The 60,948-nt window shown below is 42.7% G+C and overlaps 1 protein-coding gene across 3 annotated transcripts; it reads right to left on the reverse strand.

Moving 5' to 3' along the window:
* Positions 1-12,126: 12,126 nt before the first annotated feature.
* LOC141173854 (splicing factor 1-like) lies at positions 12,127-60,729 on the reverse strand. 3 transcript variants are annotated; one of them, XM_073658353.1, is made up of 12 exons: positions 60,597-60,729; positions 53,397-53,522; positions 38,337-38,412; positions 23,308-23,460; positions 20,980-21,069; positions 20,716-20,899; positions 16,067-16,182; positions 15,885-15,992; positions 15,594-15,783; positions 13,566-13,749; positions 13,312-13,482; positions 12,127-12,640 (listed from the first exon to the last, which is right to left on the reverse strand). In XM_073658353.1, exons 1-12 carry the CDS (start codon positions 60,598-60,600, stop codon positions 12,312-12,314), a joined length of 1,731 nt encoding a protein of 576 aa, XP_073514454.1. In that variant the 5' UTR covers positions 60,601-60,729; the 3' UTR covers positions 12,127-12,311. The 3 variants fall into 3 exon arrangements, with proteins under 3 accessions (XP_073514454.1, XP_073514453.1, XP_073514455.1); XM_073658352.1 differs by having other exon boundaries at positions 13,566-13,752; XM_073658354.1 differs by lacking the exons at positions 38,337-38,412; positions 60,597-60,729 and having other exon boundaries at positions 13,566-13,752; positions 53,397-53,524.
* Between the last annotated feature and the right edge of the window lie 219 nt (positions 60,730-60,948).

The raw sequence follows: 60,948 nt of genomic DNA on the forward strand, positions 1-60,948 counted from the left end.
TCAGTGATGCCCGAGACACACAATACGCCATCATCTTGCGTCAAAAATATTTGTCTGTGTAGAAAAATTGGCCCTATCAATCTCAGCAGTCCACTTAAAAGGGACTCACAATCAGTGAGCAGATGGTAAGCCCTGCCGTTGGAATGGCAGCTAAATGGGGAGATATTCCACACATTGTGTCACCGTTGGGGTGTCCCACAGATACACCTGTTCGTGAAGAGGAAAAATGCAAAGGCCAAAAAATTCTACTCTTTAAATAAATCCCCAGGACAACCCGACGGGAGTCGATGCGCTATCCCAGATGCGCCTTACCTCTTCTATGCTTGATTCCAAGGTTTCTGAGGAAAGTACAGGAGGATCAGATAAAAATAATCTTGATAGTCCCTTTCTGGCCAAGAAGGAGTTGGTTCCCCCTTTTGTCCTGAATGGCCCTGGAAGATCCCATATTCCTTCCCTTAAGGAAAGATCTCCTTCTCCAGGGGCCAGCCTTATATCAGAACATGGACAGACTATATCTCTCGGCATGGATCCTGAGAGGCAGATCCTGAAATCCCGAGGGCTATCAGATCAGGTGATAACTACTTTACTGGCAAGTCGAAAACCAGTCACCTCAGCTATTTATAGGAAGATCTGGAAGAAGAATTTCCTGGTTCCAGGGGATAGATCTGACTTTTCTCAGTTTATTAACCAACCTAGATTTTGATGGGTGGATACCGTAAACTTTATGTGCTTCTGCAGCTCGAGACGAGAACTGGCCACAAGTAAAACATCATCTAAATAAGGGACCACGATGACTCCTGTCTCCCTTAGGTAGGCTACAATCTCTGCTACTAGCTTGGTAAAGACCCGCGGAGCAGAGGCTAGACCGAAGGGTAGGCAACAAAATTGGAAGTGATGAATATGACCTCTGGATTTGATGGCGAAGCAGAGATATTTTTGATACTGTTGATGAATGGGAACAGGATAGTATGCCGTTTTTAGATCTAGTGTGCACATCACTGCGTCTCTGTCTATTAGAGGGTTGGGCGACCTGATCGACTCAATCTTGAAACGCTTGTATATTACCCATTGATTTAATGGTTTCAAGTATATAATTATACGTGTTTCTACGGATTTTTTTTGATGGAAAACAGTCTTGAGTAGTGCCCCTGAAACCATTAGTCTAGGGGAACCGTAACTATTGCTCTAATTTTTAGAAGGTTCTGAACCTCTGACCACATGGGGGAATTTTTTGCCGCAGACTGGGAATCAGTTAGGATGAACCTTTCGGAGGGGTACTGGGAAAACCCTATCCTGTACCCTGAACTCAGAGTATCTAACACCCACTGATTTTGTGTTATGATTTTGTGTTATGACCTGCCAGCCTGTGATGAACAGATTCAGTCGTCCCCCTACACTCATGGCGTCATTGTTTTCCTGACCCAGAGCCAAAAGGTAGACCTCTACCCCTACCTCCTTTGGGGTAACTTCATCTACCAGCCTTTCCTTTCCCTTTATACTCCTGCCGGTAGTAGGAACGTGTTCTACGAAAGGGCTGATATTTACTTGATTTTTTCCTTTCTTTTTATCTAAAACACTGTTCCTCTGCGACCTGAGGCCCTCGAGCATCTCATCCTGTATGGAATGAGATTTCGGAGTCTCTTCCACCTGCATGGTGTTCCTGACCGACCTCAAAAGTTCATCCGTATATTCCGATAAAAAAAAGGTATCTTTTTCCTTCCTCCGGTGGATTTGAAGCGGTGTCTTCCTCCTCCTCAGATCCTTAGGATTGTGGCTCTTTCTCAGAACGGAGTTCCATTTCCCACCTTGGCCTCTTTGCTCGGGGACCAGGTTGAGATACCTGGGATGAGACTAGGCCAGAAATGGAGGCCTGTACCTCTTCCCGAATCATAGACCTCATGTCTGCAAGGATGGACGGCTGTTCTTCCCTGACTATTTTGGAAGTACAGCTCTCACATACGTATTTTCCACATGCTTGAGGCAACTTACTGTTACAGATGGTACGTCTCTTGGGCTTCCCTGTATCCTTTTTACTATCTTTTTTAGCTGTCGTTGGTGGATTAGTGGGAACCTTGTCCTATGAGACATAAAGGGACATTTATGTATGGGGGAGACCACAGCTAATATCACCCAAATTACCACCCTCAGGAGGGCCATCCCTACTCACATGCACCACAGATAGCTCAGATGGGGTCTCAGTTTTACTAGAGTCCTCCATCTTTAACAGTCTCCAGCACAGCAGATACACAGAAAACAGGTCAGTCTTTTATACTACCTGTTCTGCAGTCTTCTCTGCTTCATGCATTCCACCTTGGAATGCACGCGACTGTACCTTTAAATTTTCTAAAAGCCCGCACTGGAAGTAGCCATCGGGAGTGCGGCCGCATCGGTCCTGGAATCATCGCCTGCAGGAGGGCTGAGCTGGAGCTGAGAGCCCTCACAGGAGGGAAGTGGCTCAGAGGCCGGGAGCAGCTCTACACTGGCCAGGGCTGAGGAAACCCCCTTGGGAGGGTGTCAGCCGCGGACAGGTTCGCCATCGGGTAGGTTCTTCAGGTCCTCAGACCCCTTGCTCCTCTCCTGTTCCTATCCTTCCAGGGACAGGAAAAACACTGGAGGATGGAGGGGGCTTTTAACCTCTCATTTTTCCTGTTCCTGAAAGGATTAGGAGGACGTCATCCATGGTGCTGTCAGGGGGACATCCTGGAAAGGACTGGTATTTTTTTTAGATTTATCTTTCGGGAAGCCTTTTTTGTTGTCTGAGGCTCTCTCTAGAATATAATCTAAAACTGGACCGAAAACGTGTACGCCTCACAACGGGAGCTTGTTTTTTTGAGTGGCTGTCTCCCGACCATGTTTTTAGCCAGTGGATAATTAGGAGAGATTTGAACAGCTCTCCTAAGGCAACATCAAGAATCACAGGTATCCACACACAGGTATCGAGATCCACTCGTGGCTTTTAACCAATTAAATGCCACTGTCCATCTCTGACAGCAGCATTTAACAGCGCTGCGCCGGAAGGGCGTCACTTACCCCGCCCATCGGTGACCCCGTCACGTGATCGTGGGTCACTGATGGGTGGGCATGACAATCCTGGGTCTGCAGTAGACCCCAGTGGTTGTCATGTAATGATCGCTATGAGCGCCATCTAGTGGTCGGCGCTCATAGCACAGGAGCATTTCTGCTACGTAGAGGTGATCTGCTCATCACCTCTATGTAGCAGAGGCGATCGGACAGTTGCTGCTTCTAGTCTCCTATGGAGACTATAGAAGCAAGCAAAAAGTGTAAAAAAATGTTTTTAAAAATATTAAAAAAATATAAAGTTTAAATCACCCCCCTTTCGCTCAATTCAAAATAAAATAAAAATAAAACATACACATATTTGGTATTGCCGCGTTCAGAATCGCCCGATCTATCAATATAAAAAAAAATTAATCAGAACGGTAAACAGCATAACGAGAAAAAAATTCTAAACGCCAGAATTACGTTTTTTGGTCGCCGCAACATTGCAATAAAATGCAATAACGGGCGATTAAAACATCGGATCTACCCCAAAATGGTATCAATAAAAACGTCAGCTTGGCGCGCAACAAATAAGCCCTCACCCGGCCCCAGATCACGAAAAATGGAGACGCTACGGGTCTCGGAAAATGGCGCCATTTTTTTTAGCAAACTTTGGATTTTTTTTTATCACCACTTAAATAAAAAAGAACCTATACATGTTTGGTGTCTACGAACTTGTAATGACCTGGAAAATAAGAATGGCAGGTCAGTTTTAGCATTCAGTGAACGTGGTAAAAAAAAAAAAAAAACTGTGGTATTGCACTTTTTTTGCAATTTCACAGCACTTGGAATTTTTTCCTGTTTTCCCGTACACGATATGGTAAAACCAGTAATGTCGTTCAAAAGTACAACTCGTCCCGCAAAAAATAAGCCCTCACACAGCCATATTGACCAAAAAATAAAAACGCTATGGCTCTGGGAACAAGGGGAGAAAAAAACGAAAATGCAAAAACGGAAAATCCCAGGGTACTTGAGGGGTTAATAGTGCATTGCGATTATTTGCATTTTCGCGAATCTGCTCTATAGGGGTCACTTTCACATCAAAGCATTTCTTATGTTTTAGCATCAAATATCTTGATAGGCTATGTTTCATATACCCATTTTTAGCATTCTGCCTGTGGCCATTCATGCAGGACTGCACAGTCTGAACAGTGCGGCCCATATATTGAAGACCACAGGTACAGCTGATAACTTATATAACATAATTGTTGTTGCATGACATTCTTTAATTTGGAATGTTTCACCAGTAGCATTGGTTCTGATACTTTTTGCTCCATGATCAATTTTATTGCAACTGCAACATTTTTTCAAATTGTATTTATACACGCCTGCATCTCTTGTTTTAAAGGTAGTGATTTTTTATTTATTTTTAATCGCTTTAATCCTGCTTCGTGCTAGTAAATTCTTTGTTTGCCCCCTTTTGAACGTTATTCCTGGTTCAGTTGGGAGGAATTTATTTAGTACTGGATCTTTCATAAGAATATACCAGTATTTTTTTCAAAACCTGACAAACTATCCTGTTCCGTTTATTATACGTCGTCACAATTATATTTCCAGATATTTTCTTTTCTTTTGCATTCTCCTTTTTTCTTAATTCTTTGCAATGCATTTTCATTTCTGCTTTTTTATGCTCATTCGATTTTATGAAACAATCCTCCTGGGTTTTTTGTAAATTAATTTCATATGCTCCACTTATAAATTTGTGTGGGTATCTTTTTTCTTTAAATGTCAGACGCTGTAATATATTGATTAGTATCAGGACAATTTTTTGTAATCCTAATAAACTGACTATAGGGGACGTTTCTTTTCCACTTTGTATAATTGCGCACTGCGAAAGTCCAGATAACCATTTGCGTCAACTTTTTTAAAATGAGGTTTTGTAATTATAGTAGTATTCTAACTTATTTCCAAATCCAAAAACACTATAGTTTTATTACTAATATTAGAGGAAAAAGATATACCCCAATCATTGTGGTTTAAATCTTCTATTAGTTTTTGAACATCTATTTCTTTCCCCTTCCAAAATATAACCAAATCATCTCTGTATTGTGGAGACTGTAATGGCGAGAGGGACTCGAATCTCCCCATAAATTTAAAAAAAAAAAAAACTTTTGGATGGGTGTGGTTGTAGCAATTCTCTTCCTGTGAACAACCACCCCTACTAAACTTGATTGCCTTTATAATGGAAGAACTGTTGTGTTTTGACCATGGTTTTTTGTGCTTTTGATTTTATTTTTTACCACCTGAAGAAGGCTATTGTGAAAAATTAGCCAAAACGCGTTGTGCTTTATCGATTGCCTAGAATAAAAAAATCTTCTCATATATATGATGAGAACATGTGAAAGATTTTTTTTGGGGAAGCGCCACATTGATTTTTGAGTTGGATACCTGTGATCCTTGATCTTGTATGGAGTGTGCCACCTGAGTATCCTCCATCTTCATGTTACTCCTTACTGCGCTCAATAAAAGTAATCAGTGTTCTTGGATGAGAAAAGGTATTTTCTCTCTTCCGAGGGTAGTTGGGGAATACCTTCTTCCTTTCACTCAAGGTTCTGATCAGATCTGAATATGCATATGCCCCCTCTTCTAATGATTCTTCCATCTGGCTTTCTTGACGGAAAGTGGTTTGAGTTGTTTGGGGAAGCATAAGGCTAGAGACCGTGCTCTGGACTGCCTCCCTGATCATGGACCACATGTCCGCTAAGAACGATGATTGTTCATCATTAAGAACTTTCGCTATGCATTTAGGACCTAAAAAAACAACTATGTGCCTCTGGCAGCTTAGTATTACACGCCGGACATCTCCTGTTCCCCCCCCCCCATGAGGATCCGGATCCTAGCTGGGCTCCTCTGTCCTATTTTTGTTTTTAAAAAAAAAACAAAAAAAACACTGCATTCACAAATCGGGCTCAAGCTCTCTAGAAAGGTAGAGAGGTTAGCAGTGACATGAGTAACACTTCTACTACCCAGTGACAGTTCAGCTGATGCCTCTGAGCAAGTAGGAATACTATCCATTATTCACTGTGCACACTCAAAACCTCTGAAAGCATCCTTTTAGAGGTTCTTACCTGATCCAGGTGACCTAGAGACACACCGATATTTCCTTGCATTCCACGTTGTAACGCGTGCTGCACAGTTCAAATCATAGGTTCCCCTCTAAGCCAGGAACGCACACTCATCAAATGGCACCCAGACCGGAAATACGTTCCACCTTGGAACGCCCGCTTATGCACGACCCAGAAGCAGCAGCCTGCAGATGCAGCGTGGCGCCATGAGTCCCACCGCAGAGGGAAGCGGTGAAGTCAGTAACCTCATCCCACTACCACTGACATGGCTGAGGGACTTATTTAACTTGCTGTCAGCCTGAAATGAGAAGTATTAGGGCTTTTCCCGGTAAAAGGGAAAAGCTTAGAATAACCAGTGCAGGAAATTAAAAGGGAAACACCAACATACTTACCAATGCTTGTTTAAGCCTAAGAGCTACAACCTTTTTAGCCTTAGCACTGGTCCATAAGCACTACCAGTATGTGCCAACATACAGGTTTTATTAAGTGTTTGAATCCTGAAGCAGCATTTTACTGAGACTTGGGCAACCGGATATAAAATAAATATTAAAGAGAATGGCCAACAGAAAATGCCTTATTGTTTAATCAGGCACTTGTTTTTTTCTTTAATTCACATGTGTAATTTTAATTAAAAATATATATTTGTTCTTTCCAAAGACTTTTCAGCAGTGCCATTTTCATCAAAGCCAGAATAAGTGACAGATGACACCTCTATATAGAATAGATAAGAGATGGTCACAGCTCACCTCCACCTTCCTTTGCACAGATCAGAGGATAAGCAGAAACTATCTTTACAACTAAAAAAGGTTCCAAGTCAGTCTGTTGTCACCTACAGTACAGACCAAAAGTTTGGACACACCTCATTTAAAGATTTTTCTGTATTTTCATGACTTTGAAAATTGTACATTCACACTGAAGGCATCAGAACTATGAATTAACACATGTGGAATTATATACTTAACAAAAAAAGTGTGAAACAACTGAAAATATGTCTTGTATTCTAGGTTCTTCAAAGTAGCCACCTTTTGCTTTGATGACTGCTTTGCACACTCTTGGCATTCTCTTGATGAGCTTCAAGAGGTAGTCACCGGAAATGGTTTTCACTTCACAGGTGTGCCCTGTCAGGTTTAATAAGTGGGATTTCTTGCCTTATAAATGGGGTTGGGACCATTAGTTGTGTTGTGCAGAAGTCAGGTGGATACACAGCTGATAGTCCTACTGAATAGACTGTTAGAAATTGTATTATGGCAAGAAAAAAGCAGCTAAGTAAAGAAAAACGAGTGGCCATCATTACTTTAAGAAATGAAGGTCAGTCAGTCCCAAAAATTGGGCAAACTTTGAAAGTGTCCCCAAGTGCAGTTGCAAAAACCATGAAGCGCTACAAAGAAACTGGCTCACATGAGGACTGCCCCAGGAATGGAAGACCAAGAGTCACCTCTGCTTCGGAGGATAAGTTTATCCGAGTCACCAGCCTCAGAAATCGCAGGTTAACAGCAGCTCAGATTAGAGACCAGGTCAATGCCACACAGAGTTCTAGCAGCTGACACATCTCTACAACAACTGTTAAGAGGAGACTTTGTGCAGCAGGCCTTCATGGTAAAATAGCTGCTAGGAAACCACTGCTAAGGACAGGCAACAAGCAGAAGAGACTTGTTTGGGCTAAAGAACACAAGGAATGGACATTAGACCAGTGGAAATCTGTGCTTTTGTCTGATGAGTCCAAAATTGAGATCTTTGGTTCCAACCACCGTTTCTTTGTGCGATGCAGAAAAGGTGAACGGATGGACTCTACATGCCTGGTTCCTACCGTGAAGCATGGAGGAGGAGGTGTGGGGGTGCTTTGCTGGTGACACTGTTGGGGATTTATTCAAAATTGAAGGCATACTGAACCAGCATGGCTACCACAGCATCTTGCAGCGGCATGCTATTCCATCCGGGTGGCGTTTAATTGGACCATCATTTATTTTTCAACAGGACAATGACCCCAAACACACCTCCAGGCTGTGTAAGGGCTATCTGCCCAAGAGGGAGAGTTATGGGGTGCTGCGCCAGATGACCTGGCCTCCAAAGTCACCAGACCTAACCCTATCGAGATTGTTTGGGGTCAGCTAGACCGCAGAGTGAAGGCAAAAGGGCCAACAAGTGCTAAGCATCTCTGGAAACTCCTTCAAGATTGTTGGAAGACCATTTCCGGTGACTACCTCTTGAAGCTCATCAAGAGAATGCCAACCGTGTGCAAAGCAGTCATCAAAGCAAAAGGTGGCTACTTTGAAGAACCTAGAATATAAGACATATTTTCAGTTGTTTCACACTTTTTTGTTAAGTATATAATTCCACATGTGTTAATTCATAGTTTTGATGCCTTCAGTGTGAATGTACAATTTTCATAGTCATGAAAATACTGAAAAATCTTTAAATGAGGTGTGTCCAAACTTTTGGTCTGTACTGTACATCCAATGGGGCTGCTGAAAACACCACGACTAATGTTAGGCATAGTGGCCAGGATTAAAATTGTAAGATTCCAGAATTATTTTTTATTGATAAAAATAAGATTTTTTTTAAATACATTTAGCATAAAAACTTGATGTGAACAATAGGACACTTCCCCCTTTAATAATTAAATACAGCTTAATTGCAATAAAAAAAGAAAAATACATTTTTATTTTTTTAGGGTACTGCAGGACAAACTGACCGGGGAAAATGCAGGAACAAAATACACACGAGGAACATGGAAGTTTGAAATCTACACCCCCCCCAGTTCAGGCGAGATTGACAGCATTTAAGGTGTCAACAGCAGCAGGCGGAGCTCTGCTGTTAAGAGGAAGATGCTGGCTGTTTAACACAGCCATCACCTGCCAGGAGTGGAGCTCAGCTCTTGAACCTGACATATGAAGATAATAGTACATCATGTCGGTAAGGTGTTAAATGGAAAGTATCTCTAGTTTTTTTTTTTACTAATTAAAATATTTTTTTTATGATTGTAGTTTTTCAAATCTACTTTCTGTATGATTATGAGTGCAGATTCCTTCCGGAATTGCTATTAACAGAATTTGCTGTATACACGAACTTGGCCAATGACTTATGGAGGCCATCTATGAATTTCTATAGGGAAGCATTCTAGGCATGTTCTGTAATCTGTGCAGGAAGTGGGGGGTGAGCTGTGATGTCCCTTATTATCAATGTGCAAATTGCCTCTTCAGAGAAAAAGAGGACTTGAACTCTACAGTCATGGCCAAAAGTTTTGAGAATGACACCAAAATTATATTTTCACATGATCTGCTGGCCTCTGGTTTTTATTAGTGTTTGTCTGATGTTTATATCACATACAGAAATATAATTGCAATCATATTATGAGTACCAATAGGTTATATTGACAGCTAGAATGAGTTAATGCAGCAAGTCAATATTTGCAGTGTTGCCCCTTCAAGACTTCTGTAATTCTCCCTGGCTTGCTCTCAATCAACTTTTGGACCAAATCCTGACTGATAGCAGTCCATTCTTGCATAATCAACGCTTGCATTTTGCCAGAATTTGTTGGTTTTTGTTTGTCCACCCGTCTCTTGATGATTGACCACAAGTTCTCAATGGGATTAAGATCTGGGGAGTTTCCAGGCCATGGACCCAAAATCTCTATGTTTTGTTCCATGAGCCATTTAGTTATCACCTTTGCTTTATGGCAAGGTGCTCCATTCATGCTGGAAAAGGCATTGTTGGGCGCCAAACTGCTCTTGGACGGTTGGGAGAAGTTGCTCTTGGAGGACATTCTGGTACCATTCTTTATTCATGGCTGTGTTTTTAGGCAAGACTGAGTGAGCCGATTCCCTTGGCTGAGAAGCAACCCCACACATGAATGGTTTCAGGATGCTTTACAGTTGGCATGAAACAAGACTGGTGGTAGCGCTCACCTCTTCTTCTCCGAATAAGCTGTTTTCCAGATGTCCCAAACAATCGAAAAGGGGATTCATCAGAGAAAATGACTTTGCCCCAGTCCTCAGCAGTCCACTCTCTGTACCTTTTGCAGAATATCAGTCGGTCCCTGATGTTTTTTCTGGAGAGAAGTGGCTTCTTTGCTGCCCTCCTTGAAACCAGCCCTTGCTCAAAGAGTCTCCGCCTCACAGTGCGTGCAGGAGCACTCACACCAGCCTGGTGCCATTCCTGAGCAAGCTCGGCACTGCTGGTAGTCCGATCCCGCAGCTGAAACAGTTTTAAGATACGGTCCTTGCGCTTGCTGGTCTTTCTTGGGCGCCCTGGAGCCTTTTTGTCAACAGTGGAAGCTCTCTCCTTGAAGTTCTTGATGATGCGATAGATTGTTGACTGAGGTGCAATCTTTGTAGCTGCGATACTCTTCCCTGTTAGGCCATTTTTGTGCAGTGCAATGATGGCTGCACGTGTTTCTTTAGAGATAACCATGGTTAACTGAAGAGAAACAATGATACCAAGAACCAGCCTCCTTTTAAAGTGTCCAGTGATGTCATTCTTACTTAATCATGACTGATTGATCCATTAACACAGGTGTGGGTGTTGATGAGGACAGGGCTGGCGATCAATCACTAAAACGATGTTAGCTGCTCCTTTTAAGGCAGGACTGCAATGATGTTGAAATGTGCTTTGGGGGTTAAAGTTCATTTTCTGGGCAAATATTGACTTAGCAAGTACAGTAATTGTTGTTAAGCTGATCACTCTGACATTCAGGAGTATATGCAAATTGCCATTACAAAAAATGAAGCAGTAAACTGGAAAAATTACTATTTGTCTCATTCTCAATACTTTTGGCCATGACTGTATAGCGCCACCTATTGGAAGCAGCAATTCTACAAGTCACAATCGACCTTTTAACGAGTCTTGCAATATGACTTTGGATAATAGCCAAATCAAGATCTCAATTTGCAGACACGGTGTTTTGGGCCATTGGCTCTCATCAGCGCAAAGTATGAGAACTGATTTGGCTAGGTGAGAGGCTCTAGACTGAGGTCGAAGGGGTAACGTTTCTCTTTGTGGAGACTGACATACCAGCTCTGACATGCCAATGTGGTCAGTGATTTTGTGTGTTATTTATATACAGGCGTTAACTTTCATTATAATGTTGCCTGTGAACATATTGAGATGACTGCTGAAGAAGTCCTCTCTATAGTAAGCTTGCGAGCAAGGCCCTCTTCTCCTCCTGGTATCTGTTGATTTATGTGATCATCGTTATTCTGTAATGTCTTTTATTTTCTGTACAAGTCCCCTCAAAAATGAAGTGCTGCAGAATATGTTGGTGGTCTAAAAATAAAAAATTATTACAGAACAGAGTGTGTCCACAATGAATACTAGTACATTGTAGAAATATATATCTATAGAAAATTAATAAATTCTTTATATGTTTAACAAAACTTGATTCAAACAAAAGGCAGTTTTCTGTTCTGACGACAGATCCTCTTTAATGCTTCCAGCTACAAGTTCTCAGATTTTACAAAATATTTTGAATAGCAAATCAGTACTGTAACCTTGAGGACTTTTTTTTTTTTTTTTTAAAAAAAAAGGTTTTTAATACAAGAAAAGCTTTATACAGAGTCAGACAAGGAAAAAAAAAAGCAAGCAAGAGGGTGCGAAATATCAGACCCTTTATCTATATGCTACAACTTTTGCCTTTCAGGGACACACAAAACTCTGCATCCACTTGTAAATCACGTCAAGGGTAAAAGGACAGCCGGACGCTAGGTGCTCCGACACCACGGACACAACTAGACGATTTTCGTCATCACTAGAGCATTAACCAATGTGTCTAGAGAGAACGGACTGAAGATAACAGTAAAACACTTTTGGGCAGTGGAGAAATGAAGGTTAGTGACATTTCCACAGGGTGGGATCAGCTAGAAAAGCAGTCGGGATTTCTATCTAAGCTTACAATATTTGTGCTGTTAATCTGCGCACTTTTCACATTTACCGTTCCGAGCGGCTGAAATCAGAATGTAACATTTATCTGAATTTTTGTTTTAAAGATCTTAATGTGACATAGAAAAACTATGACGTTTCCTTTAATCTACTACAAAGTAATTGATGACCTGACAAACACAAGTTAGTAAATTTGAGACGTTATATATGCCGACCCTCAGCCGCTTTCTTTCGGAGGAGACATTTGTCCACTGTGCAGAGTTCTAATATGTGAGGCAAAGTGCCCGGCAACTTATCAATAAGGGAGTCCATTTAGTTTTGAGGAGGAGGTGGTGGAGGGGCAGGAGGCAAAGAAAACGGGGGGATCCCGGGGACCCCCATCCCCATCATAGTCACATAGTTGGAGTGATCTATGGGAGGAGGGGGAGGAGGCGGAGGAGCATAGAGAAGGCCAGAGGATCCAGGGGGAGGAGGTGGTGGAGGTGGCGGAGCACTTGGAGGAAGGGGTGGTTGGACGCCGGGAGGAGGAGGCACAAGGGAGGCATTTGACTGGATGGCGTTGTTAGATGAAGCAGAGGCAGCGCCTTGTTGCTGCTGCCAGGGAGGAAGGGAAGCTGAGCCAGTGGCGTTGTTTTGAGAACCTAAAACAAACAAAAAAAAAAAGATCGAATTTAATAAAAATTTATAAAATTGGGACAACTAGAACAAGATATTGTAAAGTTAAGATTTTTTTTTTTTTACACTGGTTTTCGAAAAGATCAGTCTTGCATATTGTTGTAATAAAAAAAACTCCAGGCCCAACACAGTCTCGGCCAAAACGAGGGAATTGCAGATAATCACTGAGCTTAGCAGATTTCTTGACTGTAAACAGCACTAGCTGCTGAGCTCACAGATTGTCTGCAGCACTGTTTATATAACAGACAGACTGGAGCAGTGGTGTAGGCTGTGCTTGGCTCAGGCAGGGTTTGTAAAGCAATTTTTTTATTTAAACTATCTGCACCTGGGAACAGAACATCCCAAAACCAGAAAACCCTTCAAATGCATGAATACTGAGCTAAAGATCATTTTTGCAAATGGATCAGTTAATGGATGACAGATGAGCCAATTTGTATTTTTCCCCATATACTTCAGTGTTTAAAATAAAAAAATTGATTAAAAAAAAAGTTACAGACTCTCCATTAGAATAAGCTCACTGACGGGATGCTCAGTTCATTCTTTCATTCTGCAGCCAGTAATATGCATGGAAACAAATCCTGTAAAAGCCAATGGGTTAACATTTTTAATAAATTGACTTAAATCAGCCATTACTTACTTTGCTGCCAAGGTAGAGGAGCTCCAGGTTGGGGTGGTGCACCTGTATTTTGTTGCTGCTGCCAAGGAGGCAAAGAGGGTGCAGATGGTGGAGGTGGTGGCGGAGCGGGACCACTAGGAGGTGGCGGGGGTGGAGGCGGCATCAAACCCATAGGGTGAGAGTGCAAGAGACCTGGAGGTGAACAGAAATCTATTAGATTAATGTAGGACTATCTTCTAGAACTGTTTTTTTCATGTTCTCAGTCACATCCTTACCCATAGGATGAGGACCAGGTGGATGCGCTCCTGGGTGAGGCTGCATCCAGTGGGGGTGCGGTCCTGCAGGGTTGTGCTGTAGAGGAGGACCGTTTCCTGCACCACCCATTGGGTGAGGGAAGGAATGAGGGGCACCATGAAGGGACGGGAAGGGTCGATCAGTTTGTAGCCAAGGCGGTCGGTTCTGCTAAAAAACAACCATATGTACCTAAATAGGATATGTCTTAACAGAAATCCGCACTCCGCTCTGATCCAGAGATTAGATGAGCTAAGAGTTCAACACAACGTAATGCCAAAATCAAAACCATTAATTCAGTATAAGTCAGATATCATCAAAATTCCTACAGAAGGCATTGCAAGAAGATATACATCTTACCGCCTTCACCAGGAAAGATACTGATAATGCAAGAAAAAAAAACACGAGGCGACACTAACTTTAAAGGCAATGTAATTCTGATCTTCGTATGTTTCAATTGCTTGCTTGATAAAAGTTTCTAAAAAAAATTAAAATATAATTTTCTATTTACTTTTGGTGCATTATTTCTACTACTACAGTGAACCTGCTTTAAAGGGGATGTCCAGGCTAGGGGTTAGTCTGCAGTTATTATGACTGCAGACTTGTGATTCCTCCCAGAGTGCACAATACGTGTTGTCAGGATTCTCCAATGTCAGCGATTACATACGGGAATATTCCACATTCTTCCTAAACGTGTCCAGCCTGGCTCAATACATTTGTATTGAGAAAGGCAGCGCATGTCTACTCATGAATCTCATACTTTAGGTCACACACTCCCAAAGAATCGTGACAGCGCGCAGTGTGCGCTTTGTTAGTGTAACTGCAGGCGAACCCCATGCCTAGAGAACCCCTTTAAGGAGTAGCTATTTTAATATGCAATCCTTTTTTAACATGTTCTGCCAATCAATGGAGTTTTAGGTTTTTAAATCCCTGTCTATTGGTACAAACTTTTTTTTTTTTTTTTTTTTTTTTTTAATTCTGCAGCTCATGCTCTTGATCCCATACACCACTATGCACACTCATGCACAAGGTCTGTGGTTCTGCCAGATGAGCAACACTCTACAATGCCCCCAGACCTTTGAATGATGGATGGAGGGGGTCTAGCATGCCAAGACCTTCGCCCATCTGCTGCATATGTTAGGAAGACACTGGATATTAATAGGTAGCCTTTAAATATATATTTAAATTAAACTGTTCCTTAAAGCTAACGGTTGGGGTAGGTCTCCCAGTGGGTGGGCGTTCTTGCCACGCAAGCTCATCTCTAAGGCCCCAAGACTTTTTACATTACACATCTTCCTACTAATTATGATTAACAGCTGTCAGCTCAATCTCGAGCCATATCGACTTGATGGATGAACGCTCTCTGTAGGAAGATCGATCTTGTGCAATTCTAGATAGGTCCACCAGGGTCTTCTCTGCTGTTATCTTGATTGTATTAAGCCATCAGGTTGCTGGTCTTCCATTTTGCCTTGTTCCTACTATTCTTCCGACCATGATGTCCTTCTCCAGTGATTGCCTTCTTCGTATGATATGTCCAAAGTAGGCAAGTGCTTCAAGTGACATGTTGGCTTGATTTGTTACAAAATTGGTTTGTTGTTCTTGCCATCCATATTGATAACATCCTTCTTTCTCCAGCACCACATTTCAAAGTCACTGATTCTTCTTCTGTCTTGTTTCTTTATCGTTCTGGTTTTACATCTATATATTACTGCAGAATCTATCCTACTTGGCATATGCAATTCTACTTGCTAATGAAACCCAATAAGGGCATCACATTTTTGCCTCCACTTAAACAGGTGTGTAATAGGTTCTCTTTTAGGAAAATCTGCCACTGGAAAAGACCCTTATAACATCAGGCATCTAACAAGTTTCCTGTGAGAAACAAGCCAGCAAGCACCGTTGAGCCTCCGATCAATTACCATGAACAACGTTAAGCACGAGTCATCATATGAATTCATAAAGTTTTATAGAGTCTTAAACAGACTGACTTAACTTCCATAGTGTCTACGTACCACAGGTGGCTGGTTTGCCGTCATGCCGGTTGGTCTTGGTGACCCTTGAATAGGACTGTGTGTTGGCCCAGTTGCACCCCCTATAGAAGGTATTGGGGCTTCTCCGAGTTCTGCCATAAGGGAAAGGTATTCTTTATCCATTCTTGCCTTATCTTGTGCTGACTGGGGCTCTCCAGGGCGGGCTTGGACACTAGACAGAAATACACGTATATTACAGGTGGAGAAAGGTGGTGCGATCTGTAACATTAATAAGTGATTGATAAAAGTGATCAGTATTATGTTATGTTTCACCTTGTAAATTTGCAGTCTGAAGCGATGTGTCCGGCCCCTCCGCACTTTGTACACAGGGTGGTATTGGTGATGCTTCTAGTTTCTGTATTCTGCCATGGCCGCAGGATCCTAGAAGTAGAAATATAAAAAACATTATAGAAGACTGAAGCAAAAAAATTGCTCAAAAGAGAAAACAAACAAACCTGTTATCATCCTCTCGCAAAGTACCGTTGAGCCGAGCAAGCTCTCGCAGTTGCATTTTGCGGAGATCATTCTGATCTTCTGGCGTTTCAATCCCTTGCTTAAGAATATTTCTGATCTAGGAAGAAAAGGGGACCAAAGGCAAATTAGCTCTTACAAGCAAAGAAGCAGAGAGTGAAGGTTGTACTCAATTACTTATTGATCACCGACTGTCAGGTAACTTTTGATATCAATATATACACCTATATGAAAAAATCCTTATGGCCAGATATGAACTATAGGCACCAAGATTAAAAGCAAAAAACTAAAAGGCCCAAGTTAAGATTTGCAAAATGCTTTATTTAAATACATAAAAGAATAAGCATAAAAATGAATTCACGGGTGTGAGTCCTCCCTGTATGCCTCATATTAGCGGTCAGAAATCTTATTTTATTTCTTTGCTAATGATTTCTTCCAGGCTTCGGAGCGTAGAGTGCACACACATACTGTATGTGTGTATATACACCAAACAGGACATTGGTGACATCGGCGCAGTCTCAGACAGCGTCCCGGAACATGTGACGTCAATGGGGGAGTTCCCCTCTTCCGGGACGCTGTCTGAGACTGCGGGGGGGGGGGGCGGTGCTATGCGTCATCATTGGTCAGTGTCCACTTTTTCTCCCTTGGTTCGCATATATAAAAGAGGCCTTGTATCCACAAACATCCCACCACTGCCTCCTGAGGAAGTACGGAAACACGCGTCGGGGCCTCCCCTGACAAGTGTTGGTCGTCTCCAAACCTCTCATTAAGTATGTCATATCTAGCTTAACCATGTGATATTTGCATTATTGTGTTGTTGTGGATGACTTATGGTAGTTTTTACTGACCTTTTATATATGGTAGGTCATGTGACTAATGTTACTGTGATTTTATCAACGCACATCTTGTTGTTACCAATGAACTGTATTGGATAAGCTATGTGACCTTATGTGTTGTAGGTTTGGTTTAAATCTGACACCGACTGTGTCTCTATCTACCCTCTATTGCCTTACCTGACCATGTTATGTTATGAAATCTTTTTATTCATCACATGGTGTCAAAATTATGTTATATTTTGGGGTGTTTGAAACACTTATGGCTTCCTTTTTCCTGCTTGATATTTAGTGGTATGCCCCCTATTACCTATGGGGTCTTGTTCTCCATTGTTATTTTTTTGTATAAGAATATAATTCTGTACAAGTCTTGTGTGGGCCCGAGTCCATGGGACAGCTTGAATACAGGAGGTCATGGATCCTAGGACTGACATCGCAAAACCGTGTTGAGACCATCTTTCTGTTTTTCAGAGCATAGACCTTTGCTCTCAACTGTATCTGTTTCTCTTTGGGTAGAAACAGTTTGCCTTTGTGAGTCTAACAGGAGCCCCAGGAAGGTTTTCTTGGCGGATGGGATTAGATCCGATTTCCCTCGGTTTACCAGACAACCCAAAGATTCCAAGATGTGGAGGATAGACTGCAGATCTTGTTTGAATTGAGGAACCGAGGAGGCCATTACCAGGAAGTCGTCTAGGTGGGGGGGGGGTGATGGAGATACCCCAATTCCTTATGAATGCTACCACCTCCGCCATGAGTTTTGTGAAAAGCCATGGGGCTGACAAAATCCCAAAGGGCAAGACGTTGAATTGGAAATGGCTTATATTTTGCCCGTTTAACTGCAAACCTTAAATTTTCGGTAAGATGGGTGTATAGACACGTGACAGTATGCCTCTTGCGGGTCTATGGTTGCAAGACCTTTTATAGATTCCATCTTGAATCTTCTGTACTAGACATAATGATTCAACCGTTTTAGAGTCAGAATTATTCTGTAGGCCCCTGAGGGCTTTTTTACGAGGAAAAGTCAGGAGTAATGACCTCTTCCTTGTTCCTCGCGAGGTACTGTTGATACAACCCCAGATTCTTGTAGATCTTGAAGACCTGCCAATAGGATCTTTTGCAGATTTGGGGCTGATAGAGAGGTTATCTCTAGTCTCTGAGGAGGATGTGAAGAAAACTATATATGCTCCCACTTCGACCGTTTGTAGAATTCTCTGGTCTGAGGATATTTGTTGCCACTGTGGGAGAAAGTGAGCAATCCGGCTTACTACATGCATGGCGTCATGGTCTTTCCTGTCGCTGGTTTTGGAAGATGTCCCCCCCCACCTCCACTTTCAGGTAACTCGAGCGACCCAATTTTCCTTTCCCTCTGTACTGCAGGTTCTGAGCCTGTGATGGACAAAAGGATCTCTTTTTAAACACTTTTGGCTCCGGTAGTGACTTTTTATCCGAAGCTTTTTCCAGCAGCTCATCCAGAGCTTCACCGAATAAATATTTTCCTTTAAATGGAATAGTACAAAGCTTAGATTTGGAAGTACTATCCCCGCTCCACATCTTCAACCATAGTGCCCTTCTCGCCGAATTGGATAAGACCAGTGATCTGGCTGCCATCCTAACTGATTCTGCCAAAGCATCCGCTAGAAACCCCGTGGATTTTTTCAGCAAAGGTAATGCGGCTAGCAGCTTCTCTGCTGGGGTACCTTTGGCAATATACTCCTCCAGCTGTTTTAACCAGCGAAAAACAGACCTTGCCACACAAGTTGATGCGATGTTAGTATTTAACAACATTGAGAATGTTTCCCATGATTTTATTAAGCTGATTTCCAAGTCCATCGGATCTCTAAGCCGAGATGAATCCTCAAAAGGTAGCGTAGTCTTTTTCACTACTCTCGCCACTTGTATATCCACTTTTGAGATTTCCGTCCAGTATTTTGCCATGTCTTCATCTAGGGGATACCGGTTTTTAATTTCTCTCGGGATACTCAGCCTTTTTTCAGGATACTCCCATTCGTCTGTTATCAAACTTTGGATGTTAATCATGGATTGGAAACACTAATTTTTTCATGGACTTTAGTCCTCCAATCATTTCATCCTGCACCGACTGAGTCTTCTATTCTTCCCCCACTCCCATCACATTCCTTACGGCTGTTAACAGTTCTTCCATATCTTCAGAAGAGAAGTAATATCTTGTATCTTCTTCTGAATATTGCACATTTAATTCTCCTTCTAACCATTCATCTGATATACATATATCTACGTCCGAGTCAGATGAATCTCTAGGGTCGTACTTCCTCTTTAGCAGCAGGCGGACCCCCAGACTGCGAGAAGGGTTTTGAGAAGGAAGCTAGGGATGACTGAATTTCTTGACGGACCATCCCCCTAACTTCGTCCATCATGGAAGGTTGTTCCTGTTTTACAATTTTTTCCATACACCTCTGGCATAGAGGTTTTTATGGCCAGAAGAGAGCTTTTTGCTACATATGGCAAACTTGCGCCGGGTAGTTTTTTCCCCCCACTCTTGATGCAAGATCCTTGTTTCCCCCTAAAAAGAGAGAGAGAGAGGGAAAGAGACCGACTAAGTATGGATCCTGCTGCAAGAGTAGAAATCTCTCTAAACCTAATTTTACTTACTGGGGCTGGGTCTGCACTGGGCTCTGCAGATACAGATCTTTGGGAACCTACACCTTCCATGGTCAAATGGATTTTGTCCTACCTTAAGGTGTCTTCCCATCAGAGCCTTCTTATAGGCAGAGACCGTGATCCAGCGCTTCTTCCATCCAATAGGATGAAAGATTTCTCCCTTTGGCATCATTACACCAATCTTCGGTGATAAATTCCTTTTTTTTTTCTTTTTTACTTTTGAATTTCCTGCCGGTGACTTCATGCGTTCCACCCTGGAACGCACCAGAAGTGAAGTCACCCGATGCCGGAACTTCCGGCGTTTCCTGCATGCGTGCAGAGCGCAATGGAGGATAGGAGGAAGAGCGGGGCGGGTGAGCTGCGGGAGGGCCACAGCCCTCCGCACCACTCAGCGTTACCTTGCGGCCCGGGCGAGTGGCGGGGTCCCGCTCCGGTGAGCGGGAGCTGACAGAGGAGGAAGGCCAAAGCGATCAACCTCTACAACCTGGCTTCCAGGTAGGGGAATACTGCTCGCTGGCCACTGCACCCCACAAACAACCTCTTCATCCCTTTAGGGACAGGAAAAACACTGAGGATGGCAGTGGGGATGGGCTATTTAACCTCTTGTGTTTCCTGTCCCTAATTAGGAGGGGAGGCAACCTCCTAGGGTGCTGTCATGGAGGGGATTGGAGAAAAAATTATATTTTTGAACAAGATGCTAATAGGCATACATGTAGGACTAGTTTAACATTTCTATCACCTTTATGCCCATATTAATAGGTTATATACGTCCCAAGGGGTTACAGATTGCCTTTAAGGCATAGTCACTCCGACACCATGCAAGCCGTTCTGAAAGTCTGTGCCGACTCCGGTAGCAACATCTGTTCAGGTCGAAAGACACGTCGGCTGGAGCTTGTGATTGTCTGCAGCGGTCAGGTAACTAGAGGAGCACGTCATTGGATGTTTCTCCGATGACACTCCTCTAGTCACCTGACCACTGCAGCTAATCAAGGGCTTAATCAATAAGAAATTGAGCTGATGCCAACACCCCAATTTATCTTTATGTAAAGGAGGCGCCATAGTTTTCCCAGACTGGAGTAAAAGGGATTACCTTCTTAAGTGTGAATGACGTCCAACAAATGGTTGAACGTTCCCAATTACTACAGTATTTGAGTAACACTTACCTGATCTACTGCTTTCTTGACATTCTCCATGGTGTTCGCAGTTACCAAAGCATGTAGTGGCTCATCTTCCCCTGGAAGCATCTGCCCATCTTTGCGTCCCACTTTGCCTTCTTTCACTGAACCTTTGCCGCGGATCATTATCTTTGCGTTGCACTCCTTCTCAATGTTCTTTAGGGTGTTACCCCTAAATTTAAAAAAAGGCAATTAAGCCAAAAAATGTAATTATAAAATAAAGCAAATCATCTACAGATTTCAATACATTACCTGGGGCCGATAAGTAACCCAACAAAGTTAATCTCCGGATATTCATCCTGTGGGATCATGACCTTGTCACTTACACGTGTGGCAGGTGGTCTGGAAAACATAAGCAGGTGAAACATTAAAATAGGCTGCAAGGGACGCAAATGATACTATTCCTTAAATATTAGGAAGCCTTTAACACCGTTTAGACATTTAATTCCTTCAGACATTAGATATCACTTGTGTACGCTGTCCACTAGCCTCAAACATATAAACTGAAGACACAGACGTCATTGTATTGTGACCATCTTCACTTACAACATTCCTGAGGATTCATGGAAAAAGCAAATCCTTAAAGAGTGTGTCACTTGCTCAAAAGGTTGAGTTAAATAACTTGTAAAAAGAAAAAATAAATCTCAGCTGTCCTGATTGTTCCTTTTTTCCGTTGCGTAACTCCGTTGGAGGCATTCACATTGGTTTCTTCTGGAGCGCAGCATGTGAAATCTCTGCTTGCAGACTAACTGGGAGTTTCTTCAGAGTTTCCTTTTGGGGGAGTGTGCCTTCAACCCTCCCTCCCAGATGATGCCAATCACAGCTCAGCACAGAAGCTGATCCAGTAGTCTCAGATGCTGCAGAGCTGTGAGTGTCAGTGTTTGGAAGGGAGGGGTGAAAGTACACGCACCGAGAGAAGACTGAAGAAACCCCCAGTTAAGGCCCCGTCACACTAAGCGATATCGCTAGCGAGATCGCTGCTGTGTCACGGTTTTGGTGACTCACCAGCGACCTCACCAGCGATGTCGCTATGTGTGACACTTTGCAACGATCAGGCCCCTGCTGTGAGGTGGCTGATCGTTGCAAAGTGTCCTGGACCATTTTTTGGTCGTTGGCCTCCCGCTGGCCAGCACACATCGCTGTGTGTGACCAGCGGGACCAACGCTCTGGCTGGTAACCATGATAAATATCGGGTTACTAGGGGCACGCGCGCACTTAGTAACCCGCTGTTTACCATAGATACCACTCTGCTACGGTGCGCGGAGGCTCCAGCGCACCGTAGCAGAGTGGTATCCATGGTAAACAGCGGGTTACTAGGGGCACACGCGCACTTAGTAACCCGATATTTACCATAGTTACCAGCCTGCTCCTGCTTAAGCAGCAGGCTTGTAACGGGAGCAGGACATCGTGGAACGATTCTTTCCACGATGTCGCTGCTCCCCTCATCGCTGGTGAGCCTGCCTGACAGCTCACCAGCGATGTATTAGCGATGCAGCAACGATCCCTGACAGGTCGTATCGTTGTCGGGATCGCTGCTGCATCGCTTAGTGTGACGGGGCCTTAAGACTACAAGCAGAGATTTCACAATCACATTTGATCTGGAATTCAGCATCTCTACAATAGTGCAACACAACACTGAACAGAAAACCATGACAAAATCAAAATCGATAGAGGTCAGGGATTTTTACAAAGTATTTCACTCAATTTTTGAGCAAATGACAGGTCCTCTAAAGTCTGTGGGACACCTTTGACATAGAATTTTTTTTTACATTTTAGTGGGTTAACTTTAGATAATAAAATTGCATTTAAGTCTAAGTCTGCAATCACCATTCTTCATTTTTAACCGCCTCCTAATTTTATAGCCAGATCCATTTACAGGTCTGTGGAGTCTGAGCCCATTTTGGTGGAGTCGGTATAAAATGGACCGACTCCTAAAATATATAATTCATTGGGTACAGTAGTTCAATGCAGTTTGTGGGGAATATTTTTTCATAAGAATTTGGGAAAGTTATGAAATGTCCTATTCTTGATCTACGGGTCTAGACTTTTAGCGGAGATTAATCTGTGCTACAGTAAATTTATCACAAACATGAGCCATGTATGAGGGAGTCAGTGGTATGGAAATTGAGGAGTCGGAGGTTTGGCTTGCCGACTCCACAGCCCTGCATGTCAAGTCTGCGTATATCCAGGGATTCCTGCGGTATTCATCTGCTCATATTAGCATAGCTTCTATCCTGCCTTTTATACCTTTGTATGCTTTCAGCCTCATCTATAACCACCCATTTTCTCTGCCCTCCCTGAGATATTACACGCTTTCTTCACTACCCACACTACATTTTTGCACATTCCCCTCTCACTTTAAGAAAGAATGGGAGAGGTGGAAGAAAACCATGAAAACCAGGAGCGCTAACCGATTTCTAGCACTATTTACAAAATCCCTGACCTAGATAAAAGGACTTAAATACATTCTGCAGCAGCAAAATAGTGAAAAATAGATAATGAAAACTAATTAGAACATTTAATTGACTGCAAAGAGCTTGATTGACGCAACGCAAGTTTAACCAACCCTAAAAAACGTACTTATAATCAGCCGGTGGTTTGAAGTCTGGGTTCAACCCAACCATCTCAGTAATAAGGTTGTGTCGCTCCTCTTCCAGCTTCTTACGTGTCCTGAACTCTCGTGTGTTAAGACGTTTCCCTTCGCTATTATAAATGGGTTCAGGAGATGGCGACCTGCATGGAGCGAGCAAAAAAACAAGGGATCAAAAAAAATGCCTCAAAGCACAAAATATTCGAACAAAGGTTTAACGATTCTTTAACATTGCACAGATAAACATTTCCAATATTGCAGAGGTGCCACAATCCACCGTGGCACGCTACATTGTCAACAGCAGATATATTGGGTATACTCCATAAATATGGTAGAGATAGAAAACACTACCTAAAATCAATTAAGTATTTTTACATTTTAAGTTTTTATGTGGTTTATTATAAAAAAAATAAAAATAAAAAAACGGCTTCAATCGCTGTATCCACATCCGCTAAACATTATAATTGATTACTAATTTCCTGGGAAAACAGTCAGTTATTGGCGCTATTACTGGAGTCTCTGCCTTCTATTCTAAGTTATAGGTGAACTCTGCACGCTGCTTTCACAGTATGCACATTGGAGACATCCAGGTCAAAAACTGGGTTTGAAGCATTTGGAAGAAAAAAAAGTTAAAGGGATTGTCCACTACTAGGACAACCCCTTCTTGAACTAAATGTTTGGTCCCGATAAAATAAAAAAGCCTATACTCACCTCCCGTGCCGATGCTGTTCCAGTGGTGTCAACACTCGCGGCCCCGGAGCTCTGGTGCGGTAGAATGACACGTAGTGCCCGGCGCCCGATTAGTGCCAGCGTCAGTGCCCCCGCCTACATACAGATTGAACATGAAGAGAACGTCAGATCAGTAGCAGCCCGGACTTCCTCTTCATGTTCAATCTGTACCTACGCAGAGACAATAACGGTGATAGGGCCCGGGCAGCACGTGTTACAACACTGCACCAGAGCTCCAGGACCGCGAGTGCCGACACCACTGGAACTGCGCCTGAACGGGAGGATAGGCTTTTTGATTTTATTGGGGCCAAACATTTAGATCAAGTAGTGGACAACCCCTTTAAGGAAACTGGACGACTTCATTAGGTCCTACCATTTGCATCACTTTTCCTTAAGAAATTATTTTAATTTTTTTAAATATTGAAAGCACAGTAATCAACAAATTGTGAGATTTTACAGGCAGATGATCCCATGGCACCTGCACACGATGAGACACTGATAATCAGGAAAGGGATAAAAACGTTTGGGCAAAAAAAAAGAAAAAAAAAAGTCACTATTGACTAGAGAGAAAGTCTGCAGGGTAAATCTGTAAATATGGTTATTCAGCCGAAAATGCAAATTATTTGAGGGCTGCTTTGAGAAAAAAAAAACAAACATTAGCGTCATTAATTCATACCTGCTCACAGACCTTTTTATGTTGGGCCCAATGTTTTAAAACCTGTTTAAAAAGTGCAAAGGCTGTTAACCATTAAGACGAGTTAAGCTCTCTCAGGCTGCGTGCCCACGATGCGTTTTTCAAGCGTTTTTGCTGCGGAATTTGCGCAGCGTAAACGCTTGTAAAACGCTTGGTAATCCGTCCCCCATAGTCCCCAATGACAATCTGCAATTTCCATACCCATGCTGCGGAATTTTCCGCAGCATTTTTGATGTGCGGAAAAATCCGCAGCATGTTCATTATTCGTGCGTTGACGTATGCGGAATTGCCTTCTCAATGCATTAAAAAATGCAAGGCAAATCCGCATGTCCAAAACACGTCAAAAACGCGCGAAAAACGCGTGTCAAATTCCGCACGCGTTTTTCCGAGCAAGGACATGCAGAAATGAAGTGGAAATTTTCCGCTTCATTTCTGCATTGTGGGCACATAGCCTAATACCTGCTTTTTTTTTTTTTTTTTTTTTTTTTTTTTTTTTTAACAAAACCAATGGTGAGTGAAGTAGGAGCTGAGAAGAACAGGGTAGGTTAAAGGAAATGTGTCACTTTTTTTTTTTTTTTTTTACTACCCCATCTGAGAGCAGCATGATGTAGGGGCAGAGACCCTTATTCCGGGCAATGTATCACTTACTGAGCTGCTTGGAACAGTTTTGATAAAATTCCCGTTTTATCTGTTGCAGTTCTAGCAGCTCTGTATAACCCCGCCCACAGCACTGATTGGCAGTTTTCTGTGTACTCTGCCAATCAGTGGTGGGGGCGTGGCTGGACTACCTAGCAGCAGGTTTATTCATCCTCTTGTGATAATCTTCAGCTGATAAAACAGTGATTTTATCAAAACTGTAATAAGCAGCTTAGTAAGTGACACATTGCCAGAGAGTCTATATTATGCTGTTCTCAGATTGGGTGGCAAAAACCTTTGTGACAGATTCCCTATAAGTAGGCATAACAAACCAGCTGTATATTGATTCTTTGCACTAGAAAACTTTCCAACTAATGACATAAGTGACCATGAAAAGAAAAAGCTACTGAACACAAGAAATTGGACTAGGGGAAAAAAAAATTAATAAACTGGTTAACGTACTGAATCCATAAATGAGTGGCACCAATCTACCACAACATCTGGACAGGACTCAACTGATGTCGAGATATTGGGTAACGGCAGTAAATGAGCTTCAATACATCCTTGAGTCATGGGGTCAACATACAAGACCATCTGTAAAGACCCCAAATTCGCTAACTTTTTTTTATTTATGCTAAGGTGTAAATGGAGCACATGGGAATGTCCCAAGAGCTGCCCTCATGTGGGACCCATAGTAAGCGGTGACCCAATGATGAGCAGTTTGTGAAGACCTTTCCATTATGGCGAAGGAATCTAGCAAAACTCAGAAAATATGTACACATTATGCGAATGTAAAAGATGAATGTTCGTACGCTAGCCTACATGAAAATCTTAACATAAGGCTTAACCCATCAGAAACTAAAGTTGTAAGAACTCGGATTACTAGTCTTGTAGCATAAAAGGAACGCTACGGGCAAAACTGATCGTGTGAAGTCTAGAGTACAGGCTGAGAGGGGAGAGCATGACAAACATCCAAAGAGCGCTGTCGAGAATCCACCGCCCCCCCTCGGGCCATGTACTCCGCAAAACTACGTACAGGTTTGGCCTGTAGTGCTTTTAACGTTGTGCTGTACTCGTCCATAGATTTCTCTGCCTTTTAATAGTATCAAACAGTTTAATCAAAGCTGCTTAAAGTGACAAGATCGTAAATAAGCTGAGGGTCAAAAAAAAACAGACCAGGCAACCATCGGTGAAAACAAAACTCTCAAACTTTTGACATAACTCAGTTAGTGGAAATCGGCTTGCTCTCCAGAACAACTTAGATTAATGGGCCTTGTGCACTTATAACTTTTGTACTTTATTGCCCTTTGACTTTTTTTTGTTTACCTAGATGAATTTTAGGGATAAAAGTAAACTTTGCAATTTGGTTTCATTAATAATTTTATTTTATTTGGCTTTTACATTACTGGCTAAAGAATGAGTTAACAGTCAGTGAGTGAGCTTGTTCAGACAGTTTGTAACTTATCTTTCTGAGCCCCTCGGTTGGTTTAGGACCATATTAAAAATTCAGCCCAACTTTCTACTTTCAAGTAAGTGATCATAAGTTAGCAGAGGAGTGTAGAAAAAAAAAAAAGTTAAACTTTGTCAGAACTGCTCACTAACAGCAGCAGCCAGCAATGTGCAGGAAAAAAAGTCTCTAAGTATCAAACAGCGCTAATTTTTTATTATTTAAACCCAATTGCAAAACATTTTTAGGCCAAAATACAAGACAAAAAAAAAAAAAGAAATTGTCCAGAAAAGACCAATTGATCGAGACTTGGGTCTGGAAAGTTTTTTTTTTTTTCCACAGTAGAAAGATAAAAAGCACAAGAGACTAGGCTATTCAGGTTAGCGAACACAGCAGCCATCTGAGGTGTATAGGCTCCTCTCAACTGAAATGGAATGATAAGGTTAATTCTGCACTGCAGACAGTCAAATGTAAAAAGAACGGTGTCCAGGAAAGCGGTTTATTTGTCAATGCATTTCGAAGTTCAAACTTCATCAGGACAAACCAATGTGTCCTGATGAAGTTTGGAACTGGGAAACGCGTTGACAAACTGCAATCCTGGATACAGTTTTCTTCCATCGCTGACCACCGGCAGCGCAGAATTAACCCTATCACTCTATTTCAGTTATCTTAGCCATGGATCTGCAGCAGCCTTCAGCCTTTTAGTGGTTGTGGTCACGCAACCATACCAGGTGAGTATTACTGCATTCAGTCTTCTCATTGTCACTCAGATATTTCAGTTTTTCTACCTTATAGGCTCCTCTCGACTCTTTCCCAAGAGGATGTGAATGAGAAGGGCCAGACAGTATGGATCTATACTTCTCAGGGGAGATAAGACTCTTACACCTACGTATATGCCGATATCTGATTGCTTGTTACAGACCCAAAACAAATCTCCTCGTCACAGAGGACAAGAACGGGGTCTACAGTGCCCCGTACAAGGACATAATCTTAAAGGTCAATCTCGACCCTATAAGAGCCTTGCCATATGAAGAGGACAGGGTCGACCCCTAATGGGGATAGAGGCACTAGAGACCCCGACCTCTTCCTCTCTGAAGAGGTAACATTTTATTTCACAGGGTACTTTGACTCTACACAAAGTCCACGATGCCCAATTTAAAATTTGTGCAAAAACTGAAGTAGCTGATGGGGAATGCTACCGATTGTGCATGCACAAGGATACAATGTTCTCAACAGGTTATGGGACCCATTGATGGTTTGAATAGTCGTTTTGCGCCGACAGTCTCCTTTCAATACAAGAACAAACACTTAGCACTGACAAGTAGTTCAGTGTACCTTCCCCACCTACTACTTTTCCATCCATCTCTGCCCTCCTCTGGCCTCTGAAGACTTGTCAGGAAATGAAGGCAGAGATAGATGCAAAACAAGTAGATGGGAATATGCACTGAACTGCTCAGCCCAGCGCACGCCTGATCTGAGTTTGTACAGTCATCCTGTGCTGACAGACTAACTCATGCAGCACCGCTTATTTCTACATTAATTCTGCTAAACACGATTTAGAGACTTATGAGAAATTGTGAATCCCATCCTCTAAACGGCAGTTTTAATCAAAGTTGCAGATAGTTTACAAAGTCATTTTTAAAATTAACAATTTTTGTTTTATGTTAATAAATTTCGACATGCAATTTTTCCACAATTTATTAAAATTTCATTTAATCTAAATTTAGTTGGACCAGATTGGTGCTGGATTCTCATAAAACATTTGGGACAACCATAGAAAGGTATAAAACTATCTTGGCAGGGTACAGAGCTGGAATCAAGTACTGCATTATCAGAATTTCTCATTAAAAGGAATACATGTACTTTGTCTTCAAAATGTCTCAAGGAAATGGTGATACATTTTGAAAACAATCAGCAAAAAAAAAATAACCCTTGTGTTTGACTATCCCAGGTACACAGCCTAAAGTGAACTGGCCACCATGAAAAGGCAGTCCATTTTGCAGGCACATTGTTATTGAACAGGGAGAGCTGAACAGATTGATATACAGTTGTGAGAAAATAATCAATATAACCTTTTTTTATTAATACCTGCTCTTTCTGGGGTTTTCAGTCCAGCGGGAGGCCCTATCAGTGACTCACAGCTCTTTGCAATAGATAGCTGTCAGTCAATGATAGGATCGCCCACATGACCACACGTTCCACAAAGAACAGGTTTAACCCTGTCGCGCCAGAGCCTGTTTTCGCCTTCGTGACCAGGCCAATTTTTTCAATTCTGACCACTGTCACTTTATGAAGTAATTACTCTGGAACGCTTCAAAGGATCCCCCTGATTCTGAGAATGTTTTTTTGTGACAACTTGTAACTCATGATAGTGGTAAAATTTCTTCACTATCACTTGCGTTTATTTGTGAAAAAAAATCGGAAATTTGGCGAAAATTTTGAAAATTTTGCAATTTTCAAACTTTGAATTATCATGCTCTTAAATCAGAGATATATGTCACAATAGTTAATAAACAACATTTCCCACATGTCTACTTTACATCAGCACAATTTTGGAACCAAAATGTTTTTTGTTAGGAAGTTCTAAGGGTTAAAAGTTGACCAGCGATTTCTCATTTTTCCAACAATATACAAAAATATTTTTTTAGGGACCACATCTTATTTGAAGTGACTTTGAGGGGCCTTTATGACAGAAAATACCCAAAAGTGTCACCATTCTAAAAACTGCACTCCTCAAGGTGCTCAAAACCACATTCAAGAAGTTTATTAACCCTTCAGGTGCTTCACGGGAACTTTTGGAATGTGGAAAAAAACAATGACATTTAACTTTTTTTCACAAAAATGTTACTTTAGACCCATTTTTTTATTTTCACAAGGGTAACAGGAAAAAATGTACAATTTCTCCTGAGCACGCTGATACCCCATATGTGAGGGAAAACCACTGTTTGGGCGCACTGCATGGTTCAGAAGAGAAAGGAGCGCTATGTTGGCTGGGATAGATTGCAGACACCATGTCACATTTGAAGAGTCGCTGACATGCCGAAACAGCAGAAACCCCCACAAGTGACCCCATTTTGTAAACTACACCTCAAGGAATTCATCTAGGGAAGTAGTGAGTATTTTTTAATTTTTAAATTTATACCATTGGGTAGTGAAGAAAACAATTATATTTTTACCCCAAAAAATGTTTTACCCTCAGATTTTACATTTTCACACAGGGCAATGGGTAAAAAAGGTGCCGAAATGTGTCACACAATTTCTTCTAAACGTGGCAATACCCCATATGTGGCTGTACCGTAATGCTCAGCCATACGGCGAGATCCGGGAGGGACGGAGCGCTATTTGACTCTTGGAGAACAAATTATTGTATAATAGTTTGCGGACTCCATATACACAGCCCCTAAGTGCTAGAAGAGCAGAACACCCCATCAAGTGACCCCATTTTGGAAATTATACCCCTTTGGGAATTTACCTACAGGTGTAGTGACGATTTTGACTCCATGGGTCTTTTCCAGAAACAAGCAGCAGTGGATGTTGCTGAGTGAAAATTTCAAACTGCTGTTGAAGTGACCAGTACGCTGTAGTGACCACTGTACGCTGTGCCCAGCTCGTGCTTCTGGAGACATGCACCTGTAAATTAGGCAAGCTCTCATCGCTACAGGAATGACAATCATGTGGACCCTAAATGTAGTTTAGGCACATTGTGGGGCTCAGAAGGGAGGGAGGCATTTGGATTTGGGAGCACAACATTTTCTGAATTTCTTTTGGGGGGCAAGGGCCATTTTGCTTTTCCAGAGCCTTTCTGCTACCAGTAACTTGGAAGTCCCTTATATTTTGAACAGATAACAGACCTGAGTGGGGACTAGCTTTTTTTGAGGACTGCGTTGAAGCTTTTATTGGGAACATTTTACATAACATTTATCCGGCGCTCTAGGCTGAGCACTTGCATCGGGGTTTCCATCTAAATTTCCAACTAATGCAATTCAGATGAAACCCCTGCGGGATCCATTCACTATAATGAGGCAGCAGAGTTACTCTGGACTCCGTCTGGCCTCTGTTTAGCGGTGTCCTTTTTTTCAGAAGTGCACAAAATTGTGGCCAACCGTATTTTTATGCACGCCTAAAAAAACTGACAGTGGGATCACAAGCCAGATGGCATCCAGAGTTCCTATATCTGCCTCATTACAGGGAATCTTCTGTCATGGGTTCCGTCTGAATCACGTATTGCAGAGATTTACACGGAAACTCTGGTGTAAGTGCTGAGCGCAGGATAAATGTGAGCAGAGCCTTACTGCGATCTTTGGGAGTCATAATAAACAAATCAGTAGCAGGTGAAGAATTGGTTTTATTTATTTTTTACACTGATCCTCGTGTGGTATAAGTGATGAGATTACTTTATTCTTCGGGTCGGGGCGATTACAGAGATACCAGATTTATATCGGCTTTTTATGACTGACAGCTGTCACACACTAAAAACGCTTTTTTTCACAAAATCTAGTTTTTGAATCGCCATATTTTGAGAGCTATAATTTTTCCATATTTCGGCCGACAGTCATGTGACGGCTTGTTTTTTGCGGGACGAGTTGACATTTTTATTGGTACCATTTTTGGGTACGTGACATTTTTTGATCGCTTTCTATTCCGTTTTTTGGGAGGTAAAATGAACAAAAACCAACAATTCAGGAATTGTGTTTTGAGGTTTTTTTTATGCCATTCTGCGTGTGGTAAAAGTGATAAGGCAGCGTTATTCTTCGGGTCAGTACGATTACAGCGATACTACACTTATATATTTTTTTATGTTTTGGCGCTTTTACACAATGAAGCTATTTTATAGAAAAAAATAATTTTTTTGCATCGCTTTATTCTGAGAGCTATAACTTTTTTATTTTTCGGCTGATGGAGCTGTATGGCGGCTTTTTTTTGCGGAACAAGATGATGTTTTCAGCCGTACCAATTTTATTTCCATTTGGATTTTACTGTCTGGGGTGTAACTAACCAATTTCCGCTGCGGAAAAAAAAAGCAGCACTACCAATTATTTTGCGGAAGCGCTGCGTTTTCGCCATTGACTTCCATTGGAACGCATGGATTACGCATCACTGCATATGTAGATGCGCATTCCATGCATTTCAATGTGCGGATGGTACCTGGGTCTGGAGGAGAGAAGACTCTCCTCCGGACCCGGGTACCATAGAACCTGTAAAAATAAAAATAAAATAAAAAATAAATATATTTACCTTCTGATGGCCCCCGGTGAGCTTGTCTTCGCTTGCCAGCAGATCGCGGTGGACTGAAGGACCTGCGCTGACATCATTTAGTCATGTGACGGCAGGTCCTTCAGTGTACCGCGAGCTGCCGGCAAGCCAGAACGGATCGAATAAAGACTCTGGGGGCCATCGGAAGGCAAGTATAGATTTATTTTTTTTATTTTTTACCATTCTTTAAGGTCACACTATATAAATCCATGCCTTTTGCATGGATTTATATCGTGTGACCAAGTTGTCAAGCACTTTCCAAGTGATGCTAAAAATCGCTTGGAAAGCACATGACAACCCGCATGCGGAAATGCATGTGAAGAATGCTTCACATCCGCTTGTCCCTGGCAGGAAAACGCATGTACAATCCGCATGCATTTTTTCTGCCAGGGAGATGCAGAAACGCTCAGGAAAAAATCCTGAGCATTTCTGCATCGTGCGCACATAGCCTAAAACGGTCATTATCTCCTGCTAGACTTAGCTGCAGGCTGAGCCTAGCAGGACACCGTACATGGCAGACCCAGAGGCGGTCATGTGACCTCCAGCTGCCATGACAACGCTAGGTCCTCTCAGACATCAGGGGGGCCGTAGGAGAGGTAAGTGGACAACCCCCTCTCCTCTCACTATCTTCTAAATGCCACGATCGCTACATCTAGAAGATAGCAAAGGGTTAACATCATTGGGACCCGATACAAACCGGTCCCGATGATGTCCCTCGCTCTGCACCGCACCCGCAGCACTGGCAGGACCCTGGGGGTCCTGAGCGCTACGGGACCACCGACCATTTATAGACGTCGGCGCTGCACAGCGCCCAGGCAGCGCCGACATTTATATACAGTGGGCGGTCGGGAAGCAGTTAAATGAAGGAAAAATAGGTTATACTGAAAACTACACATTTACTCACCTCACCCTACTCTTTATACATTGTGCCTGCATAGTGGACTGCATTTTTATGATGACCAGTTGCTTGTAAAAGGGAATCTGTCAAATCAATTCATACTGCCCAAACCATGGGCATTGTAAATCAGTGCCTACCTGCACGATTACAGCCAGGTCTGCTTGTCTCTGAAATGCTACGGCTAGAAAAAAAAAACTGTTTGAAAAGTCAGCTGGGGACTGTAGGGGAAATGTGACCAGCGCTGCACCAGCTTTTCCCTGCTTCGCGCCAGGTGATTCACATGTTTCTCCCTACGTGCAGAGAAATGTCAATCACCTGGAGCGAAGCAGGGAGTAGCGCTGGACGAGTCACATCTCTCTAAAGTCTCCAGGTGGCTTCTCAAACTTTTTTTTATGAAATGCCAGAGTGTTGCAGAAAATACCTGACTATGATCGTGCATTCAGGCGGATTCATGATGCCCGTGGTTTGGGCAGCTTGAACCGATTGACAGGTTCCCTTTAACCACTTCGCGCCAGAGCCTGTTTTTGCCTTCGTGACCGGGCCAATTTTTTCAATTCTGACCACTGCCAGTTTATGAAGTAATTACTCTGGAACGCTTCAACGTATTCCCCTGATTCTGAGACTGTTTTTTCGTGACATATTGTACTTCATGATAGTGGTAAAATTTCTTCGATATAACTTGTGTTTATTTGTGAAAAAATCAGAAATTTGGCGAAAATTTTGAAAATTTTGCAATTTACAAACTTTGAATTTTCATGCCCTTAAATCAGAGAGATATGTCACACAAAATAGTTAATAAATAACATTTCCCACATGTCTACTTTACATCAGCACAATTTTGGAACCAAATTTTTTTTTTTGTTAGGGAGCTATAAGGGTTAAAAGTTGACCAGCGATTTCTCATTTTTCCAACAAAATTTACAAAAACATTTTTTTAGGGACCACATCATATTTGAAGTCACTTTGAGGGGTCTTTATGACAGAAAATACCCAAAAGTGACACCATTCTAAAAACTGCACCCCTCAAGGTGCTCAAAACCACATTCAAGAACTTTATTAACCCTTCAGGTGCTTCACAGGAATTTTTGGAATGTGGAAGAAAAAAATTAACATTTAACTTTTTTCACAAAAATGTTACTTTAGACCCAATTTTTTTTATTTTCACAGGGGTAACATGAAAAAATGGACCCCAAATTTTTTTGTGCAATTTCTCTTGAGCGTGCTGATACCCCATATGTGAGGGAAAACCACTGTTTGGGCGCACGGCAGGGTTCGGAAGGCAAAGAGCGCCATTAGACTTTTTGAATGTAAAATTTGTCTGAATAATTAGCAGACGCCATGTTGCCTTTGGAGAGCTCCTGATGTGCCTAAACAGTGGAAACCCCCCACAAGTGACACCATTTTGGAAACTAGACCCCTTAGGGAACTTATCTAGATGTGTGGTGAGCACCTTGAACCCCAAGGTGCTTCACAGAAGTTTATAATATTGAGCTGTAAAAATAAAATTTTCACATTTTTCCCACAAAACCGTTTTTCATCCCTTAATTTTGCATTATCATAAGGGTAATAGGATAAATTGCACCATGAAATTTGTTATGCAATTTCTCCTGAACACGCTGATACCCCATATGTGGAGGCAAATTACTGTTTGGGCACATGGCAGGGTTTGAAAGGGAAGGAGCGCCATTTGACTTTTTGAATGTAAAATTTGTTTGAATAATTAGCGGACGCCATGTCACATTTGGGGAGCCCCTAATGTGCCTAAACAGTGGAAACCCCCCACAAGTGCCACCATTTTGGAAACTAGACCCCTTAGGGAACTTATCTAGATGTGTGGTGAGCACCTTGCACCCCCAGCTGCTTCACAGAAGTTTATAATATTGAGCCGTAAAAATAAAATTTTCACATTTTTCCCTCAAAAAATGTTTTTCATTCCCTAATTTTGTATTATCATAAGGGTAACAGGATAAATTGCACCATGAAATTTGTTGTACAATTTCTCCTGAGTACGCCGATACCCCATATGTGGGGGAAAACCACTGCTTTGGTGTACGGCAGGGTTCGGAAGAGAAAGAAGCGCTATGTTAGCTGGGATAGGCAGCAGACACCATGTCACATTTGAAGAGTCGCTGACATGCCAAAACAGCAGAAACCCCCACAAGTGACCCCATTTTGTAAACTACACCTCTCAAGGAATTCATCTAGGGAAGTAGTGAGCATTTTTTAATTTTTAAATTTATACCATTGGGCAGTGAAAAAAGCATAATTATATTTTTACCACAAAAAAATGTTTTACCCTCAGATTTTACATTTTCACACAGGGCAATGGGTAAAAATGGTGCCGAAATGTGTCACACAATTTCTTCTAAAAGTGTCAATACCCCATATGTGGCTGTATCGTACCACTTAGCCATGCGGTGAGATTTGAGGGGGAAGGAGTGCTATTTGACAATTGGAGAACAAATTATTGTAGAATAGGCATTTGGATTTGGGACCACAAAATTTTCTGAATTTCTTTTGGGGGCAAGGACCATTTTGCTTTTCCAGAGCCTTTCTGCTTACAGTAACTTGGAAGTCCCTTATATTTTTAACAGATGATGGACCTGAGTGGGGACTAGCTTTTTTTGAGGACTGAGTTGAAGCTTTTATTGGGAACATTTTACGTAACATTTATCCGGCGCTCTAGGCTGAGCACTTACATCGGGGTTTCCATCTAAATTTCCAAGTGATGTAATTCAGATGAAACCCCTGCAGGATCCATTCACTATAATGAGGCAGCAGAGTTACTCTGGACTCCGTCTGGCCTCTGTTTAGTGGTGTCCTTTTTTTCAGAAGTGCACAAAACTGTGGCCAACCGCACTTTTATGCACGCCTAAAACAAATGACACCGTGGGATCCCAGGCTAGACGGCGTCCACAGTGGCCTATATCTGCCTCATTACAGGGAATCTTCCATCATGGGTTCTGGCTGAATCACGTATTTCAGAGATTTACACGGAAACTCTGGTGTAAGTGCTCAGCGCAGAGCACAGGATAAATGTGAGCAGAGCCTTACTGGGATCTTTAGGAGACATAATAAACAAATCAGTAGCAGGTGAATAATATTTGTTTTATTTATTTTTTATGCCGTTCCTAGTGTGATATAACTGATTAGATTACTTTATTCTTCGGGTCGGTGCGATTACAGAGATACCAGATTTATATCGGGTTTTTATGACTGACAGCTGTCACACACTAAAATACGCTTTTTTTTTGCAAAATCTAGTTTTTGCATCACCATATTTTGAGAGCTATAATTTTTCCATATTTCGGCCGATAGAGTCATGTGACGGCTTGTTTTTTGCGGGACGAGTTGACATTTTTATTGGAACCATTTTTGGGTACGTGACATTTTTTGATCGCTTTCTATTCCGTTTTTTGGGAGGTAAAGTTAACAAAAACAAACACTTCAGGAATTGTTTTTTGAGTTTTTTTTATGCCGTTCTGCGTGTGGTAAAAGTGATCAGGCAGCGTTATTCTTCGGGTCAGTACGTTTACAGCGATACTACACTTACTGTATTTTTTTTATGTTTTGGCGCTTTTACACAATAAAACAATTTTATAGAAAAAAAAATATTTTTTTTTGCATTGCTTTATTCTGAGCGCTATAACTTTTTTATTTTTCGGCTGATGGAGCTGTATGGCGGCTTTTTTTGCGGAACAAGATGAAGTTTTCAGTGGTACCATTTTTATTTCTATTCTGCTTTTTGATCGCATTTTTTTCCACTTTTTGTTTGGCGATATGATGAAAAAGCATATTTTTTTGCTCCGTTTTTTATTTATTTTTATTACGGTGTGCACAGAAGGAGTTAGTGTGACAGTTTTATAGCTCGGGTTGTTTCGGACGCGGCGATACCAAATATGTGTACTTTTTTTGGTTTTGTAATAATATATGGATTTATTGGTTTAATATTTTATTTATTTATTTTGTGATTTTTTTTTTTTAATAGTTTAAAAACTTTTTTTTTTACTTTTTTTTTTACATTTTTACTTAGTCCCTGTATGGGACATTATTTTTTATTTTTCTGATCACTTATCTCATGTAATGTAATAGACATATATTACATTACATGAGATCTTCACTGACTGTTTCAGTCAGTCTCCTGTCTGGCATCAGCTACATACAGGCTGAAGCCAGACAGGAAGGACACCATATATGGCAGAGCTGGAGGCGGTCATGTGACCTCCAGCTGCCATAGCAACCCCAGGTCCTCAAACGAAACGGAGGTCTTCGGAGGTAAGTAAGACGACCCCCTCTCTTCCTGCTGTCTCCTATATGCCGCGATCACTATAGATCGCAGCATATAGAAGACAGCAAAGGGTTAACATCACTGGGACCTGATCTAATCAGGTCCCGATGATGTACCCTGTCAGAGCTAACGCTCTGCACCGGAATCGCAGTGCTTGCAGGACCCTGGGGGTCCTGAGCACTGCGAGACCACCCACCGTTATTAAACGTCGGCGCTGCACAGAGCCCAGGCAGCGCGGACGTTTATCTACAGTGGGCGGTCGGGAACCGGTTAATAGGGACTTTTTGGAGCTAGACCTTTGGTCGTAAGACATGAGTTTTGGTCAGTGTTTCGAAAGACGACCCATTTGGTTCATAAGTTTGCAAGGACAGCTTCATTTGGCAAGACGGTTGTCGAGGTGAGACACCATTACTCTACGGTTGTGCAGACTTACCACAATTTATCCTCTGGACCAGGGTTCCCCAACTCCAGTCCTCAAGGCCCACCAACAGGTCATGTTTTCAGGATTTCCTTAGTATTGCACAGGTGATTTAACTATTGCCTGTGCTGATGATGGAATTATCACCTGTGCAATACTAAGGAAATCCTGAAAACATGACCTGTTGGTGGGCCTTGAGGACTGGAGTTGGGGAACCCTGCTCTGGACTATAAAGTGTAATCTAATGAAAATCTGCAGCATAAATTGACTATAGATGCCAAATATGCAGCATTATTCAATTCACGCTGCACATTTTCTCCATAACACGTATCCACTATCCTGGTACTATGACACAGCAAACAAAATTATCACATTTGCAACCCCAAGGCTAACATAACATAGGTTATCCATGGAGAAATTAACCTCAATGTTATCAGGCTCTGTGCACACTTGGTTTCTAATTTTACTATGACTATTCAATAGAAATGTAATATTTCCAATGTTTGGAGAGCACAAGATAATTCCACTAAGTGAAAAATGGAAACCCTGCTCACATGCCATAGATCACAAAATATACAGATTACTATTTTAACAAGCCCAAGAGAAGAAGAAACGGTTACTGTCAGGTGACAAGCGAGCGGAGGGGGTATCCCAACCTGTCTTCTGGGTTAGGGGGTATTCCCAGGTCTCCCGTGCGAAGCTTGCGAGTCAGATCCTCAATTTGTAGTTGAACTGGAAGAAAGCAGGTTAGAAAACAAAAGGAACGGGAGAAAATTGTTACAAAACCCAAAAAGGAGAAAAATCAAACCCATAACATTTCGATTCAATACAAAGTTATGACCGGAAAAGAATGTGTTAAAAGTTGACAAATCTCATACATGGCTGTCAATTGGTTAGGGTTATTTTACCTGTTTCACACATTTAACCATAAACAGGAAATTCTCAACAGGAATTTTTTGTTACCCCAATAGAACTAAAATTTGGTTAGTTACACCCCAGACAGTAAAGGGGCTGTCATATAACAAGATCCATAACGAAGACTATGCAATATAACATTTAGTAGAAGATCAATCCCAAAACGTAGCCACAATTTGAACATTAGATATTACTAACTTTATAATAAGCAAATGGTAAGAATACCAACACCAGAAAATGTAATCATGTACCAGCCGATGTGGTCAATATGCTGCGTGCGCGCTCAACGAACGACACACGGAACCGATAACCAATCATCAGGACTGATGGTCGGTATGAAAACAAGGACTAGTTTGGTCCTGCACTGGTCCGCTATACTGATGTGACCGATACAAGTTTGGGTAAGGCCTTGTAAACCCGACAAACGTGACCATACAGGAGACTGCCATTGACCAAACAAGTTCTCTCCTAAAATGAACATTAGGCTCGGCCAAGCATTCGCACCATAACTTGGCTCCGTCATCAGTCGTTCATCTTCTGGGAGTACAAAAAAAAAGTGTTTGACGTGAAACTTTAAATTCCAACCCGATCTCTCTACCCCAACATTATCTATCGGGTGATCAGTTTGGAAACCTCCAAGCTCAGTTAGCCAGGTCCAACATAATTATAGTGTGTACAGGATGATAAAGGATAGGTGATATCATCCAGATTGGTGGGGTCTGATGGCTTAGCACTGTGCCAGTCAGCATTACTGGTCACTTGTCCCTACCTAAATGGAGCAGTAGTGCTCATGCTCAACTGCCCATCTCCAAGATTTTATCCCAATATGTAGCAGGTGTAATAACATTAGCAAATACCTCCAATTAGAAATGTAGTATAGTTCATTAGCTATGTCACTTACCCCATATGTGCATGGGCACTGCAGCAGTTTAGGTATCCATGGTTATGACCATTAACAACTGGCACTATGTGAGGGGTTGTTACTATTGATATCTAAGCTACTGCAATGCCCAGCACATGGGTTAAGCAACATAGCTAATCAGAAGAACTATACTACATTTCTAATTGGAGGTATTTGCCAATGTTATAACACCTTTAAAAGTAGTGATCCATCAAAATATCTAACATATCCACTAGCAAAAGTATATAGAAGAAATAAACTCTTTAAAATATACTGACTTCAAAACTTGGGGAGATGCAAAAACTGAACCTGAAGTGATCAGTGGATCACTGTGCTAACTTCTTTTTGAAAAAGATTTGTTTTCAGACGACAACCTCTAAGGCGGTGCGAAAATGGTTTTCCCCCATGAAGGGGCTCCGTCTCGAGTTTTGAGTTCAGGAGCACAGATCTCCCCACTTCCTGCTTGGAATAGGTCAGTGTGCCCCTGAAGACTGACTGATCAAATCAATGACAAGGTTGAGCAGCTGGCTCAAATTGTACACTCTCCCATGCTGCAAGCAAACACAGCTTAGCGCCATCTGAGGATCTCAGGGGGACTAAAGCAAGCCAGATTCATTCAGCTCCAGAGAAGCACTTGCAAGCTATAAAAGGAGATGTTCACTACTACAACTCCTGGAAAAAATTATGGAATCACTGGGCTCGGAGGATGTTCATTCAGTTGTTTAATGTTGTTGAAAAAAAGCAGATCACAGACATGGCACAAAACTAAAGTAATTTCAAATGGCAACTTTAGGGCTTTAAGAAACACTAAAAGAAATCAAGATTAAAAATGTGGTACTCAGTAAGGGTAATTTTTTTCAGACCAAGCAGAGGGAAAAAATTATGGAATCACTCAATTCTGAGGAAAAAATTATGGAATCACTCTGTAAATTATCATTTCCAAAACTAACACCTGCATCAAATTAGATCTGCTCGTTAGTCTGCATCTAAAAAGGAGTGATCACACCTTGGAGCGCTGTTGCACCAAGTGGACTGACATGAATCATGGCTCCAACAGGAGAGATGTCAATTGAAACAAAGGAGAGGATTGTCAAACTCTTAAGAAGGTAAATCATCACGCAATGTTGCAAAAGATGTTGGTTGTTCACAGTCAGCTGTGTCTAAAATCTGGACCAAATACAAACATGGGAAGCTTGTTAAAGGCAAACATGCTGGTAGACCAAGGAAGACATCAAAGCATCAAGACCGGAAACAAAGCAATATGTCTCCAAAACAATAAATGCACAACAAAACAAATGAACAAATGGGAGGAAACTGGAGTCAATGTATGTGACCGAACTGTAAAAAACAGCCTAAAGGAAATGGGATTTACATACAGAAAAGCTAAACATAAGCCATCATTAACACCTAAACAGAAAAAAACAAGGTTACAATGGGCTAAGGAAAAGCAATCGTGGACTGTGGATGACTGGATGAAAGTCCTATTCAGTGATGAATCGCAAATCTGCACTGGGCAAGGTGATGATGATGCTGGAACTTTTGTTTGGTGCCGTTCCAATGAGATTTATAAAGATGACTGCATGAGGTTGCGTGCACACGATGCGTTTTTTTATGCGTTTCCGCTGCGGAATTTCCACAGCGGAAACACATCAAAAACGCATGGTAATCCGCACCCCATGGTCCCCAATGGCATTCCGCAATGTCAATGCACATGCTGCGGATTTTTCCGCAGCGTTTCTGCAGCGCTCATAAATCCGCAGCATGTTCATTAATTTTGCGGAAGCGCCGCCATTGACTTGCATTGAGACGCAAAGAATCCGTGTCTGTACATTTGTACAAGCGGATAATATGCGTTTCAATGTGCGGATGGTACCCAGTTCTGGAGGAGAGAAGACTCTCATCCAGACCTGGGTACCATTGTACCTGTAAAAAAAAAAAGAATAAAATAAAAAATAAAGTTTATATTCACCTGTCCGGCAGCCCCAGCAGCGCTTCTTCTTCCGGGACCTGAGATGACGTCGCGGTCATGTGACCACAGGCTGTCTCGCAAGATGCCGGCAAGCCAGGAAGGAACCAGAAAGGAGCGCGACAGCTCACGCGGCGAGGCATCGGAGGTAAGTATAGCTTTATTTTTTTATTTTTACGGTCACACTGTATAAATGCATGCCGTTTGCATGGATTTATACAGTGTGGCCTAGTTGTCAAGCACTTTCCAAGTGATGCTATCGCCTGGAAAGTGCTTGTCAGTCCGCATGCGGAAACACATGCGTTAACGCATGTGGATACGCATGTATTCTGCAGGAAAAACGCATGCACAATCTGCATGCGTTTTTTCTGCCAGGGAGATGCAGAAATCCTGCAGAAATTTTCTGCTTCATTTCTGCATCGTGGGCACATAGCCTGAAGAGAACATGCAAATTTCCACAGTCATTGATGATATGGGGCGGCATGTCAGGTAAAGGCACTGGGGAGATGGCTGTCATTACTTCTTCAATAAATGCCCAAGTTTACATTGATATTTTGAACAGTTTTCTTATCCCATCAATTGAAAGAATGTTTGGGGTTGATGACAATTTTTCAAGATGATAATGCATCCTGCCATCGAGCAAAACTGTGAAAACATTCCTTGAAAGAAGACACATAAGGTCAATGTCATGGCCAGCAAATAGTCCGGATCTCAATCCAATTGAAAATCTTTGGTGGAAGTTGAAGAAAATGGTCCATGACAAGGCTCCAACCTGCAAAGCTGATCTGGCAACAGCAATCAGAGAAAGTTGGAGCCAGATTGGTGAAGAGTACTGTTTGTCACTCATTAAGTCCATGCCTCAGAGACTGCAAGCAGTTATTAAAGCCAGAGGTGGTGCAACAAAATACTAATGATGTATTGACGTGTTCTTTTGTGTATTTGTTTTTCATGATTCCATAATTTTTTCCTCAGAATTGAGTGATTCCATAATTTTTTCCCTGCTTGGTCTGAAAAAAAATTACCCCGAGTACCATATTTTTTATCTTGATTTATTTTAGTGTTTCTTAAAGCCCTAAAGTTGCCATTTGAAATTACTTTAGCTTTGTGCCATGTCTGTGATCTGCTTTTTTTCAACAACATTAACCCCTTTACAACCCAAGGTGGTTTGCACGTTAATGACTAGGCCAATTTTTACAATTCTAACCACTGTCACTTTATGAGGTAATTACTCTGGAACGCTTCAACGGATCCCCCTGATTCTGAGATTGTTTTTTCGTGACATATTGTACTTCATGATTGTGGTAAAATTTCTTCGATATCACTTGCGTTTATTTGTGAAAAAAATGGAAATTTGGCGAAAAGTTTGAAAATTTTGCAATTTTCAAAATTTTAATTTTTATGCCCTTAAATCAGAGAGATGTCACACAAATGAGTTAATAAATAACATTTCCCACATGTCTACTTTACATCAGCACAATTTTGGAACCAAAATTTTTTTTTTGTTAGGGAGCTACAAGTGTTCAAAAGTCCTGCATAGGCATAGGATAAATTTATTTTTCAAATTTTAAACGTTTTCTGTCGAATATCTTCGATGCTAATATGACATATTATATATGGTTTTGTTCAGAATACAATTTTGCATTCTCTCCCTGTAATATTTTTAGCTTTTGAAGCAGTTTTGCCTGAAATTATTGCAACAATATGGAAATTGAAAGCACAACTAAATATTGTACAGCTTCAGATCCAAAATTAGCCAATCACAGATGAGGTTTTTGTGACCAATCATAACCTGGATATGGCAGCCAATCACATTCCATTACATTGCATCACATCTGCTGCTTTGTTTGCTTGTTTTAGCTGTTGGTCTATCTAGTGAATCATACTTTAGAGCTTTATGATGGGAGCCTTCAGATTTTTGTCAGCGGAGGATCGTGTGCGAGTTGTGGTGCTACACGAAGAGGGTTATACTGGCCCCCAGATCGCAAGGAAGGTCGGCTGTAAGAGTACAGTCGTAAGAATTTTGCAGAAACATAAGCAGCTTGGAATTACCCAGGACAGGCCCCGATCTGGTCGGCCCAGAAAGTCAACTAAAAGGGAGGATAAAGTACGGATAAGAAAATCCCTTGCCAATCGAAAGCTCACTTCTCCTCAGCTTCTGCGAGAATGGCAAGAAAAGTGCAATATTGAGGCATCAACATCAACTGTTAGGAAGAGATGTTTGGAAGCAGGATTGAGAGGGTGCAAGGCCCGAAAGAAGCCATTGATGACAGCCATACAAAGACAAAGGCGAAAACTGTGGGCATTGAAATATTCAAAATGGAGGAAGGAGGAGTGGGAAAAAGTGCTATTTAGTGATGAAAGCACTTTTTGCATTTTAGGAAATTATGGGAAGTCTTATGTGAGAAGGTTTCCACATGAAGAGTACAAGCCAGAGTGTTTGAGCTTTTCTGTGAAACATCCGATGAAAGTAATGGTCTGGGGCTGTATGGCAGCCAATGGTGTTGGAAGGCTTCATATTGTGGAGGGTATGGTTAATGCAAAAAAATACATAGACATCCTTAATAAGAAAATGCTGCCTTCTGCTCAACACCTGTTTTCAGGGGATTACATCTTCCAGGATGATAATGCTCCTTGTCACAGAGCTAAGACAGTAACGGAATGGAAAAAAAAAAAGAACAAGGTGGCTACTATTGACTGGCCAGCCCAGTCCCCACACCTCAATCCAATTGAAAATTTGTGGCACAAGGTATCAATAGAGATATCTAAAAAACAGCCAAGGACCAAGAGAGTTGATTTGAGTCTCTGATACAGGCCTGGAACCACATCACTCGTGAACATTGGCAGAAGCTTGTTCACTCAATGCCACAGAGATGCAAGTTGGTGCTCAAGAGCAAAGGCTGGCCAATAAAGTATTAGAAGCTAAAGATGCACTCAAAAGGCCCTTTTCAGGACTCTGAATTAAATAAAAAATAATAAATCTTAAAAAGTAAAATTTAAGTCTGTTTGAACTTGCATTGGAAGTTAATGAACTTAGAAACCTGTTCACCATTCTACACACTGTACTGGTGTAGGTATGGTTATGCTGTAAAAAAAATTATCAAAAATGTGCATACCATAACAATTTATACACTTGGGACATTCAAAAATGAGTAAGGCATACAATGAGGGATTACAAAAACATATGTTCCACAAGTTTCACTGTAGAGATGCAGAAGTATGAAAGCCTTAGTTACTTACCGGTAACGGGATTTTTCGGAGCCCATGACAGCACCACGTGAGAGAGAGGATCCGCCCATCAAGGACAGGAAACCTACAGGTTAAAAAGGGCGGCCCTCTCTTCCCGCCTCAGTTTAGTTAACAGAGCATGAGAGTACCGCCAAGGTTAGCTATAACAAAACATAATCACATTAAGTACATTACTTTTCATCAATTTCCCACAAGGGTGCACAAAAAGAAATCAAATCTACAGGAGTGCACAACACCAGTGAAGGGAGGGAATATAAAGGTGCTGTCATGGGCTCCGAAAAATCCCGTTACCGGTAAGTAACTAAGGCTTTATTCGGTCGTCCATGACAGCACCACGTGAGAGAATTACAGAGACGAAGGAAATTAGGGAGGGACCACAGCTTGAAGCACCCTTTTCCCGAAAGTGAGATCTGCAGAGCCACCCAGATCCAATCTATAGTGCCTATAGAAAGTAGAGGGAGAAGACCAAGTGGCAGCCTTACAAATCTCCTCAATGGAAAGCCCTGTCTTCTCCGCCCAGGAGGTTGACACCGCTCTGGTAGAATGCGCCCTCAATCCCTCCGGTATCTCTTTATCCCCTGAGGAGTATGCGAGGGAAATGGCCTCCTTGATCCATCTAGCGATTGTAGCCTTTGAGGCCTTACAACCCTTCCTAGCCCCGATAGCAAATAAAAAGGGACTTGTCCTTTCTAAAGCCATGTGATACTTCTAAGTACCTTAGTACGCACCTCCTAACGTCTAAAGTGTGAAGTCTGTCCGCTTTTTGATTTTTGGGCGGAAAGCAAAAAGTATGGGAGAACTATTTCCTGGGTTCTATGGAATCGAGTGGCCACTTTAGGAAGAAAGGCTGGATCAGGTTTTAATATAATCCTATCGTCCAGAATTTGCATGAATGGAGGGCATATTGAAAGGGCCTGTAGGTCACTGACTCTCCTGGCTGAAGTTAGGGCTACTAACAGGACCGTCTTTAGGAAAATAATTTTGGGGGAGACTAAATCTAGTGGCTCAAAAGGAGGACTGGTCAAGGCATCTAAGACAAAATTCAAATCCCAGGGAGACATCTTTGCTTTGGTAATGGGTCTACACCTAAAGGAAGCTTTTATAAAACGGCCTATCCAATAGTTATCTGCAATATTGGAAGAAAATAAAGCTCCCAACGCCGACACCTGTACTTTCAAGGTACTGGTAGTGAGACCTAATTCTAAGCCTCGCTGCAGAAATTCCAGAATTTTCCCAATAGGGGGCCCCTCCTCCACCTTAACTTCTGCAAAGGACAGAAACTTCCTCCAGGTCCTGGCATAAATACGGGTGGTAACAGGTTTTCTGCTAGCCAGGAGAGTATTCACTACATTTGCGGGGAATCCTTTGTTGGTCAATAACACCCTCTCAAATTCCATGCCGTCAAATGTAGACTCGGGGTTGGAGGATGGGAAAGTGGCCCTTGAGTGAGGAGGTCCGGAATCTCCGGAAGAACCCAGGGATCTGATATGGACATCTTCCGAAGACAAGGGAACCACGGTCTTTTGGGCCAAAAGGGACATACGAGTATCACTCTGGCCCGGTCTGCCCTGATCTTTCTTATCACCGCTGGGAGCAGGATCATGGGAGGGAAGGCATATGCCAGAGGAAATCTCCAGGGAAACATAAAGGCGTCCACTGCCAGGGGTCTTTCTCTGGGGTCTAAGGAACAAAAATTTTCCACTTTCCGATTGGCTCTTGTTGCGAATAAGTCCACAGTCGGAAGGCCCCACATTTCTACGATTCTGGAGAATATTTGTGTATTTAGGGACCACTCTCCTTTTACAGAAGTACGGCTGAAGAAATCCGCTGTGATGTTTTCCTTGCCTTTTAGATGAGTAGCCGAAAGAGAGAGACAGTGATCTTCGGCTTTCAGCAGAAGTGCGTTCGCTACCCTCATCAAGTTTCTTGAGCGGGTTCCCCCTTGGAACCGTGACTACCGTGACTTGATTGTCCGAGAGTACACGGACATGCTGGTCCTGAAAATATATAAGGAACTCGTTGAACGCATGCTGCACCGCCAGAAGCTCCTTAACATTTGATGACAACTGTTGCTCACTGCTTGACCAGGTTCCCTGCACTAATTTCCCTTCAAAGTGAGCTCCCCAACCTGTAGCACTTGCATCAGTGGACAAGACTGCAGTTGGACTACATTCCCAGGGAACCCCTTTAGCAAGATTGTCTTGTCGTAACCACCAACGAAGGGACCATATGGCACGAGGACCTAGCGTAAACTTACGGTCTAGATGCCCCTCTAAAGCTGCGTTATTGTACAACACATCCCACTGAAAGGCTCTTGAATGCAATTGTGACCAACGAACCGCAGGAAAAGTGGAGGTGAAGGTTCCCAATAGTGACATGGCCTTACGGAGTGACATAGAAGGTTTACGTATACATTGTTCTACCAACTCCCGGATTCTATCAATTTTCTCTTCTGGAAGACAACATAGCTGTTTCCTGGAATCTAATATGACCCCCAGATATTGTTGTACCTTGAGTGGAGATAGTCTAGACTTTTCTAAATTTAGAAACCACCCCAAACTCTTTAAGACCGACATGGTCTCCTGCAGGTGGGTCTCGCATTGAACCAACGAATTCCCCACTATCAGGAGATCATCCAGGTAAGGGATAATTAGAATGTCCCTTTCTCTTATATGGGCCATAACTTCCGCCATTACTTTAGTAAAAACCCGTGGGGCTATAGCTAAACCGAAGGGGAGTGCAGTGTATTGGAAGTGTTTAACCACCCCGTCTATTTCAATGGCCAGCCTCAAGTATTTCTGGTAATCACTATGAATTGGGATATGGTAATACGCATCTTTGAGATCGAGCACTACCATATAGCAGTGGGGAAAAAGTAACTTTATTACGGATTTTAAAGACTCCATTTTAAAGGTGTGTATTTTAAGGAAATTATTCAGGGATTTCAGATTTATACTGTAATTGTCCTGAAACTTCCATCCGGTTTCGGAATCAAGAAGAGCAGGGAGTAGAAACCAAGACCCTTTTCAGCTTCCGGAACCTCAATCAGGACGTGCTTTCTTATTAGGGTCCACAGATGCATCAGCAAGAAAAGCTGCCGCCCCCTGAACCAGTGGAAGGGAAGAAATAATGTCTTTCCTAGAAGTCCCATCCTTCAACTGACTGTCTAGCTGTTCAAGCCACACCATCAGGGCTCTGGACGTACAGGTAGCTGCTACTGTTGGTCTCAGTGCTCCCGCAGCTGTCTCCCATGCCCCTTTCAGGAAAGTATCAGCCCGTCTGTCTAGGGGATCTCTCAATGCACCCATATCATCGAACGGGAGGGAAGTTCTTTTCGCTGCTTTAGTAACAGCAACATCCAGCTTGGGTGCTTTTAACCAGGAGGAACACATAGCATCCTCAAACGGATATTTCCTTTTAAAGGATGGAGGAACACTACCCTTCTTGTCAGGCTTTCTCCACTCCTTATCAATGAGGTCTTTCACCCTTGAATTTACTGAAAAGACCCTTCTCTTCTTTAGCCCCAGACCACCAAACATAACATCCTCAGCTGACTTCTCTACCCTCGAGTCCACTATCCCCATTGTAGGTCGGACGGCTTTTACTAGGGCATCGACCTCCTTCAGGGGGAAGCACTGTCTATCTGGCTCACTATCAGAGGAAGAGAAGGCGGAGGAGGAAGCGACCGATAGCTCAGAGTCTGAACCCGGCTGGGTTTCTTGAGGAATATGCCCAGACTCTGAACCTTGCAATGCTTTGTTTATTTCTTCCCTTATTAAAGTTCTTAGGCCTAGGGAAAAATCTGGGGTCTCCTCCGATATCATTTTGCTGATACAAAGCTGACATAACCTTTTGCTATATGAATCAGGGAGTGGACAGCTGCATAAGGCACACTCTCTGTGCTTGGACTTCGAGGAACATTTCTTGCTCTAAAAGAAAGTCATAGATAGAAAGAAGGAGGAAACATTAGTAGAACTTTCACGAAGATTCCACTCACCCCACAGAGCCTTCGGTACCGTAGAAGCAGAAGAATCCAGCATGCATGGCGAGGAATCACGCCGCACCGGACCATCCTTCCTGCTCTTAGTGGTAGCTCTTCTAGTTGTACGACCAGACCCTAGCCGGGAATGACGCTGCGCCACTAGTTGTGAGGGCTCCCCAGAGGGCTGCTCCTGCAGCAGATGTTGTTGCCTAGGTGACAGCTCCTGTGAATCTTCCATAGCTTACAATGTAAGAATGGGCTGGGAAGCACCTCTGTATGTTACCAGACCCTTTATATACTGGCCATACCGGTACCATGTGTGGGTGTGTGTTTACTTTTTTTTTTTTTTTTTTTTTTTTACCCAGGAGGGCGTTACTTGCTCCTTGGTCTTCCTCCCAGGTCCAGGTGGGATCCAGGTGGGCTACTCGCCGCCAGGTCCTCAATCCCCCGGCGTTCAGCTGCTCGCGCCAAAAAATTCAAACGAGCCCCGCCCCTTCCGGTGACATCACAGGGCTTCCTGCCCGGCGCACCGGAAGTCGCGTCAGAAGGTCGCGCCCGTCACGTGCGCCGCCGGCGCGACCTGGATCTCCTGCAAGCGGTAGCTGGGGGGGGGGGGGGGGGGGAGCCCACTAGCGGCCCCACACCTGGCGGACATCTACCTCCCGTGAGGTGATGTCGCGCCTGCCGCAACGCTCACGGAGGCGCCCCCATGAGCCCTGCCGTGGCGTCTCCAGAGGACCGGGACAGACCGGCTCCAACCACCTGCTGTGGCCCTCTCTGGGACAGGAGTCCATCTTCTGCAGGTAAGCCTGCAAGGTCCCCCATCATGGACAGGAAACCTAAACTGAGGTGGGAAGAGAGGGCTGCCCTTTTTAACCTGTAGGTTTCCTGTCCTTGATGGGCGGATCCTCTCTCTCACGTGGTGCTGTCATGGACGACCGAATAAATATATAGTTTTCTTCACGCCTATGCAGGACTTTTGAACACCACTGTATAAGGGTTAAAAGTTGACCAGCGATTTCTCATTTTTCCAACAAAATTTACAAAACCATTTTTTTAGGGACCACATCACATTTGAAGTCACTTTGAGAGGTCTTTATGACAGAAAATACCCAAAAGTGACACCATTATAAAAACTGTACACCTCAAGGTGCTCAAAACCACATTCAAGAACTTTATTAACCCTTGAGGTACTTCACAGGAATTTTTGGAATGTGGAAGAAAAAAATGAACATTTAACTTTTTTCACAAAAATGTTACTTTAGACCCAATTTTTTTTATTTTCGCAGGGATAACAGGAAAAAATGGACCCCAAAATTTTTTGTGCAATTTCCCCTGGGCACACAGATACCCCATATGTGGGGAAAAACCACTGTTTTGGCGCACGGCGGGGCTGGGAAGGGAAGGAGCGCCATTTGACTTTTTGATTGTAAAATTAGCTTGAATAATTAGCGGACGCCAATGTTGCGTTTGGAGAGCCCCTGATGTGCCTAAACAGTGGAAACCCCCCACAAGTGACCCCATTTTGGAAACTAGACCCCCCAAGGCACCTATCTAGATGCATAGTGAGCACTTGGAACCCCCAGGTGCTTCACAAATTGATTCGTAAAAATGAAAAAGTATATTTTTTTCCACTTTTTCATTTTTACGAATCAATTTGTGAAGCACCTGAGGGTTCCAAGTGCTCACTATGCATCTAGATTGGTGCCTTGGGGGGGGTCTAGTTTACAAAATGGGGTCACTTGTGGGGGAGCTCCAATGTTTAGGCACACAGGGGCTCTCCAAACGCAACATGGTATCCACTAAAAATTTGAGCCGATTTTCCATTCAATTTGTTAGCGGACACCATGTCGCGTTTGGAGAGCCCTGATGTGCCTAAACAGTGGAGCTCCCCCACAAGTGACCCCATTTTGGAAACTATACCCCTCAAGGATTTTATTAAGGGGTATAGCGAACATTTTGAACCCAGAGGTACAACACAGAATTTGATAACATTAGGTCATCATATTGAATAAGTTGTCATTACTCTTGAGCGCAAGTGCTCGCTACTTGAGTTTGCATCGGGTACTCAGGTATGCACCATGTATCACGGGTGCTCAAGTGAAATGCTCGAGTCCCCGCCCGCATGTTTCACGGTTATTAGACACCCCCAAAAAAACATGCGGGGATCACTCGTGCATGGCAGGCAATCCCCGCGAGGTTTTTTTGGCCGCGAAGCATATGGGGCGGAGACTCGAGCACCCGCGATACTCAGTGCATACCCGAGCACCCGATGCAAACTCAAGTAGCGAGCACTTGCGCTCAACACTAGTCGCCATATCGTCATCTTTTTTTTTTTTTTATGATTGACAGCTGTCACACACTAAAAGACACATTTTGTAAAATCTAGTTTTTGCATCGCCATATTTTGGCAGACAGTCATGTGACGGCTTGTTTTTTGCGGGATGAGTTGACGTTTTTATTGGTGCCAGTTACAGGCACGTGACATTTTTTGATCGCTTTCTATTCCTATTTTTGGGAGGCAGAATAAACAAAAACCAACAATTCAGGAATTGTGTTTTTTTACATTTTTTTATTCTGCTCCGGGTGTGGTAAAATTGATAAGGCAGCTTTATTCTTCGGGTCAGTACGTTTACAGCGGTACCACATTTATATAGTTTTTTTTGTTTTGGCGCTTTTACACAGTAAAAGTTATTTTATAGAAAAAATAATTTTTCTGCATCGTTTTATTCTGAGAGTTCTAACTTTTTGATTTTTCGGATGATGGAGCTGTATGGAGGCTTGTTTTTTGCGGTACCATTTTTATTTATATTCGTCTTTTTGATCGCGTGTTATTCCATTTTTTGTTTGGCGGTATGATAAAGCATTGTTTTTTGCGGTTTTTTTTTTTACCGTGTTCACTGAAGGGGTTAACTAGTGGAACAGTTTTCTAGGTCAGGTCGTTACGGACGCGGCGATACCAAATATGTGTACTTTTATTGTTTGTTGTTTTTTTTTTCATAATAATATTTATTGATGGGTACATTATATTTTTATTTTTAGTGGATTATTTTTTTTATTTTTTTTTAAATATTTTTACAATTTTTTTTTCTTTTTTTTTTTTCACTTTCAGACATTTTTTTTTACTTTGTCCCACTATGGGACTTTCACTTTTTTTCATTCTGATCGCCTGTATGGCACAGGAATGCAGCACCATCCCTGTGCCATGCAGGCTGTCAGCGCAGGACAGGGAGAAGATAGTTTGGAGATGCACTGCGCATGTCCAAACAATCTTCCTGCAGTCTGGTGACCCGGATGTTGTCATGACGACATCGGGTCGTCATGGCAACACCCGGGAAGCCGCGGCAGACAGCGCTGGAGGCCGGAAGAGGAGGTGAGTATCGGCGATCACCTCCCCTTGCCTCTGCAATGCTGCGATCGACTTCGATCGCAGCATTGCGGGGGTTAATGTGCTGGGAGCGGTGCAGGACCGCTCCCTGCACATTGTCACAGCTGACACCCGGCGGCGATCGCGCCCGCACAACCTGTGTGCGCGCGCGATCGCCATGACGTACTAATACGGGTCAGGCTCTTAAAGCCCAGGGCACAGACGCGTATTATTACGTCATGGGCTTTAAAGGGGTTAAACAACTGAATGAACATCCTCCAAGCCCGGTGATTCCATAATTTTTTGCCAGGGGTTGTAGGACAACCCCTTCTCAATCACAGTGTTTGCCTCCATTAATATAAAAACCCTTATACTCCCCTCCGGTGCCGGCACAGTTCTAGTGGTGTCGGGACTCGCTCTGCCGAGACTCACATGAGGTTGTTACGTCACACAAGCTCAGCGCCCAATCAGCGCCGGCTTCACTGTCCAAGCCTTTGGACATTAAGTCAATAGATGGTGAGCAGCCAGATGCAGCCCTTCCTTCCTCTTGATTACTTATATGTCCGTAGGCAGGGACAGTGAACCCGGCGCTGACTGGGTGCAAGGTGACTAACAACCTCACATGAGCAGAGCAAGTCTAGTCCCGACACCGCTGGAATGGCGCTGGAGGTGAGTATAAGGGTTTTTATATTAACAGGGGAAAACTCTGCTTTAAAAAGGGATATCAACTACTAGGACAACCCCTTCTCAATCTAAGAGCTCGCAATCTGCAGAATCAATTCTTGGTAATTGAGAAAAATTTTAATAAGCAGTAAGTTACAAAGTTGCCTCTTTTAACAGGCATTTTACTCATTTAAAAAGATGAGACAACCCCTGTAAAGCCAAAGGGAAGAGCAGCAGCTAAAAGAAGGTCTTGCTCTGATCCGTAAGATCACTTCGTACACGGTCGGCAATTCACTTGATGGCTACTTGCAAGGTACCTTTACTACACAGAAATTTTTGTTTCATTTACCCAGAGTTTTTGTGAATCTTATCAAGTTATAGCAATATATGATAACCATTCTGGTGTTGGATTCTAGTTTAAAGTCACATATGCCTTCATATTCTCACTGACCAACTAAAATAGTAAAATTAAACTTGTGCGTTGTCAAAAGTTCAAGAAATTACAAGGTATCACTTTATAAAAAAAACAAACAAAAACATTGTTACTAAAACAAAACCTGTTCTTGAATATGATTATACTTATGCGTATATCTGAAAACTAAACACTAAAATAATTGTCATATAAAGATTAACACTTTGAAAACCAATCAAGGTGAAAGAGGAAACCTGACATTACCTATATATGCTCGCTCCTGTTCACGACTGAGTCCTGGGGGTATTACTGTTGGCATCCCAGGAATGATTGTCTTTTGGTCTGGTCTTTCATCATTCCAGCGACTGCGTTTTCGCTTCCGAGAAAAGTCTGAGAACATAGAAACATGTTTTACTATTTTTCTCCAGATGGCAACCAAAAACTTAAGAGAAAATAGAGGGAAAAACATTTGAAAGCAATTAGTGGAAGAAGGAAGTGTAGGGGTCAATGTCACTAATTGGTGTAGGGTAAAAAAGGATAGTTACCAGTCTTAAAAGGGGTTGTCCAGCTTTAGGCTTTAAGTCTGCAGTCACTTGTTAATCCTCACAGCATGCTTACTGAACGCTTTAAAGGATTCTTTGATTCCAGTGCCAGACATGTGACTGCAAGTATGTGATTTGCATACATGAGGCCACATGCGGACTAGATGGGCACAACCTTGCTCAATGCAAGTGTAATGAGCGAGGCAGCATACAGTCTAGTCGGAATGCGGCCAGAAGTATGGAAATCAGGGATGTCGAGTTGGTAAGCCAAACCACAGACTCCTCAATTTCCCTGATGTCCGACTCAGACTACACAACTCTACAGCCCAGCCTCACTACTGACCATGTACATAAAGTGCAGCACAGATTTATCTCAACTAAAAGCCTAAATCCTTAGATCAGGAACAGAACAGACATTTATAGGACATTTCATAACTTTCCCAATTTCTTATGAAAACATTTACAGCACATACTGCATTGTAGTAATGAACCAAATGTATTATATATTTTAGAAGTGGGTCCATTTTATACTGACTCAAACTCAGGGCTGTGGAGTCGGTATAAAATGGACCAACTCCGAAAATATATAATAAATTGGGTACAGTAGTTCAATGCAGTTTGTGGGGAATATTTTTTCATAAGAATTCGGGAAAGTTATGAAATGTCCTATAAATGTTTGTTCTATTCCTGATCTAAGGGTCTTTTGACTTTCCCCTCTCCAGTCCATCCTTAATGCTGCAGGCAGGGTCATCTATCTGGCTAATCGTTACTCAGACTCTTCCGCTCTATGCCAGTCATTGCACTGGCTGCCCATACATTATAGGATCCAATTTATATTGCTTGTTCTCACCCACAAAGCTCTCCACAGTGTGGCACCCCCCTACATGTTCTCCCTCATTTCTGTTTAACAGTCTACTCGTTCTCTACGCTCTGCAAGTGACTTTCGACTAACATCTGCACTAATCCATACCTCCCACTCCAAGACTTCTCCCGAGCTGCACCTATTCTTTGGAATGCTCTACCCCAAGAAATTAGGACGAACCACAACTTATACAGTTTTAGGCGCTCTCTAAAAACACACCTGTTTAGGGTGGCCTATCATATTCCCTAATCTAAGTCCTTTATATTATTACAGCCCATTCATTATTTCTCCAAACATAAGTCTACACCAAACTCCACCGCACCCAAAAGCACTACAAATACTGGCTGGTGACAATGCAGCCTTTATCTATCCCTCATCCCCTCAAGATGGCTGGACCATCATTGTAAATAAGCCCTTGTACTTTGTCACCCCCAACGCATTGTAGATTGTAAGCTCTTACGAGCAGTGTCGTCATTATTTTTGCTTTAATTATTGTATTATCTTTAGCTATGTCACTTATGACTGTTGTATATGAACCTCTGAATTGTAAAGCGCTGAGGAATATGTTGGCGCTATATAAAGATTATTATCACTTAAACATGAGCCATGTATGAGAGAGTCAGTCATGGAAATTGAGGAGTCGGAGGTTTGACTTACTGACTCCACAGCCATGCTCCAACTCCACCTCCCTGATGCAAATTGCATGACCGCCTGCTCCCGGTGACAGAGAATCCTCGAAGCGCACAGTGCGCACAATGTGAGGATTCACAAGTCTGCAGTCACAGAGTGACTAGACTTGTAGCCTAAAGCCGGATAACCCCTTTAAAGCAACCCTACATATCCAACATTAAAAAGGTTGTCCATTATTTTTTCATTGATAACCTATCTTTAGGGTAGGTAATCAATGTCTGATCGGCTGGGGTCTGATACCCAGCACCTTCTCAGATTACGCTAGCTGTTCTCGATGTCGGCAGCCGCCGGCCAGAACTACTTGATTGTGGAGCTGCTCTGCCCTCTGGTAGTGACCGCAGCCGGGTATTGCATATCCACCTCCAATCAAATCAATAGAAGGCGGATATGCAGTACACTGCCACAGCCACTATCAGAAGACTGAGCAGCTCCGCAATCGGGCATCTCCAACCGGCGCCAACAACAGCTGATCAGCAGGGGTGACGGGTGTTGGACCACGACCGATCAGACATTGATGACCTAAGGATAGGTCAATGAAAAAGTAGTGGACAACCTCTTTAAAGGTAATCTGTCAGATTCATGCTTCTGGAATCACAATTGCAGTCATTTTTTTACTGTATAGCGTTTAAAAATAAACCCACTTTGAAAAGCTGGCCTAGTACCTACCTTGGACTAGTCAGCAGAGAAAGTCCCATGCAGGCTTCATGTATCTTGTGGTTCAGGCAGCATGAATCTAATGTCAGATAGCCTTTAAATGTGACTATACATTCCCCACTTATAGTCAGTATATATAATGTACTTGACTATGCTGTCACTGCCTTCATCTGTCTAATCAGTGTTCTGTTAAAGTAGTCTCATTATCTAATTATGTATGCAATGTAGTACAAGTAAATTAAAATACTTAGCAATCGAGACTTTTCTGAATTTACACCACCCATGCGGTTCTCTTCTGGGTCACATGAGCACTTTCTCTCCTTGGCTAGCTCACACAGCAACCATTGAGTGTGGCGCTGCCACTTCCTTTGATTTAAGAAACGAGGCTCTATAGACTTGCATTATGAAAGTGACTTCCAGTCCACAAACCCCTGTGTGAGCCGTTTAGTCTTTTCAGATCACAGGACCCAGAAGAGGACTGGAGTGACGCTGGAAATTGAAGATGGCGATCAGTAATTTTTGGGAAGAACTGTGGAAATGCTACACCACGACACCTCCTCTGGGTTTGGCACGACCCTCTCGACACGCACACAGGGAGACACCAGACACTCCAGGGGAGAAGTCACTGGGACCCACCTGTCTGACTAGTTTCCCATGCAGGTTAGGCCCTGGCAGCTATTAAAGTATCTTTTTTTACTGAAATGCCACAGCATTGCAGAGTCAAAAACATGGCTGAAACCATATATAGTTTGTGTGATACCTGCTGCCCGTGTTTTGGACAGCATGCATCAGCTGTCAGATTTTTTTGTAGGACTCGGATGTGATCAGCCTATTAAAATCTAAGTGTGCTTCACAATGAATGAAGCTAAAATTCACACATACATAAAGTGGTTATAGCGTAATTATGTCAATAGCAAGTAGCCATGATCTGCTAATAGCTAAAAGGGTTGCCCATTCACTTAGTGCTATTTCAAACATTGGTCAGTTGGCCGCTGAATGGGATATTACCACTGAAGATATGGAGGGATTCCAGTGCTAACACTTATTTTAAAACTATCACTTTACTCTCCAAAAATGATGGAGAGACAGGAATAGTCTAGGTCACAGCCACCAGCTGGATTTCAAAAACAGTCGACTACAACTATAGTATGCGGTTTCCATAACACACATAGAAATAAATGGAAGTGCAGGAAACAGCATAGCACCTCGAATGCCGTATCCACTACTGGTACTTACACCACAGTGCAGCTTGCTGCATTCTGCTATTTTCATAACTCCCCCTTTTGTGGCAGGGAACTAGAAGCGGCTATTCCCATCTCGGCCATGAAAGGCAGAAATTGACAAACCTTTAAAGGGGCTTTTTTTCTTTTAGAAAGGTGTCCTGGCTTCAATATACGAGCATCAGTACTGGGGTAGTCTATTGCCCGACCCAAGAGAGCTTCCAGTGTGTGAAGGGGCCTGGTTGAGCTATAAACATGAGCTAGTCAACCAGTCCAGTTTGCAAACTACAATTAACGGGGTTGGCCACTACTCAGACAATCTCTTCCGAATCCCTATGTTTCCCCATAGCATACGTTAATACTTCCCTATGAAATCAGTCCAGCAGTGGCTCTCCCAGGGACCGCGGGACACTTATGTCACGGGATTTCTGCAGCCAATCAGAGCTGGCTTCACACTCCCCACCTTCAGATGTATCACTTATATCCGGACAGAGTGAGAGCAGCAAACGCCATCAATGGAGGTGAGTAGAAGTTTTCTTATTCAGGGGGGGAAACAGGGTTTGAGAAGGGGATGTCCGATTAATGGACAATCCCTTTAAGACTTCACACAAAAAACACCTATGCTGAGCATGAGCAGAAGTGTATTAGTAAGTTATACATAGAGAATAGTGAAAGAAATAACCCTTCACATTTTATTTAAATGCAATTTAAAAGGCTAGAATGGTGAGGTGCATTTACACTGCCAGAAAATGGGCTACGAGAGTTCCTAGGAATGTTCATTATTATCGTCTTTTTGAAACAGGCTACCAAACGAGCAAAATGCTCATTCATTTTATGAAATGATCTTTGTGCATTTCTTGACAGCATATTGCCCTGAGCAGACAGGACATGAGCTGCAGAGAACAATGATATTCTATGAGCACAGAATTATCGTATACAATGTCCTGTGTGCATGGAAGTGCAGTCAACCTGTCTATAAAAAGGCTATTAATTGACCATCAAATTGTATGTAACTAAACAGTAATCGCTTAAAGGTAATTTGTGCTGTCCTCCACTTACCCAAACTGCCTTTATGATCAGGTAGTGAATCCATACCTTCTTTTAAAAATGTGAAGCTCAATCAAATAATCCAGTTATATTAAAATGCAGATCAGGCCGCAAGTGATCTAGGTGTGCACTTCCCGAGCCTGTCTACTCAACTCAAGACCAGAAGCATTGGGAAATACCAGTCACGCCCAGAGCACTTGCGGCCTTATTTGCTTATTGATAAAAACATATTATTAAATTGAAGAGCTGTGGATGTTCTAAAAGCTACCTAACCTTATAGCTAGTTGTGAAGGGGAGCACTATGACGACAAGTTACCTTTAATGACCACAATCCGCAAGTGTAAATGTACCTTAAACAAGCAGTAATATCTTACAATGGTCTGCTGTTCCAGGGCTGACATTGGCACGACGGGCTTGGCACATCACTCCACAAGAAATGTTACCCCTTGGATCCTGGTAAGACACCCCTCACCCAACTAAACCAGATCTCACTTTGCACTAATGAGGGGCAACACCCCAAAATATTATCTGCAAATTGAGATATTGGTTTGGCTTTTATCCCAAGTCATATGGCTGACATTGCTTGTTAAAGGGTCGACACTGACTTTTAGAAAAGCTACTTCCAATAGGTGACACTAGAGTTCTAGTCATCTTCCTCTCTGAAGAGGCAATTTGTAAGGGTTTACGTTTCCATCCTGGCTTCTGTTCAACAAATGTGAGCACTGCAGACAATCACTGCTTGCAGCGATGCCTTCAGCGGCATCAATACATCACCGATACAGTCAGCATATTGTCTGCAGCGTTCACATCCCACATATGATACACGATAAGAAGAGGAAGATTCATACCAGGATTGACAAATTTACTAATTTTATAGCATGTTTGGACAATATAGTTGGTGAATCGATTCACTAAACCTGATCAATTTGACCCGTCAGATGGGAGTCCTGAGAATTGCCACCTATCTCGGCATCCTCGGCTCTTTTGTTTAGCTGGCCTGGCGCGACAATACGCACGAGTCACGCCACAACGATGGGTATGCAAAAGAGCCGCAGATACCGGGAGGTAGGAAGAGGCCCTGATGGCAGGAGATCACTGACTTTGGGGCTTTCACATTGTTTAGTTACATGTTCGGTGGCTTTGTTGGGGCATGGGCAGCACGGTGGCGCAGTGGTTAGCACTGCAGCCTTGCAGCGCTGGGGTCCTGGGTTCAAATCCCACCAGATACCGGGAGGTAGGAAGAGGCCCTGATGGCAGGAGATCACTGACTTTGGGGCTTTCACATTGTTTAGTTACATGTTCGGTGGCTTTGTTGGGGCATGGGCAGCACGGTGGCGCAGTGGTTAGCACTGCAGCCTTGCAGCGCTGGGGTCCTGGGTTCAAATCCCACCAAGGACAACATCTGCAAGGAGTTTGTATGTTCTCCCAGTGTTTGTGTGGGTTTCCTCCGGGTTCTCCGGTTTCCTCCCACACTCCAAAGACATACTGATAGGGAATCTAGATTGTGAGCCCCGATGGGGATAGCGACAATAATGTATGTAAAGCGCTGCGGAATATGTTAGCGCTATATAAAAATAAAGATTATTATTATTATTATATGGCCGAAACCCTCACAAAACCGAATTTGTGCGTAAGCCACGGGCTATAATGATGCTGGCAGAGCCAACGTGTGCTCTGCCGTGCATCACTTTCAGGCGTATACACTTACTCGAGACGAAAAAACAGACGCAGTCTATGTATGAGTGTTCGTCTCCAGTAGGCGTACACGCCCGAAAATGATGCAGCGCGCACAGTCGCTCTGCCGGCACCATTATAGTCTGTCGCCCTGTCGACGCATACGTCCGAATCCCATTTTGCGGGGGGGTTCAGAAGTAAGCCCCGACGGGACCACCGAACGAGTGCGCAATGTGAAAGCACCTTAAGTCGCTGGACTGGGTCAGGTGAATCAATTTGCAACAAGTTTAATGGACATACCCTTTAAAAAAAAAAAAACTTTAGAAACTAAGATTTTGCAACAAATTTTGCATCACCGTATGGACTGACAATGCAAACCACTGGTCCAACAAGAAGACCCTCAAGTTGCACCGCAAACATCCATCCACTTCGCCATCAAAAACACAAAGCGACTACACAATCACTAGTTGGACGGTGGTAACGACGGTCCCTACTTTATCAGCTTTTTAGAGCTCCCATGGCAACAAGAGACAAGAAATACAACATAACAGCAGGCTTTATTGTATGCCTGACCACATAAGGAGCAGCACACGTGTAAGTATCACTGCTGAGCCCGTCTGGAGGCGCCACAGCTGCTTTCAGCCACACCAGGGCCTGCAACTGCCAGAACCAAGTCGTTCTCCATCACTTATACGAGATTATCAGCTGCAGGAAAGCGTTCAGCAGTAAAGGTCAGCAAGTCGTAAACGTCGTGCACACTAGGCCTCTCCCTTACCCATTTTGCAGCCACAACTCGTCACTAGCCTCCTTTCATCCAAGATGACTGCGCTTGCGTTACTAGCCGGACTTTTTATAAGCTTGGTTACTCCACCCACTAAAGAAAACTTACGGCGTTCATTGGTTAGTAAGGCGGCTTTCTGTGATTGGATGGCTCTCGTCTGAAGAAAAGGACGTGACGTAAATAACGCGCTGTGATAGGACAGTGAATAAGCCAATCAGATGCTGGTTGTGGTAGAAAGCGCCGTGGAAAAAGGAGGCGTGACAACCTATCGCATCCTGACCTATCACAGCGCGGGACACGCCTCCTTCCTGAAACGCGCGCACGCTTCCTCACTGGCTGCCCGCTA

This window comes from Phyllobates terribilis, unplaced genomic scaffold (genome assembly GCF_046119375.1).
Source record: "Phyllobates terribilis strain yellow unplaced genomic scaffold, ASM4611937v1 Scaffold_13__5_contigs__length_258822181, whole genome shotgun sequence".
Taxonomy (NCBI): domain Eukaryota; kingdom Metazoa; phylum Chordata; class Amphibia; order Anura; family Dendrobatidae; genus Phyllobates; species Phyllobates terribilis.

Coding starts and splice junctions, on each gene's coding strand:
- LOC141173854 (XM_073658352.1), bottom strand. Junction 20,900..20,979: donor GGGTTACTTATCGGCCCCAG/GTAATGTATTGA, acceptor TTTTAAATTTAG/GGGTAACACCCTAAAGAACA. Junction 12,641..13,311: donor TCCTCTACCTTGGCAGCAAA/GTAAGTAATGGC, acceptor TGTTTGTTTTAG/GTTCTCAAAACAACGCCACT.